This window comes from Furipterus horrens, unplaced genomic scaffold (assembly GCF_987537825.1).
Source record: "Furipterus horrens unplaced genomic scaffold, mFurHor1.1.pri manual_scaffold_8, whole genome shotgun sequence".
NCBI classification, from domain to species: domain Eukaryota; kingdom Metazoa; phylum Chordata; class Mammalia; order Chiroptera; family Furipteridae; genus Furipterus; species Furipterus horrens.
The window spans coordinates 108,158,526-108,229,936 of NW_028327178.1; the positions used below are offsets into that span (position 1 = coordinate 108,158,526).

The 71,411-nt window shown below is 53.2% G+C and overlaps 1 protein-coding gene and 1 long non-coding RNA gene across 2 annotated transcripts; both read right to left on the minus strand.

Moving 5' to 3' along the window:
* Positions 1–19,230: 19,230 nt before the first annotated feature.
* On the minus strand, positions 19,231–28,293 carry ANKRD60 (ankyrin repeat domain 60). Its single transcript, XM_090285052.1, is given in 7 exon segments — positions 19,231–20,701; positions 22,746–22,911; positions 24,432–24,562; positions 27,531–27,728; positions 27,731–27,940; positions 28,024–28,129; positions 28,258–28,293. Coding segments are annotated over 7 exon segments (1,152 nt in total). The 3' UTR covers positions 19,231–20,396.
* Positions 28,294–30,387: 2,094 nt separating this feature from the next.
* Positions 30,388–34,547, minus strand: LOC150003753 (uncharacterized). Its single transcript, XR_016512683.1, has 3 exons — positions 34,436–34,547; positions 33,927–34,061; positions 30,388–30,817 (listed from the first exon to the last, which is right to left on the minus strand). It is a non-coding gene; the product is annotated as an uncharacterized LOC150003753 (long non-coding RNA).
* Between the last annotated feature and the right edge of the window lie 36,864 nt (positions 34,548–71,411).

Consider the following 71,411-nt stretch of genomic DNA (forward strand, 5'->3'; position numbering starts at 1 on the left):
CACCTGGCATACAGTCGGAGCTCAATTAACAGCCCAATAAACACTCTGCGGGAGGGAGTGAGAGTAGGAAGGGAGGTGTTTTCAGAGGCCCCTGAGGCTCCACCCACCTGCTGGGGAGGGGGCGGGGACCGGTGTCAACAGCCTTGGGCGAGGGAGCTGGCATTTGTAACATAGCCATGAACCATCTGTGCCACCCCTCCCCGCACCCCGCTGTCACTGGCTGGGGCTGCTCTGCGGAGGGCCTGGCACGTAGGGAACCTCCGTTTTTTGTTTTTTGTTTTTTAAATAATTTGTTTTATTTTTAGAGAAAGGGGAAAGGAGAAAGAGAGGGAGAGAAACATCACTATGCGGTTGCCTCTCACGCGCCCCCAACTGGGGACCTGACGTGCAACCGAGTCATGTGCCCGGACTGGGAATCGAACCTCCGACTCTTGGGGAAACCTCCGTTTTTAACAGGCGAACGTGGGGAATTTGTCAGCTTCAGAGAAACATCCTGCTCACCAAAGCAGAACTCAGAGGCTCCCCGCTCCCCAGGAGAAGGGGCTGCCACCAAGGGGTTACAGCGCTGCCTTGCCGGCCGTCAGTCGTTCGCAAGAACAAGGGAAAACGGAGAAAAGTGGGAAGAAACGCGCCCCCGGGTCGCGGGCGGAGGATGCACGGGCCCACGCCGCCCCCTGCCGGGCAGCCGTGGCGCTGCGGGGGCGGAGGCGCGGTCCGCGGGGCCCGGAGCGAGGACACGAGGAACCCTGGCTAAGGAGCGGCCCCTGGAAGTGCCCAAATCCGTGTCTTTCAGGCTAAGGGCCCCCGGGAGCGGCTCCTCCCAAGGCCAGGAGGGGGTTGCGTTGGGGTGCAAAGTTGAACGGAGAGCCAAGGAAAACAGTGGTCGAGATACATAATCTTTTTAAAATTCAGAATCAGTGCAAACATGTCCGCGAGGAGCAAAACATCCCAATTTTAAATGAAGACAGCACCCGGATGACTGATCTTTTCCTTTGCCCGGGGCTTTAATATGCACGTCTGTCTTTATTTCAAGCTTTGATATTTCTTCATCGTGGATTTTTTGCATTAATTCTGATGTTTTAAAATTGCATTAAAATATCATTTATCTTGATTATTGAGCGTTTCTGGCATCCCCTTAAGTTTTGCGCCAGAGGCAAGTTCCAGCCCCGCGGTGGCCCTCCCCGCACCTTCTGCTGCTGCCGGTGGTCGGCTTCAGGGGCTCAGTATGGGCGGGGGCCTTTCCCATCCAGTCCCTCTGAACCCCCCTTCACCAGGCACAGACGAATCAAGTCCTGCAGACCTGCCCGCCACCCCCTCCACCTTCACCCACTGAGACATCTTCCAGATGCTTTCGTTCACCCTCTCAGTGGGGAAACTGAGTCTCAGAGAGGGTGTGGTGGACCCTTTGAGAGTACCCAGGAAGGCCTGGGCTGCCTTCACTGTCTGAAGCCCATCCTACCTTGCAGATGACATTCTTAGTTTCATTGACTTTCCCTGACCCAGCTGGGAGGGGAGGGGGCTCCATCCCCCATTGCTCTGGGGAGCATGGAGCTTGGACGAGTGGGGTGCCATCACACCAACACATTTCTCCCCAGAACACTCACTTCAACACAGGCCAGGGCCGCATACGCCTCCGCTGGGGAGAGGAAGTCAGTCTCCCACTTGGCAGACCACCCAGTTTCCTGTGCTTCTCCTGAGCTGTCCTCTTTGTTTTGCAGAGAAAAACCTGCTCAGAAAGAGGGAACTCCCAGGTGTGGTAGCTCTTGACTGGTTTCTCATACCATCAGCTGCTCTCAAAAATATTTCTGTTAATAACAACAAAGCTGTGCTGGAGAAAGACATACCTTACAGCAGGGTCTCAATAATTGCCACTCTGGGAGCCTTACCTTGATGTTATTAAAAAGAGGAAAGAGAAACCCACCATTGTATCTGGTCATTATGCAGAAAGTGTCCTCACAGAGGTGATTATTGGTTCTCATTGTAAGCAAGTGGGTGCGCAGGATACTAAGACAACCCACAGAACTGCCCCCTGGTGGCCACACCTTTGTGTGGTCCCTTCCATGGAATGTGGGCAGGGCCTGTGACTTGCTTCTAGCCTACAGAAGAAGGTTAAGGTCAGAGGCTCTCACTCCTGTGATTGTTATGTTACATGGTGAAGGTGAATGAGTTTTGCAGCTGTGATGAAAGTCCCTAATCAGTTGACTTTACTCAAAGACAGGTTATCCTTTAAAAGAAGACTTAGAGGAAAAAGTCTCTCTCTCCCTCTCCCTCTCCCTCACCAGGAACAGAAAGAAGAAACAAGAATTGAAAAAAATCAGAAGAGGCTTAGGAACCTCTGGGACAATTTTAAACGTGCCAACATCTGAATCATGGGGGTGCCAGAAGAAGAGGAAGAGCAAGAAATTGAAGACGTATTTGAAAAAAATAATGAAGAAAAACTTCCCTAATTTGATAAACAAAATAGACATACAAGTCCAGGAAGCACAGAGAGTCCCAAACAAGCTAGACACAAAGAGGACCACACCAAGACACATCATCATTAAAATACCAAAGGTCAAAGATAAAGAGAGAATCTTAAAAACAGTAAGAGAAAAGAAGAGAGTTACCTACAAAGGGATGCTTATAAGACTGTCAGGTGATTTCTCAAAAGAAATTTTGCAGGCAAGCAGTATTCAAAGTGATGAAAAGCAAGGACCTGCAACCAAGATTACTCTATCCAGCAAAGCTATCATTCAGATGGAAGGGCAGATAAAGTGCTTCCCAGACCAGGTGAAGCTAAAGGAACTCATCAAGCCATTATTACATGAAATGTTAAAGGGACTTATTTAAGAAAAAGAAGATCAAAACTATGAACATAAAAATGACAACAAACTCACAACTATCAAGCACTGAATCTAAAAAGCAAAAACAAACACAAACTAAGCAAACAACCAGAATAGGAACAGAGGTTATCAGCAGGGAAGCGGGAGGGGGAGAAATGGGGAAACGGTGCAGGGACTGAGAAGCACAATTGGCTGGTACAGAATAGACCGGGGGAGTCAAGAATAGTATAGGAAGGGAAGAAGCCAAAGAACTTACACACATGACCCATGGACTTGAACTAAGAGGGGGATTGCTAGAGGGAAGGGGGGTGCTGAGCAAAAGGGTATGAAGCGGGAAAGATTGGGACAACTAACAGCATAATCAATAAAATATACTTTAAAACACTCGTGGCTAGTTACAGAAATATTATAAGTAAACGTCTGGAGATTCCATCTACGTTTTGGCCAGCATCCTCTCTGTTTTTAGACCTTACTGGGAAAGTGGGGAAGACCCCCTTCTGTTTTGAGACCCCATGTATTCAGGCATATGTGGACATTGTGGCCAGTGAACTCATGGGTGTCCACTCCCCAGATTGGGGGAGAGTCACAGAGCTCCGCAGAGAGGAGCCAAGACACAAATACCCACATTCGACCCGAAGACCATCCTTTCCAGACCACCATAGACAAACACGGAGAGAAGAAATTTACCCAGAGCCCTGGGACCCACCGATGCCAGGGACATCGATCAAGGTGGCCCTGGGCATGGTGGGGGCCGGAGGAGCCAGCCAGGACCCCTCCCTCGGGATTGCAGGCGGCACAGGAAGCATGGCACAGCTGCCCCCACCAAGACTCTCACTAACTTCCCACTCTCGGCGCTGACACTCCCACCTCTTCCCCGGCTCCTGCCGGAAGCTGTCTCATCTCACCTCCCCGAGATAACAGCCTAGCTTTCAGCCCCATTTCAGTGGCAATAATGGGGAAAAAATACCCTGAAGAGGCTTTTCATGACTGGCCATACATTTCTCATTCCCCAGCCCCTGGGGGAATGGGTCGTGTCCATTTACTGTCCCCAGTGATATTTGGGGTAATGGGTTTCCAGGTACCTAATTCTCAGACCATAATGGAGGAGGAGATCCATTTGGGGCCACATTTTGAGTTACTGAAATACACTCATTTTTGCGTACTGGCAGCTAAAAGCTGAAAGGCGGTGGCTAGAAAATGACCGTCAACTTCTACTTTTTCACCTTAATTGTGTTTTGTTTTAAGTTCCATACATCACAAGAGATGTGACAGTTCACAAAGTTAGATAAAAAAGGCCCCACGTCAAGTTCCGTTTTCAAACTAGGTCAATCTAGGAAAGAGATGTTGCCTTTTTGGAATTATAAAAGAATTTAATAAATAAAAATATATATTCTTTCTGCTCAACACTCTTTCTTTTGGTGGTCCGTGTATCTATATCTATAATTATGTGTCAATCATGGTGCCCCACCTGTAGCACAGGTATGGGGACGGGCCATGAACCAGGCTCACCAATTAGAAGACTCCATTCTACTGGAGGTGTGACGCAGACAGACCAGCCGAGGACTTCCCTGAGACTTGGTGCTGGGAGAGGGAGTTCCTCCTTCTTGACCTCGGAAGACCACAGAAGCTGGCGCTTCCTGCTACCACTGTCCCCTGATCCCCGGAGGGGCCCAACTGCTTTAAAAGAGAGTGACACAAACATATTAAGAAAAAAACAAGATTAGTGGAGGTGGAATAGAAAGAGAAAAATCTAGCGATATTATTTGACTCCCTGGAGCCCCTAAACCCAATGGTATTCCCAAACTTTTCCACTTTGCAAGCCAACAATGTCTCATTTGGGCTAAAGCCAGTCTGAGTTGATTTTCATCAGCTACACCCAAAAATATCCTGAGTAATATAGGAAATGTCTGTCATCCATTCGCCACCCACTCACACGAGAAAGACACAACCCTCAGTCCTTGGAGCATACAGTCAAGCAGGGGCAGCTGCCATTACACAAATAATGGCCCAGAGAGTTGGTCACTAACAGGGGTGACCCGTGCCACAAAGGAGAAACCGGGGTCTCTGGGGCCCACCCCCACCTGGGGAACCTCAGGGGCGTCTCCCCAGGTAGGATGCAGGAGATTGGACCACAACTGCTAACCTCCCTGCTTCTGTCTTCTTTTTTAGTTCTAGGGCCGTCACAGATGCTGCCCTGGGAGGGAACGTTGTCCTTGCCCCCGAGGAACAGCTCTGCTTCTTCCTGCACAGGGGGAAACGAGGTCCTCACTCCCCAAGAGCCCACGGCTGCACGGAACCGTGTCCGGGGGGCTTCGTGCGCCCCAGTCCCCTCGCCCCTCCTCCAGAATGGATGGCTGTGGGTCTCCCCAGAAGACACATGCGAGGCACACTGACCTGCAGGCTGCTCCCCACTGTGGCTTCAAAAGTCCACCCCCACGCCCCCTGGGGGCACACATGGAAAACCTCCCGTGTCTCAGCCAAGTGCACTGGGTTGCCTGCCTGCCCCAGAACAGCTACCTGGCACTCAGGTGGGAATGCCCCTCTCACGGAGGCCCCTCTCTGGCCACGCTCCTGCCCCCTATTCCAGCCACACTGCAGTCTCTGCAGTGGTCATAAACACAGACATACACACAAACACACAGGTAAAACATGTGTGCAACAGGTACACATGCAGACGCAGCACTCATTCGGACACAGACCCATGCGTGCCCATGTGCACGAACACAGGACATGTGTGCAACCACAGACACACACGTGCACAGATGCCCAGGTACACATGTGTACACACACACGCCCTCATGCAAACACACGTGCACACACACAGCAGACGGGGTGTGGAGGTTGAGGGGGAGCTGAGGGTGTGAGGAAAGTAGCGACGAGGCACAGGTTCAAGGTGGAGGGACACGATGGCTGCTGGCATTTGGGTGTTGCCACGGCTCGCCATGGCAGGGCAAGGGGACCGGACCCCAGCTTGGACTAGACCAGGGGCAGTGTCTCTGAATGAATTGGACAAACGGATCCAGGTCCCAGCCCTGCCCTGAGTCTGCTGGGCCTCAGAAGGTCTTGCTGTAAAAGCCGGGGTGACAGCACCCCCGTGCAAGGCGTCGTGGCACTGGGTGAAGTGGGAAGGTTTCAGCATCGCCCTGGCATCCAGCAAGGAGCGGCGCGCCACAGCCTGGAGTCCCGGTGACTAGTCACGGGAAATGCTGTGTCAGGATCGGAGAGAGAACAGGCGAGTGTGAAGTGACCTCCCTAAAAGCTCTGTAAGACACAGGGACCAGCCAGCACCCCTAGGGGACCCCTGGCAGCATCACGGGAGGGCTGGGGTCTGCTCTCCCCTGTCTGGCAGCCCGGAGATGGTGGCCGCTGCGGCGGTGCCCAGGGACACCAGCAGAGGGCAGTGACGCCCAGCAGACAGGCCAGTTCAGGAGCACGCGTCGGACGGCCTGAAATCCCCAGAAATGCCTGGGGCGGGGAGGGGCCTGGGGCTTCCCTGCGGCCCCCATGCACGGGCACAGCCCGGCTACGCGGGGTGGGCGCGGGGTCGATGCAGCGGCCGCACAGCTTGGTGAGGGGTGGAGAGGGCAGGTCCCGCCGGCAGCGCGCATCATTCCTACGTGCAGAAGAAAAAAACGGGGCCCAGAACGCATCCGGGGCGCAGGGAAGACTCCAAACATGCCACGAACATACCCCGGGCCAGGGCGGCACTCGGTGCTGGCAGGAAGGACAGACAGCGATGAGCAGCCCTGGAAGAGCGGAGCCCTCGCCTGCCGCACAAAGGTGCCGGCCAGGGAGGAAGGCCTGGGCCCTGTCCCTCCTCACCCCCCACCCCTGCTCTGATCCTGAGGGTCCAGGAGCACAGAGTGGAGACCGGGCCGCCTGCTCCTCCAAGGACCCAGCCCCTGCCACCTCCGTCCACCTCGCTCTCCAACACGCCCCCTCTGTGTCTCTCCTTGACCCTCCCACGTCCCACATGGGCCACCCCGACCCCACGTGCTCAGGGGCCCAGGCATCCAGCCCAACCCGGGTGCTGCCCCCTGAGCATCCCATGGCCTGACTCTCGGCACCTTCACACTGAGCTCATCCCCTTTGCGCTCCCCGCCTGCCTGCCCGCTGCCCGCCTCACTCACCCCGTCATCCGGGCCAGGCCCATCAGCCTCCTCTCTTCTCCCCTCTGGGTCAGCCGGCCCCTGGGGACACAGCCCGCCCTGTGCCCTGCCGCGTCGCTTCCTCCTGCCACGGGCACGTGGTCGCATCCCCAGACTGATTCAGTGCCTGTTTTCCGAGGAGAGTTTCCCTCGCCCTTGCACGCCACAGCTTTTCCTGGTGAAATAATGCTGGTGCCTTAAAAAATACAGCTTTATTGAGAGAGAATTCAGACCATAAGGGTCGCCCACGTAAAGCACACAGTTCAGTGGTTTTAGTCATTTTAGAGATGGCACGACCTTCGCCATCACCTCACTTTAGAACGTTTTCATCACTCCAAACAGAAACTCCAGCCCCAGCCCCAGTCCTAAGCTGGGGATGTGCTGTGTCCACCTGCCTAATGGCCTCGGTGACAGGGCCCTCTCCCTTGGCCTCATGTTTCCGAGGGTCTGACTTTTAGCTGCCACCCGTGGGAACATGGCATTGAATGAGATGAGACTGTTCCTTCCGCCCCACTGTTGCTCTGGGTGAACCAAGACTGGTGATGACTTGGATAACGGATGCCCCGGCGAGGGCGGGGGAGCAGGCTGCAGAAAGCAGCGGGGAGGCCACAGAGCACGGGGTGAGTGGGTTAGCCAGGCGAGGGAAGGCAGGAAGCGCGCCCCCCGCAGAGGGAACAGCGTGTGCGGAGGGCTTGGGGCAGGGCAGAGGTGAGGAGGGGCCACGTGCCTGAGACTCAGAGGACTGAACGTGGCCCGGGAGGCCATCCGCACGAAGCCCTTCCATCAGCAGTTTTGACTTGATCCAAAGAGCAATGGGGAGCCCCTAAGGGTTCAAAACCGAGGGGCAATGTCATCCCAGTTCTGTTCTGAACAACCGTTCTGAAGGCCGGGTGGAGAATGGAGGGCAGCTGGGAGTCTCAAGGGGACGCTGCAGAGCTGGGTGGCCGATGTGGTGGAGGAAGGGGTGGGAAGCTGTGCCACAGACCCTGCAGGCCGGCTGGACACAGGGGTCAGAGGAAAGGAAGAGGGAGGGTGGGCTCCGCTCTGAGACGGGGCAGGGCGCCACCGTGGTGGCGGGGACACATCAGGGCTGGGCACTGTCTGATGAGAATTCCCCACGACTTCGGGCCAGAGCAGCTGGTGACTTCCACGCCCCAACCTCATTTCCTAACTCGGCACGGCGCGGCCATGAGCTTGCATAGCCCATCCACATGGCCTGAAATCTCGAACGCGTCTGGGCGGCTCCTCCGGGCAGCTGCCCCCTCGCTATTTTATGTCCCCAGCAAACTGGCGCCCTGGTGAGATTCCGCTTCGCTCCCCGTCGGTGCGTTAAACTTAAATGTTTTCTAATCAGTGCGCCCTGTGTCTGCTTTAAGTCCCAACTGGTTTATCCACCCAATTGATTACCAGGAATCGATTCGATCGATACTGGCCAGGATTCAGCCTGCAGGGTGTCTCCGACTTCAGCACACAGACACCCCTGGGTGATTGCAGATTCCTCTCTGGCACCGCAGTGCCCCGCCCCCCGCCCCAAATTGATGGGCCTGCCTCACCGCAGGGCAAACCAGCAGCAGCACCCAAATGATGGAGCCCAGAAGGGCCAGGCCCTCTGGGTGCTACAGGCTGCTCTCCCCGCACCGGGGCCTGCTGCCCTTGGTCCCACGCTGCTCTGGGCTCACCGTGACCCCAGGACTCCCTGGGACAGAAAAGTCTCACAAACTCTGAGGTTTGTGCGTCGATGTGGGCAGGGGGGGGGATGTACGTGACCAGTATAGATTGTGTCTTATTGCACTAGGATCAGGGCTGGAGTTAGATCCTTATCTTTCGCTCTGGACATATGAAAACAGGATGTGAGGGTTTCTTGTTCCCAAGGACTTAGCTAAACTTTTGCTAAAAAAAAAATAGAAAAAGACGCCAGAAAGGTTTTTTTTTTCCTTCCAAAAGGAGGGCCATGGGGTCTGAAACTGAATATAAAAGGTCAAGGTCTTCCCTCTTGAACTTGCTCTGGCAAAAGTTCAATAGAATCACATCCTCTGGTTCTAATTCTAAACTTCCCGGAGGAGGCCCAGCAGGAGGCCTGGCTCAATCTATAGCCTTTCTCAAAATAAATCACAGCAAGCCCTGGCAGCAGTAGCTATTAAAATATTACATTATTTGGCATCTCCATGCTTCTTGCTTCCTCCTCTCTTCAAGCCAACTTAGAAATGCCTTTAGGTGAAGAGAAAAAAGGCCTAAACCACTCATCTAGTCCCAAAAGTTTTCAGGAACCCAGCAAGTCCTGTAAATGGGTGGCAGGGCTGGGTGGGAGATGCGATAGGGAGTGGTAGGGCCTGCGGCAAATTTAGGAAGGGGCAGTTGCTACTCTACCCTAGTCCATTTTTGCCTGGGAAGGGCAACTCTAGATACCAGGATGCCTGGCCTTACCAAAGACTCTCATGACCCCCCAAATGGCCATATACATCCCATGCCATCAGGTCATGTGAGGACCAAGTATTCTGGTACCATTGGACCTGATCAATGACTACCACCATGCACCCCAGAGGGGCAGAGTCCATAAAGCTGACCAAAGCTCTCTTTATCATCAGCCCAAAGGGATGACTCTCTGAGTCAAAATTAAATTTGTATCAAAGGAATATTGTTCCTTCTTTTTCCCTCTCCGCTGTTCTCCTAGTGTGGGAACCAAGCCTCAGGTGGCAACACCTCCGAGGAGGAAGGATGCTCCGGGAAGCAGAGGAAAACCTGCAATGGCTCTCAGCTGTGGGGTCTCAGAAGTCTCACCCTTCAAGGAGGGGAGAGAACGTGGGAGGCACAGAGCTGGGAGCCGGTCAGATGGTGGGGAAACCTTCCTAGAAAACATGTCCTCCCACCCCACACCCCCATCCCTGGGGTGGGCTCAGTGTGTCCACAGGCGCGGAGGCGGGGGGAGGGAGCCCTCTTTCCAGGAAGAGCCCCCTTGGAAGGGGACAGGACCGCATGAGCACATGGCTGCCCAGAGTATCTAGGCAGAGAGGACATGAGTCCATCTCCTGGAACTGCTGTGGCAAGAAGAAGGGACAGCAGAGGGTGCTGGAGCCCAGCCAGGGGGCTCCCTAGGGTGTCAGGAGAGTAGCAGGGGGTCTTACATGGCCCCCTGAGTCTCTGCAAATGGTGTGGGAGCATCTCAATGAGCCCACTGTCCCAGGGAACAGAAAGATGGTGGCCAAGAGAGAACAGGGCCAGACAGAACCCTGTCAATGTGACAAAGACTCAGCAGTCAGCTGCGTGGGCCAGAGTCTGCAGACCAGGCAGGACCACGTCTCAGCGGGGGGCAGGCGCCCAGCCCCGATGCCCAGGTGTGCTGCAAATGCCCTGGAAGGGAAATAAAAGGCAAAGCTGCTATCCCATTGGAGGCTTCTGGGACATGCTGCGCCTCGGAGTGGAAAAGCCCCCCATCGCCACTTCACCATGGGAGTCCACGTTCTCCAGTTGGGTTGTGGAGATGCTTGCGCGCATTTGTACATTTACCAAAAGTCATTAAGTTGTACACCTGGGACGGTTTAACCATGGGGTTATGTAAGTTATATCACAACATACCTGCTTTTCAATGTGTCACACACTTCCTGTGGCCGAGTCTGAGGTGGCCTGAGCATCGGGAATGGAAACAAGCAGTAGGAGGTTGAAGTACACTGACTGTAACTATCCCAGCGTCCGGAATGATCGAGAACTGAGCGTGCTCCCCTCCCCGGCGGTTGGAACAGCCTTCCAGAAAACCAAATGTCCACAAGAAAGAGTAAAACTTTTTTTTTTTTTTTTAACAGAAGAATGCCAGCTAATGAAATGTAGAAGGAAGGACAGAATTAGGAAGTCACCACTTTGCAACCCCTGGGAAATAGTGGGCTCCGCCAGGGAGAATGAATTTAATAAAAGGTGGGTGGACACAAAGCCACATAAGCCATGATTTTTCACACCCACCAGGATGGCTCTCATCAAAAAGGCAGATGATGGTGGAGAAACCAGAATGTCCTTACGCTGCTGGTAGGAATGTGGGATGGTGCAGCCCCCATGGGAAACGGGGAGCCTGGCAGCTCTTCAAATGATTGAACACAGAGTTCCAGGTGACCCAGCAATTCCACTCCTAGGTATACACCTGAGAGAACTGGAAACATGGCCCACACAAGTATATACACAAATGTTCACAGCAGCAGTATCCATAAAAGCCAAAAAGCAGGAGGAAGCAGGTGGTGACCATCAGAAATTGAATGTGGTGCATCCATGCAAAGGGATATTCTTCAACCGTGAAAAGGAATGCAGTCCTGACTCACACTACAGCATGCGTGAACCTGAAAACATGATGCTGAGTGAAGAAACCAGGCACAAGGCGTCACAGAGTGTATGATTCTAGTGATACGAAATGTCAAGAATAGGTAAATCCAGAGAGACAGAAAGATGAGTGGGTGTCCGGGCCCAGGGGGATCGAGGGATGGGGACTTCCTTGAGAGTAATGAGAATATTTCAAAAAAGGCAATAAAACCAACTTCCCCAGAGCCTCCAGGAAGAGCCAGCCCTGCCAAGCCTCGATTTAGCCTGCAGGACGCATTTCAGGCTTCCGACCTCCAGAACTGTAAGAAGATACATGTCGAGGGTCATTTTTTAAAGCAGCCATGGGGAGCTCATACAGATGCTACCTGGAAATTATTACTATTTGTTTGCTTGGGTGTGACAATGGCGTGTATTCAGTAGGACTGTGTCCTGATTCTGAGAAGAGGCGGACTCAAGGGTGGGAGGGAGCCCCGCGTCCGTGACTGACGAAACAGCTCTACCGAGGAAGCGGATAGGGCAGAAGTTAGCCACTATCGGTCTGCTTGTTTTCTATAATAAAAAGCTTTTTAAAGTCTCCAAGTAGAGATTTGATCAGATTTGGGGATTTGGGCCTGGGAAGCGGGAGGAGGTGGGACCCAGGAACCTCCGCCTGTGGACGAGGCAGGCTGGTGAGCAGGAAACCCAGCAAAGGCAGCCTTGCACGTGTGGGCTCCCAGAAGGCCCCGCCCCCGAGCTGGAGGTGGCCCCGCCTCTATTGCGTCATCGCCCCGCCCTCTCCGCTGGCTCTTTTCTCAACACCGCGACCCACTCGCGTCTTAGAAACAGCAGCCTCCCTGGGCACCTTGGGGCCCAACTTCGCCGAGAAGCTGTGCACACCTGCAGTCTACACTCCTTCCAGTTTCCACTGGCTCTTCAACACCCCTCCCCAGGACACCTGTCCCCACCGTGCCACGGAAAGTGGCCTTGGCAGGGACAGTCGCGTGGCCAAGTCCAAAGGTCTCTCCCTCCCCGCGTTCAGCTGGCCTAACCTGCCAGCGGCAGCATGAACTCACCCCTGAGGCCCCGATCCGAGTAGCCCAGAGCCCAGCGGGGCTTCTGCACCCGAGGGCTCCGTCGCCATAACTGGAGGCACCTGTGGGGAGCAGGTCCTCACTGCGGACACCTGCGCCCCACGCGGGTGCACTGCTCCAGGCTTCACTTCTTTTCAAAGCAGGTGACTTTGGCTCCCCAAGCCTCTGTCTCTGCGGGATGGGAATAACGGCACCTCACCGGGTCCCTTACAAGAAGCAAATGAGTCACTTCATAGCGCTGGCCAAACCAGTTCGAACACTGTTTTTGTTCATTGTTTAATTCCTAAACCACGTGTCAGATACAGCAGGGATGAAATATCCTGCAGTTTGCTGGAAGGTGGAGCTAAATCCTGACGTTCTCTGAAGAAGTAATTTGTTTGGTTTTTTTTTTAAGTAGTAATCGTCTTAAATCTCAGCCCTTCTCTGCGTGCTGCGGCTGATGCTTCGCTCGAGGAAAATGATGTGGAGGCCCTTGAGTTTCAAAATGCCTAAATTAGCAAAATTCCTCCTTGCTTTTCTCGTTGCAGCCCCTCCTGGGTGATGGAGACATTAATTAAAATGTTCATTAGAGTCGCACGGAAGGTCCTAGGCTTTCTCTCCCTTCGCGGGGGTTAAAAAAATGAAATTTATCTCAAGCTGCCTGGCTCTCATCCCTGACCCTGCGAAGAACGCTTTGGAGGACGGCACTCCTTTCTGAATTCTTATACCGTTCGCTTTATGGGGAAAGTGCCACCCACATAAAGTTCGATTTTACGTCCATGGTATACAACGATCAAAACGGCGCACAAGGACCGAGCGGGAAGTCCTCGGAGGCCACATGGTCCCAGGGGGCGGAGGAGATGAACGCGCGCAAACCGTTCGCACCTGGCGCGCAGGAGGCAACCGAGTCCGAACCCGGGAGTTTCGGCGGCGAGAGCGGATCTGCGGTCTCGCTGCGCCACCTGGTGGCCGCCTCGGCCGCGCGCCTGACTCGGCCTTGCGCGGCAGCGCCCCCTGGCGGCGCCCGGCCCCTCGGTGCCTGGGCAGGGCTCGGGGCTCTTCCCGGCGAATCAAAGCCCGGGAGGGGGGGGGGGGGTTTGCTCAGGACCCCTGGGGCCTGTCCTGGCTGGGCTTTGAGACCAGACGCCAGTATTTTCTGCGTTTTATGAACAGGGAAGGGGGCCTCAGAGGGAAACCGAGGTCGCCGCCGCCAGGAAGCCCTCCCAGGTATACCTGGTGCATCCTGGGCTGCCATCAGGCGAGGTTAATACCGTCAGGTGCTTGTCAGAACCCCCGTCTGGGGTCGGACACCCTTCCTCTGCCATTTCCGTGCTGTGTGGCCCTGGGCACGCTGCTGACTTCTCTGGGCCTCAGTTTCCTCGGTGAAAGATGGGCACGGACTAGAACTTGTCGCAGGGTGGCTCAGCCCCGGCTTCCCTGGGGTTCCTCGGGGAGTTCCTCGGAAATCTGGGGCTCTGCCTGGAACCTACTGAATCCAGGGTCTCTGGGTCTCTGGGAGGTGCAGCCCAGCCTTCTCTGTGTGTGTTTTTAAATACTTTATTTGATTACTTTTAGAGAGAGGGGAAGGGAGGGAGAAAGAGAGAAACAGCTTGCCTCTTGCACGCCCCCCCCCCCGGGGGAACCTGGCACCTGGCTGGCAGCCCAGGCCTGTGCCCTGACTGGGAATCAAACCGGCCACCTTCTGGTTCGCAGGCCGGCGCTCCGTCCATGGAGCCACGCCAGCCGGGGCAACGTCCTGTGTTCTAACCAGCCCCCCCTGCATGCTCCCGGTGGAAACCCTCTGATCTTCAGGACCGTGGCAAAGACTGAATGAGGTGGTAAACCCATGGCAGGTATCTGGCCTGAAATACGGGCCCCATAAATGACTGTCCTCATTCTCAAACGTTGAAGAACTCGGGTGGGGGTGTCTCCTTCTTTTCCCTTTTTATATATGTTAATTACAAATGTAAGACAGGATGTTAAACATAGAATTACCCGTGACTCAGCAAATCCCCTCCTAGATATGTACCCAAAAGATTGATAACAGGGACTCGAAATAATCCTTCCATAGCTGTGGTCATAGCAGCACCATCACAGTAATCAAAAGGTGGAAACAACCCAAATGTCCCCAACTGATCAATGGATAAACAACGGAATATTATTCAGCCATGAAAAGGAATGAAGCAATGATATACGGTACAACATGGATGAACCCCCAGAACATGCGAAGAAGCCAGATTCAAAAGGCTCCACATGCCCCGGCTGGGTGCTCAGTTGGTTGGAACGTCACCCAGTACACCAAGAGCTTGCTGGTTCAGTTCCGGTCATGGCACGTCCCTAGGTGGCAGGTTCAATCCCCAGTCAGGGTGCATACAGGAGGCAACCGATCGATATTTCTCTCTCACATCAATGTTTCTCTCTGTCTCTCCTTTCTCTCTCCTCTCTCCCTCTCTTATTAACATCGATAATATAAAATATCCTTGGGTGAGGGTGTAAAAAAAAAAAAGGCAACATATTGCATGACTTGATTTATATGAAATATCCCCACTGGACAGATCCATAGAGATAGGACGTGGTTGTCTAGGGCTAGGTCAGGGGTCCAGGGTTTCTTCTGAGGGGCATGAAAATATTCTGCAACCAGGCAGTGGTGACGGCTGAGCAACAGTGTGAGGATACTGAATGTCATTAATGGCAAGTTCCTGTTATGGGGATTGTACCCCAATTAGGAAGGGAGGGAGGGAGGAAGGAAGGACGCTGGCTGTGACCATTTGAGCCACCATCTCTGGGGTCTGCCTCCTTTTTAACCTGTAACTCGGTGAGCTCCTACCTGTTTCCTGCGCCACGTGCTGGTTTTCTTCCTGACACATTGCACATACCCCTCGTGGCTGTCCCTTGGCCGATCCGGACAGATCAAGCCATTTTTTTAAAAGCTGCAAAATGTCCCACCGTGACGCCCCCCCCCCCCCCCCAGTGGGCATTTGGAGTGTGTCCGGGCCCTCGTCACCGGGAACAGCTGCCATGAATGCACACACCCACATCTCGTTAGGCAGCTGTGCTTTCTCTGCAGGGTGGGTGCAGTCTCTGCAGGGTGGGTGCACAGAAGAGGAGCTGGGCCGAGACATGGCGTTCTGCGCCCTCCTGGCCGGAGAGACACCCCTGCATGAGCCACTTCCCAGACATCCATGGGCACCTGTGCACCTGCTGGCCCCAGAGGGGACGAGCATGTATCATTTTCCCAATTGCACCCTGACTGACAAGGCACAGCAACCCAGTGTGCAGGTGACCTCGTACGAATGTGCTGATTTCCCTTGACCACCGGTGGGGTCGGCCTTGCTATTCGGGAACCTGCAGGGAGAGGGGCCCCAGACCCTTTCAGGATGTGACCAGAGCTGTGCCTCTTCCCCCAGGGGAGCTGTGCGTGCGACACCCACGTCTTGCAGACAACGTCAGTGGTCTGGGCTGAGGAGCCCGCCCGTGTGCCCCCGTCACCGAGCCCCCTGCTCCCCCGTTTTGAATGTGGCGCAGACTGCAGCGTCTCTGACATTTGTGATGAGCACAAACACTGGCGTTCGTCTAAATGTTAATGCGTTTCTGTGCCCTCTGCTGGATGCTTGCGTAGTCCGTGCGCAATGCGGAGGCAGAGCCCAGCGACTGGAATTTTCCTCTCGCCTTAGAGGGCTTTTCTTTTTTTTCCTCTCCTGCAGAACTGGCCCTGGAGTTTGAAGTCCAGAACGACTTTCTAGAAGTTGCTGAGGAAGCCCTGTACTTAATATCGAGATCAGCAGGTTTCAGGGAAATTATTTATCTCCCACTTTGGGAATTATTAGTTCTGGATGGAGACTCTTATTGTATAAGGTTTGCTGGAAATTTATGAGGCTCTCTGGAAACCGGGAGACTATTGATTCCCGGTGAGTGAGTGCTTTAAGCAAATTAAGTGGTGGTAGTAATAATAATATTAATAATGGCTACTATTTGTCAAGTGTCTGCTTGGTGCCAGGCATTTAATCCCTCCAGTCATGACAGGGGCAGGTTTTATTACCCAGATGTTACCGATGAAGAAGCTGAAACTCGAAGACATACAACTGCCAGGCCCGAAGCCACACAGCCGGTGGCAAAGGGAAATTCTAAAGCAGATCTCCCAGGCCCGCGCCAGGGGGCCGCACCGACCGGGCTTCGGGGCCAGAGTGCACAGTTCACAACCAGGTTGGAATGGAGACAAGGGGACCCATGACAGACAAAGAAGCTGAGGCCCCTGGAGGTGACCATTTGCCCCAGGGAGTGAAGAGAGAAATAGGATCCTGGCCCACAAATAGACCCCAAACAAGGCAATGTTATTAACTCCTCCTGCCCACAGAGGCTGACTCTATGCATGTATTTTTAAAAGGGAGACCGGTAAGGGTGGGAGAGGAGTCCAAGACATGCGAGCGCCACAGAGAAACGTTCTCCGTGTTGGAAATAAGGGAACTGAGAGTGGCCCTGACCGGGGCAGCTCAGGGGGGTGGGCGTCATCCCTCAAGGTGAAAGGTCGCTGGTTCAATTCCCAGCAGGGCACATGCCTGGGTTGTGGGTTCAGTCCCTGGTTAAGGAGGCAACCAATCAATATTTCTTTCTCACATCGAAGTCTCTCTCCCTCTCTTTCTCCCTCCCTTCCTGTCTCTAAAAACAAATAAATAAAATGTTTTTTCTTTTTTAAAGAATTGAGAGTGATTTAAAAAGGAGATAGCCCACTGACTCTAGGTTTAGTGTCACCTGATGCTGTGTCAGGGGCAACCTAAAGTCCCCTGAGGCGTCACCAGTAAGATGCCCTCCCTCCCATCTCTCTGGGGTACACTGGCCAGCTTCAGCTCAGGGAGCACTCAGGTGGGGGACAGAGGACGGAATCGGTGATCAGAACCCAAGTGCATGATAAAGTGCTGGGGTCTGGTTAGCGCAGAGACCCCCAGGAGGGGGCCAGAAGCCCAGAGGGACAGTCAGCCAGGGCGCCCACATCCGGGGTCTGGAGGATGCTGGGCACCAGGCCAACAGACTGGATGCATCCTTGTTTAGCTGCCCCGGAGGTAGCAGGGGACAGGGTGACCAGAGACCGGATGGCCAGGAGGCTGGGTCAGCCAGACCAGACTCGGGAAAGGTGCTTGTATCCCCTCTTTCCGAGTTACTGCACGGACTTCCAGAAGGATTTGAGGCAGCTTACAATTGATGTGTAAGACAGAGCAAGTCGCTGTAATTCACTGTGGGGAAGAGGTTGGGGATGTGCTCCAGGCGGGGCCGGACCTCGGCTCTGGGCATCCTGGCAGCCGAGGTGATGGAAGCCCGGCCAACACAGCTGTCATCTGTGTGGAGTGCACGGCCCATCGCTGCAAGGGGCTCCCTGGTTCCAAGGACTCTTTTCCAGGCTGACAGGAGCCATGTCCCCGGCAGCAAAGAGATGCTGAGAAATCCTCCTTCGTGTGGCCACCATGTAACCCAAAGACACCCGATGGCATTTTCATGGGGGTTCTGGTCTCACAAAGGATCAGCTCAGGAGTGTTTCTGGCGATGGGAACTTCAGAGAAACTAGAAAGACACCAGGGGGCTCCCTCGTCTTCCCTTCCTCTCCAACATCAATAATCTAGCTCTTGACCTCAGCAAGGCTTCCTCCCCAAGCTCTCAGATCACAGCCAGGCACACCCTTCCCAGGCCCTTCCAACACTGTAGGGACCGGGCACCATGACTGTTCTCTGTCCTGTGACCCCAGAGCAGAGCCCCCAGAATGTGTCCTGGGATCCACTCTGACCTCAGACTCCGCATCTCCACGTGACTCCCGCACGTCCCTGCTCCAGTGCCTGTGAGCCCAGCCTCCAGAGAAATTATATCCAGACGCCTGGCCCCAGCCCAGCATCCTTCCCAGGGGAAGCCCACTCTCGCCACAGAAAGGTGAGACCCACCTGGGGGTCTGCGGACCGCTGCTATTCTCCGCTAAAGACGGTCCCCAATGCCTTGGGCCTGGACGGAATGTTTAATCCTACAAAAATGTTTGAGATTGCTTTCCCAACCCCCATCACAACTTTTTTTTCTGTTGGCTCCAAAGTGTGACCAAAAAAAAAAAAAAAAAAAAAACCCAAAAACACACCTTCAGAAGAAATGTTTAATGAATTATCTACAGAATGTAACGTGGTTATGATCAATTGCAAATCAGCCATGGACGCATTTTGTTGAATTGGGGACGCTGGCTTATTCAGATAGGAGAGATCGGGCGTGGAGATTGTCTACAATGAACCCCCAGAACCCACGGGAGTGCTCAAACGACACTGCCACCGAGTCTGGAACCTGCCCAATTTCAGGCCAAGTGTTTAATTGCACCGGGGCCACGGGAAGATAGAGTGCTTGCCTCCAAAGTCCTAGGGATAGGTGCCAGGCGCTTGGCTCTCTCACCAACAGAGGCAACGGAGCAAAGCTCCAGGCAGAACATGACTTTGACGAATGTCACTTGTTAAGTTAAAAGGGTGCTCTGGTCCCCCGCCCCCAGGCGACACACATCATTAGCTAAATGAATTGACCCACTCGATGGGGTTATTTGATATCTGCCTATTGACGTTGGAGAAAGCCTGCCAAAAACAAGATCTCTGTTTTGACATAGTCGATGCTAAACTATGTATTTTTTTCTCTATTATTTGTCAAACAGACGGCTGAGCTGGGTACAGCCACGTCTACCGACTATAAAGCCACGTCATCAACACAGATCTCACTTGCGAGGATGGCAGGAAATGCAGCCAATTAATTTAAACGCTGAAGTCAGTTGTTGGGATCTAAGTCAGAAAGAAGGGCGCCGAGATTCAGTGCCGACTTCGAGGGTTGGGGGCGGGGGCGGCCCCACGTGGACCGATTCCAGAGTCATGTCAGGAGACAGGGCCTGAGAGAGACACACATGTCAGGTCTCGCGGCCAGCTGCGTCCTGCAGCTTCGAAGCCAAGAACCGTCCGAACGAGTCTAAAGTTGCTCCTACCACTCTCCTCTGTGGAATGAGTTACTCTGACGACAGAGGGCAGCCCTATGGGTGTGCCTCAAATCGTCTTCTCCTTTCGTGCTGTGTCACAACCCTAAAAAAATCAAGCCAACACTTAAAAACCAGAACTTATACCAAGAAGCCAGACTTCCAGCTCTAGATAGCTTGAAAGATCTAGCAGCGTGGGGGCCATATTTCTGCCAGAGCTGAGCCACGGCGCCCTCTTCAGACAGAGGAGTGCGTGTCAGTTTGCCCCAGTCCACACCCTTCCTTATTGTCTCGCCCACCCAGCTCACTCACCCACACGGCAGGCTGGCAGGTCTGTAGCTCTTGTGAGGTACGGAACCTAGGACTCAGCAGGGATGCTGCCCCACAAGGTGCTGCTGCAGGGAAGGAGAAAGCAGGCAGCAGGGGTGGGGCGCAGGGAAAGAAGGTGCCAGCTCCTCCTATGAGCTCATCATAATCTCTCACGGTGCGTCCTCCACACACAAGGGCAACTTGTCACCTTTCAATAAACCAGGTGCCCCATGGAGATTGTGTTTGGAGAACCAAGCTCTCCCCTAACCCCACCCCATCCCCAACTCAAGCAGCAGACCCCTCAAGGGCCGCTCAGGGAAACTTCTGGAACATTTCTAGCTGGGGAAGCCTTCAGTTCTGTGAGTTTTACACCCCGAAACTCACAGCCTGTGCTGCACACGACCTCCCAACATTGGCCAGTGCTTGTTTTGTACAATAACAACAGAGCTGTTCTCATTACCGCTGGTTCCTATTATCCCGATGCATTAGACGGCCTCCGGGCGGGGGGGAAGGTAATTGGCTCTCCTCACGCCAAGCGGCGTTATCGGGCACCATGTACAAATAGCTTAAAATTAAAGGCTGGCATCGAGCCTATTAGGGCCGTAATGGATTACAGAATGAATAGAGCTCACCTACTCCTATCAACTCCCTCCCCAGGTCATCTGCAACCAGGACAGATAATTTACGATCTGATTCAGATTAATTGCCATGTTTTCCTGCCTTCCCCCGCGGGGTCACCTGGACTCTTAAAAAGTTACCCAAATCAGCTTTGACCAATAAACCTCCCTAGGAGGAGGGGCTAAGTCTTGTTCTGCTCTTTGGAGCAGGACCCAGGCTTCCCACACTGCAAAGCCTTGTTGGAGTTCAAGTCCTTCGGGTCCTTTCCACCCGACCTTGCCAGCCAGTAGGACAGGAACATCTGCTGCTCGGCATGCCTGTGGCCCAGCTGGCGGGCGATGGCCTGGGGCGTCAGCCCCTTGGCGTCCTTGGCGTGGATGGAGGCCCCGTACCGGAGCAGGAGGCCGATACACTCCGACTGGCCCGTGACTGCGGCCACATGCAGGGGCGTCCTGCCCATGGGGGACTGGTCGAGACAGTTGGCTCCTGTAGAAGAAGGAAGTCGGTTGAGGGAGGCCGCCCCCCTGGTGTGTCCAGACGTTAAGCCGAGGAGGGGCCGCGGCTGGGAGGGAACGCTCGAGAGAATCAGCCGCTGTTCCCCTCGTGGGTGTGAGGGAGCCGCCACGCTCGCTCCAGCAGCCAGCACCCCCTTGCCTCTGGCTGCCCCTCCACAGCCGCCAGTGACCTTTCTGAAGCCTGTATCACACCCCCCCCCCAGCCCCAACACTGAGATCCACTGCCCTTGGGGTAGCGTCCCAGGTCTGTACCGCTCTGTCTCAGCAAACCCCACCGTGCGCTTCCTCCCCGCCCTCCACGGTCCATCCTCCCAGCCTCCCGTCTTCATCCCTGGACAGACCCTGCTCCCTCCTCCTGCCCGTAGCCCTTTGCACACGCTCGGCCCTTTCTTCTTCCGCGGGGCTAACTTGGCCCTTCCTTAGGTCCCCATCGCTCCTTCAGGACACCGTTCCTTCACCCCCTGCCCCGCGTTCCGCCCCCCGAACGCCTCTGTGTGTGCTCAGCAGACAGCCTGCATTTACAGAACACGCTGTGCACACCCGACCGTGGAATTAATTATTCGTCGTCCCTTGCTGACTTCCCTTAATAAACTCCGCGAGAGCAGAAAACACAGTTGTTTTGCTCACTGGCGTGTTCAGCCCCAGCACGTGGCACGATGCCTGGGGAAGACAGGCGCTCGGGAGAGGACGGATGGCGGGCCGCCCAACTCACGGAAAGCCCTGAACCTTGATCGTACCCCTCACTGCCTCCCGCAGGTGGGTGGGCTAACGACAGGTGTCCAGGGTGGACTTGTTGAACGGAATCAGATTCTGGGTCACAAATGTCACGACACAGAAAACAAGGCAGTTCAATTTCATGCCGCTGACCTTTGGGCTGCCCGCGTCCATGAGCCACAGCAGGCCGGTGAGGGAAGGGTTAATTAAACAGGTACTCACATTGCCCAGCCTTGGCCCAAGACGCGCCTTTTCGCAACGGGCTGTCTTGCAAAGGACAGAAAACTTTGCGAAGCTGGCTGTAATTTTTTAACTGGCGCTTTCAAATACATCACGGTTCCATCGGAGTGAAAACGACTTTTTATGAGCTTAAAGGACTGCCGGGCTGTGAAAAGCCCATATTTCATCTCGCAGCGGGCAGAGTGCAGAAGGCCGAGGGGGAAATAGAGAGAGCCACGGCCCGGAAACGCTCTGTCCATCACGGGCGCCCGGCCCGGTCACCCTGCCCGGGCATCTGAGACGCGTCCCCCGCCTTGCTGGGTGGAAGTGGGAAAAAAAGCAAAGACTGAGCAGACAGAGGCTGGGTCAAGGCCGCAGGCAGGAAAGAGAGGGGTCTGATTTGAAGGCGAGGTGACAGGGGAGACCCTTGGATGAGACCCCTTCTGAGCCTCAGACCTTTGACCGAAGACCCTGTCTGTCACCTGTCCCCTGTTCTTCCTTTTCCTGAGGAAGTGGTGGCCTGGGCGGTCTGCGGCTGTTATCTATTGTTCTGAAGTGGTCGACGCCTCAGTCCATGGCCTCTTTCCCCAAAAACATCCTACCCAGGGCAGATAAAGTGTACCCTTGCAGGGCCTCATGCAGAGCCCTTCAACTGGGAGACCATACAGGCAAAGGGGGGTGGGAGGGGGAGAGCGAGCGATGGGAAGCAGGTAAAGGGGTTTGCTGTGACTGTCTCATGGGCTTGGGGAAGGGGGCTGGCCGGCCTGTCAACCACCAGGAGGAGGGTGCCAGCTTGGGGCTTGGCGCGCCCCTCGGCCCGTGGCCAAAACCCCACCTCCGCGGGGGAGGAGATCATGCGGGCCATTGGGGAGCATCCCCGGTGTGTCTCCCTACCACAGAAAGAACTGCCTTGACACCTGGCCGAGGAGGAGAGGGGACACCTCAGACGGGGTCGATGACGGGGGTGTGACAGGCCTTGGGCCCAGGAAACCATGGCTGAAGGGACCAGGAAGACAAGCCACTTTGTTCTTCCTCCTCACAGAAGACTCCAACTCTTGAAGGTACTCAGCTATCAGAATTACCGTGTTCTAGAAGGTACTGAACAGCCTCCGCGCGGCCCCTGTGCGAGGCGACGTACAGGGCCACGAACGCCCTCTGAGACACCCATGTCTTCTGGGGCTCCTCTCCCAAAAAGCGCGAACCTGCAGTTTGGTACGGAGACTCTTCCGTCACGCCGAGGCCGGAGAGCTGCATGGGACACACAGGGCGACAGGAGTGTCAGCGCTTTCCCAGGACAGACAGCCTGGCTGCGTGGGTGACGGGCGCTCACTCCCACGGGGAAGTTCACTCAAAGGCCACATGAACGCTCCTGACGGGAGCAGAGAGGAGCAAGCCCCGGTGGGGATGTTGGCAAACAGCCGGGGGGACATTGTTTGACACTCCATACATGTCCAGGAAGTACGAATTTACCATCAGGCGGGCTGGGAAGGCAGGAAATTCTTCCTGTCAATGTTTTGAAGAAAGAAAAATAGAATTTTTTTGGGTGTCCAGAGGAAGGTGCCTGTGGCCAGTGAGCAAGACCCCAACCGGCACGAAGTGGCGCCCCAGAGGGGAGCAAACTTCTCCAGAGACGTGACAAATTCTGACCTTCCAATCTACTTTGGGACTCACTGTCCCCGCTCACTGTGGAACACTCTGCACCCGGCCCTCGGTGAATAACAGCCCCGTCCTCCCGTCACCTCAGAATAGGCCAAGGCTCCGAGCACTGGGGCGACGGGGGGCAGGCGGAGACCTCCCTGATGCCTGTCTGGTGTGGGGCAGCAGGAAGGAGAGAAGGGGGCCACACACACGTTCGGCGCGGTGGCAATTCTGACTTGTGACAAAAGGGAATAGCCCCATGTCCAGAGCAGAAGCCAGAATGGCCAGGCACAGACTGGATCGCTGGGGAGGCCTGGGAGCAGGAAGAAAGCGGGGAGGGAACAGAAGGGGCTGTGCAGACATTGGGGTGCCCTTCCTCTGAGACCACACACCCATGTGGGGGGTGCTGGCCCTACCTCCCCTTAGCCCCCCACCCTTCCCTGACATAATATCAACGCCCCTCTGTCCCCAGCTCTCTCTGACCCCTTCCCCGGCCAGAACTGAACTCTGTCTCCCCTGCGTCACAAACTCATCGCTTTTCAACCGAATTTACTTTCTAGAAAGAACACACACTTGCCCCCTTGTGTCTGAGTGATTCATCTTCACCGTCGGGAAGACAAGCTGGGTTTCACTTCCACCCCTCCCATCGCCCACCCCAGGGCCCGGCTGAGAGCCCAGCACAAAGCCTGGCAAAAAGTGGGCGCCTGCTGTGTGTCGGGGAGGGGGCCGACCCTGCCAGGACCGCCCGCCTTCGGAGCTGCGGGCCACACGCAAGTCCCCGCGTTATCCAGAGGGGTCGTGGATGATTAAATTAGGTTTCCAGCGTTACAGAACCCACCCGTGAGTAGAGAGGTTGTCCCCTGATCCCTTAGGGGGGCTGTGCGTGGACTGTAAATCACAGCAGACACAGTGCAGTCACGAACCCAACAAGGGAATGGAGACGCTCGATCCAGCATTTGATCGTTAGGACATAAGTTACATTTGCTCCTTACTCTGAAACATCTACTCAGATATTCACGTGGAAGAGCAGGTGGCGCTCCCCCGCTCCCGACACGCACGCACATGCACACGCACACAATTTACAGTTGCCTCGTGAAGTGTAATATCCAGTTAAAGAATCATGAAAACACCTTGCTGGTATCCCCTTCCGCGGCCGCCAACACCAGGTCCTTCCATCCATCATAGTGCCAGATGCGTAATGAAATAATTCCGCCGGGAACGACATCGTGGAAGTTCAGAGTGCTGTCATCCATCAAAACTCCTATGGAGAATCAGGTTTTCTTTTTGTAAAAAAAAATTGGGCATTCAAGATACACTGTTGTGCTGGTTTAGTTAAGAGATGGCCTCCCCTTGGGTACCAGAAAGATCATTTTAGAACGTGGAGCCCTGACCTCATTTGATGGCCCCACCCTCATCTGTCTGGGGTCGTTAATGCTTTTAGAAAATTAATTCGGCTCAGCTCAGAGAGACGCCAAACCGCAAAACAAACAGAAGGCGACGATGTATAAAATTCTGTAATTGTAACTCATCCTGTCGTGAGAAAACAGGGGTCAGTGAAGTCATTGTGTGACGCGAGCGCTACAGACAGAACCAGACCTGAAGTAACCACGTATCCCAGGAGCGGCCCAGCGCGGTTATACACGTTACAGACGCCAAGCTGAAATGCTCGGGTTAACGGTGTCATTGTTGGCTGAAGAAAGTAACAAGGACAAAAAGTTGTTGGATCGTTCCATTACAGTCCACAACAGCATTTCTCAGCCTGGGCGCTGTGGACATTCTGGGCTGGATCCTTCTCTGTTGGGGGGCTGTTCTCTGCATTGGCGGGTGTTTGGCAGCACCCCTGGCCCCTACCCACTGAAAGCTGGGAGCACCATCACCTAGTGACGACCATCACAAACGTCTCCAGACACTTGACTTGGGGTGGCACACACACAATACAATATACAGATGCTGTACTGTGGAATCGTACTCCTGAGACCAAAATAACTTTAGTAATCAATGTCACCGCCATAAGTTCAATAAAAACATACAATTTAAAAAAAAGTCTCCAGACATTGCCTAATGGCCCTTGGGGAACAAAATTGCCCGGCTGAGAACCTAGGATCGTAAGAATTGTAACGTTGACATTCGCCATGATTTGGGTTGGGGATATTAGAAGTCCCTTTGTCTGTGGAATCACCCAGAACAGCCCCTTACTCTTACGAAAAAAATGGGGTGAACCCACTCACACTGATAAGCACAGGCTTTTGGGGGAAGACAGAAACAAAAGGAGGCAGAAGCTGGGTCTGGTTGGTCTTTTTCAACGCGTGCATTTTCTCACACGGCCCCCTCTAGCCTCACTGAACAGGACCGTTTGCTTTGTCCATAAGCAACACCACACATGTCAGTTCTCAGCGCTGCCCACATCGAGCATCATTTAGTCCAAGTGGAACTCATGAGGTTTTTTCCTTCATTTGTCTTTTGGTTTCATGATCAAGTGATCACTAAGCACCTGTAAGAAACACCTAACCTCTCATCCTCACGGCAAGCTAGATGCATCTGCTCCGTTGGCTGATAAGCAGACTCAGGCCCCCTTTCCTCCGAGATCTGGGCGCGGGCGGCGTCATGGGTCACCAGAAATTCCGTCCAGGTGGTGGATGCAAACAGGAAACGGTGACCAGCAAATCTCTTCATTAAGGTCTTGTTTGTGGTTCCAACACAGAGGATCATCCGTAATCAGTGAAAGCAAGACAACGCGTCTTCCCATCAACTTTGAAAGAATGGAGAGAAGCTGTGTTTCCCTGCGAAAGCCGGAGCGCGCGCGCCCCACGTGCTGGACAGCGAGCTCTCCTTACGCGCAGGCAGCACACACTCATCATCACCCGCTGAATAAATTATCGGCGAAGAAGACAGATGTGTCAGGGCACCCCTTTCAGATTCGTGTCTCTCAAGGCTTCCGTGCGTTATCTCATTGGATCCCCCGGCCACCTCCGAGGTCGGGAGCACGCGCGTCAGCTCCTTACTCACAGGCAGAAACCCCAACTTCATCCAGCAGTGCCGTCCCAACTTGTCTTCCTTGTCGGCCGTCCACGCTAAGGACCGCAGCCACAAGACAGGGCCCGCTTCTCATCATAGTTGCTAAGTGCTTGTTGAGGGACAGGCTTGTGACATCAGAGTTAAGTCACAATCCTGGGACGCAGGGTTCTTGAATTCACTGCCTCGGCAGAGCTCATCAGCAGAAATAAATTCACAGAAGGGGTGCCAGACCTTTGCAGCCCAGGCTAAGTAATTTTCTAACTCCTTGTTTTAGAACTCCGAGTCCTCCAACGCTCACCGCATTGTTACCGTGTGAAACAGACGCGGTTTGAGATCTCACTCCCTCCAAATAAAGCTTCAGAAATGCCCCCAGAGCATCTCCCAAATACTCCTCTGTTACGCCCAATACACAGGAAGGGACCTTGGCCTCCCGCCTGAGTCTCCGGGTCGTTTCTGTCTCGGGAGCGGAGGGGCACTGAGACTCCTCTGGCTGAGGGCTCAGCGCGCAGAGGGGGAGGCTGAGTCGGAGCGGCAGTGCGCGGAGCGCGACGCGGCGCCGTGGACCGGGCTGCTAGGTGCTCTGTGTCCCTCTCCAGCGGCCGGTCCCTGCAGCATCCCTGCGTGTGCCCACACACTCTCTGTGCTGCAGCCTGGAGACTTGGGGTTCAGGCTTGGGAATGTCTGTTCTGGGTTTTGGGGTCCTGAAATGGGCAGGTTTGTTTCCTTATTTGGTGTCCTTGTGTGGATATGGTTGGCTGGAAGATCGGGGATCCTTATGTCCCCATGTCCAGCGTGGGAACTTGAAGCTTGTTTTGAGTCTGGGGTCCTGCTGTGAGCAGGTTTGCCGTGGGTTTTGGGGTCCCACTGAAGACAGGCGTTTTAGGGGGGCTGGCAATCTTGATGGACACTGTTGGCTTTGGGACTTGGGTCCCTGATGAAGGCCTGGGGAGTTTGAGGGTCTGGGCAGGGTATTTTGGGACCTGGGGTCCTGGCAAAGGGCAGGGTCTAAGGTGAACCTGTCTGTCTGGGACCAGGAAGACCCTACGTGACGGGTTTGCTTTGCCATCTGAGGTTTCCAGTGGATTGGGGTTTGTTTTGATATCTGGGGGTGCCCACTGAGCAGGTTTCCCTTCAGGGTCTGCAGGTTCAGAAGGGGACTGGGCACCCTGGGGCCAGGGAGCCCTAAAAGCAGGGAAGGGGCTGCGGGGGGCCACCTTGGTCCAAGTACTGAAGCTTCAGGAGGTTCAAGGGGATGCCGGCGATCAGGTCCAGCTGCTCTCTGAGCTCCCGCACAGTCGTGCCGCCGCGGCAGCCGGTTACTCGGAACATCTCCCCACTCTCCTCCAGCGACACCCGCATGACAAAGACGTCTGGGACCAGGTCGAGCGCCAGGCTCCCGGCCTGCGGGTCCCGGCCGAGGGCTGCGCGGGGAGACGCCGCGGGCCCACGGAGCTCACGGAGCCCACGCCTGGCCCTCCCGCGGCGGGGTTGGGGCGGAGGGCGCCCTCCTGCAGCCCCGCCGCCCGCGCTCTTTCCGCGCCCGTCGCCCGCCACATGGCCCACGCCCGCCCGGTGTCGCCCCGCGTCACCCCCACCCCACCACCGACCCCGCCCTCGTCACCCCCTGCGGGGCGGCCGGGCCCCCACGTGGACGCGGTGATGGTGGCGGGTCTTAGTTAAGCCATAAGGGGCGGGCGCCCCCGAAACCACAGGAGGCTGGACTGAGATCAATGCCGAGGCCCCGCCCAGAGGCTGCGCGCCCCCGGCTCCATCTCGAAGCTTCCGAGCTGGTCTGGACGTCGGCTGCTTTAATCTGGAACACAAGGCAGCTTCTGGCCACTCTTAGGCGGCTGGGACCTCTGCTCCACGCCTGTTTAAAATACAGTCTTTGCATAATTGGGGCCCGCGACCCGGAGGACGTACGCGCGCACAAGGCCCTACCTCGTCGCTGCACGCGCCGCGCGTGGAGACTAACATGGGGCCCGAAAACCGCGTTTCCGGCACGAACGAAAAAACTGGCATGGCAGAAGTATGATCCTTTCAGCAGATCTGGGCCCGATCTGGGGAGAAAAACCACACCAAAGCCGGCACCTGGCCACTCCGGAAGTGGGAGGCAGACCTTCGTGAAAAGGCGCAAACCTGCATCCAGCCCATCAAACGCCCTGGGGTTCCTGCGGGAGAAAGGCTCCGGGGAGGACGAGCCCCTAACTAGGGGCAGTGCTTGCGCGGGGGAGGCTGGGCCCGGTCTGCCGTCAGGGACCCTTCAAGGCGGCTCCCCTGTGAGAAACCCACCTGTGCGTTTCCCCGAATGCGCCTGTGGGGAGGCCCAGCCGTTCCCACGTGATGGTCAGACCCCAAACGCTCAGCCCCCGGGCCGTGACAGTTAGCACACCAAGAGCTTAAGAGACCGGGGACACCAGGGCACAGCCGTGGAGAACCAGAACAATCTTAGTGAAAGTTCGGTGGCTCAAAAAAAAACTAAAATGGGAGCTTTAAACATATTTTTTTTGCAGAGACATTACAGTCATAAAAAATCTTTTGCACTGGAAAGGCATCCCTAGCATAGAAAACTTTGACGTATAAACTGGCATTTTAAAGGCTGGATTATTTACCAGTCTCTCCGTGGTCTATAAGCGCATCTGATTCAGCATGCAAATTCCTCACCTCACAACACACACGGAAGCCAATCTTTTTTCCTTAGTGGAAACTCAAGCTCGGCACAGAAGACAAGACCCCAGCTGAATAATTCTACTTGTTGCTAGATCAAAAGATTTCAGCAACATGACAACCTCAATTTCTAGGCAATAAAAAAAAAATTTTTTAAATGGTTTGTTACTGAAGCAAAACACTACCTCCACCTACCTACTATAGGCAAGAATTGAACCCAAAATGGATTCAGGTGTTTTTTTTACACAGCCCCCACTTACTAGCCTACTCTCTGCAGAAGGTGTCCCAGCGCGACCCTGGCTACGCCCCAAAACCCCTACACGTGCACCAGCTCCCTTCGGCAGCTCGAGATGCTGCCCCTTCTGCTCAAAGCACAGCTCCGCGGAACTGGGGCAGGGGAAGAGCGTCCCTGACAGCAGGAGAGTCAGTACAAATTTTATTTGAAACAAAAAGGAAGAAAAGACAGACCAGACAAAGGTCCAAGGGAGACTGGACACGGCTGACGTGCCCCGGCAGCTGCCCTCGGCCCCACTGGGCAGCCCCTTCCGTCCCTGACACCCACCTTTGAGAAGGTACGCGTGTTAACAAGAGGAACATGAGCACACACGTGTGCAGAATTTAATCCAACGGTTACAGAACCTTGAATTAGTAACTAATGTAAAACCTATTTAAATTCTAGAGCCTCTTTCTTAAATTGTAAAAGCATGAAATCCAAGGTCTGTGTACTTAGTCGATTTGAAAAGTACTACAATCTAATACCCCAAACCACTGGTGTTTGCGGGCAAGTCTGTGGACTGGTCAGAACTACGGTCTTCAGTGGGTTCTTTGTTGTTGTTAAGATTCTAAAACATCAGGTAGAAAGGCAGTACCCGTGCACATCAATGACCAAGCTCCCTCCTGAGTTCTGAGGCGCATGATCACATATAAGAATGAAGTGTCTCTGCCTCACGCCTCTCTCAAGGGCCAATACATGTCTTTACAGCGGCAGACCTGCAAGAAGGGGACGGATGAGGGAAAGTTCCAAACAGAGTTTACAACAAACGTGCAACACAGGAAAGACCGCCGTAAATCACTCTTTGGTAGATTTCCTTAACTATCACATTTTTCAAAAGTAAACAAATTGGGCTATATTTGCAACTCAAAGTGGAGCATAAATTTAAATGATGTATTTGTTCTGTTCACTGATAGGAGGCTAATATTAAACGAATATCTTTTCTTCCTGTCAAGAGGTATTTACATATGTACAGTATTTCAGTTAAAAATAAAATCTAATACCATAAATTATATTTTGTAGGAAAGCATAAGGGAACCAAATGTGCAAGTCTATTAAAGACTGAAAAGCTTCTAATAAACTTCTTTATTTGGCGGGGGTTGGGGGTGCTTTAAATAATAAAGTCTATAACAGAAAAAACAAACCACCCACGGGTAACCTGAGGCTACAGAGGACCCCACACCAGTTAGCCACCTGGCTCTACGACTGTCCCGACTCCGGATCAGGCAGGTGGCCCGGCCACCTGAAACCTGCGCCCATCCCAGGTGCAGCCCCGCGGGCACAGGTGGGTCGCTGATGGGGGTGGGGGGTGTCAGTGTTAGAGCCTTCTCTCCCTCAGCAGGTCCCACGACAGACAGAAAGACGTGCCCAGAGGATGGAAGGCCCCGACAGTGAGCTGTCATGGGGCACTCACGTCTGCTTCTCCAGCACGACAGTGTCTAGAAGATTCCACTGCTTTGGTTCCAGGGTGGGAAAAATGGAGACATCTTGGTCACGGTCTGACGGCAAAGCTAAACTCTTCCACGACTTCAAGATGAGGGTGACCGGCATTTCTGAAGTTTGCTGGGGAGAGAAACCGTAAGTTGGAGTCACGTGTGCCATGAACTGTGCCCTAAAACATCCTCTAGTTTGAGGGGTTCCTACACCACATCTCAGGACAAGACAGCCTTTTTCAAAGACTTATCATATACATAAGCCCTTTAAAGTGATAAAATCGATTCAATCAAAGGGTATTTCAAAAATGTCCTCCCAAGAAGGCACAGGCAAAACTTCTAAAATCATCTTTTCTTCTCTCCAACAGAGTGCACCGTCCAAGGGCCCCTGCCTTACATTACGTCCTATTTGGGTTGGAAACAGCTGGCCAGGTTGGACTAGGTATTAACTTCTTACTGACTGCAAAACCAGACCATTAAAACCTGAGAGGAGTTGACACTTAAATTTGCTACCTTTTACAATCACTATATCTTAACTAAAAATCTGCAAAGTTCCCTTCATTTTCAGAAGACTATGTAATATTTTGCATTTTAACATGTTTATTAATTATACACACTGAACCACATCCGTTTCCTCGGTCCTTTTATGAATAACATGAAATATACATGGAAGTGAGTGTGTTAATTTATATAATACATCAGAAGTATGCTATCACCTAATTTGCCACAATTTCCTACAGAGGAAATCTTGTGGCTGCCCAAGGAAGCTTAAAACATGTAAGTTCGGAAAACTGGGTCACATCCCCTTTCCTAATGGTGCCTGCCCCAAGGCCTTGGCCAGCAAAACCCTTACGCCGGGCACAGGGTCTGAGGCGGGGCTGCAAAGGCTTGGAAGCAGGTGTTCCACAAACTGGCCCGCGGGGATACAGCCCTCGCGCACCACCGCCTGTGATGGAGGGGTGGCCAGAGCCGAAGGCCGCTGTGCTTCGAGGGCAATGAGCGGCCTCCTAAAACGCCCACTTCTGCAGTTCCCAGGAAGTCAGCCCATGACCTGCTGCTCTGAAGGAGAGTGTGTGTGTGTGTGTGTGTGTGTGTGTGTGTGTGTGTGTGTCTGAATTTGAAAACTCTCAGCTGCTGAAGCTGGTGGCAAACAGTGCACGTTTGAGAATTCCTGACTGGGCACTGGGTTCTAAGTGGCAGGGTAAGCGGCGGAGAAAGCAAAGGCCCGCAGGCAACAGGTCTAGGTTCAAAACCCGATTGGCCACCCGCCACCCTTGTGGCCCCGCTCTCCCTTCCTGGGCCTCCGTTTTCTCAGCTGTCCAACGGAGAGGAGCTGGGGACAGCAGAGCCTTCTTGTAGAGGTGAGTGGGCGCCTGCAGGGGAGGGGGACCAGCCCTCACCTCTGTCACGCACCAGATCCAGGCTTTGAGGGAAGGGGCCGCGCCTGTCGGGTGACATCAGAACCCCTGACCCTGACCCAGCACGCCACCCTCACGGAGCAATGGATGGATCCCGCTCCTGTGACAGCGCAGCCTCTGCACACTGCTCCCCTACTCACGGACTCTGGCAGGTCCCCTAGCATTTGACCCTCACCGCCAGCCACAGGAGTCAGAGTTGGCCTGGTTTCACAGGGGAGCAAATCTGCTCCAGTGTGCTGGGGACACCTAAAGGTCTCATGACCAACCAGCAGCAGCGGCTGGAGATTCTAAGCCAGATGTGTGGCACCTACGGACCTCACTCCTACAGATCCTTCCACGGCCGGGAGACCACAGCACCCAGCACATGCTCGGCGACCTCCACGTGCCCAGCACTGTGCTAGCTAACCTGGAAACATCACCTCGTTGGCTACACCGGGGGGCACGTGTGTACAACTGCTCCCCCATTTCACAGGTGAAAAGGCAGTGCAGAGAGGCTTCTTTGCCCCAGGCCACTCACAGGGCTTCCAACCTGGTACGCGGGGCTCTGTGTCAGCCCGAGCAGCCGCCAGGCGCTGACCTCCCGCCCTGGAGCTGCCAAATTGGAGGAACAACCAACGCGAGCCCCAGGGGTGGTCTTGGCTGAGCGCCCTCTCATTGTGCTGGGGATTCTGGGTGTTTTCTGAATCTTCAATGATGAATCGAAAGCACCCAAAAAATCAACTCTTCTTGAATGACACTGGTCGGCACCTTTTCTTTTTGTTTCAGCGTGTATTTTCTAAATCTGAGGTTACAACTTTAAAAATAAAAGTAAAACTATCCCGTTTACCCTTTGTCCACAAAGTGATTTGGATCACCAACGTCTCCACAGGAGCCTGAGGTGTCAGGCCTGTGGTTTGTGAGGTTGGCACTTCTCGGAGCGGATGGCCAAAGCACCCCTGCGATGCCCCTCCAGCCCAACAGGGGGCGCTGCTGAGTCTTTCAGTGGGGGGTGGTTTGGAGGGAGAGAAAGGGGGCGCGGGGCCTGGGGTCAGGCCGAGTCCCATTGTGGCTCTACTGTACTGTTAACAAAGCTGGGTGATGGGTTCACGAGATTCATTATACTATTCCCTCTACCTTTGTATATGCTTGAGACGTGCATAAAATAACACCTGAGCAGAAAAAAGTATGGCTCTATACTTCCTGTGTGACCTTGAGCAAGTTACTTAACCTCTCTGGGCTTCAGCTGCTTCATCTAAAAACAGGTCTAAGGCGTGTAGGTGCTTAGCACACAGCGGATCTCACTGCTGAGGACGACGAGCCTGGCACGCGGAGGCGGTCAAGACCCAGCACCAGCCTCCCCGGCAAAGCACGAGTCACACTCTCTGTTCCAAAATGCTGATTGGAGGGGTGACCTGAGGCGTGGAGAGGCTGATGTGAACTCCACCGGAAGGAGATTCAACAGTCTCTGCCCCGACCTGTCGCTCTGTCCTTCACCCACCGCCCTCCGAGGCAGCCAGCTAAGGCGAGGGAGGGACACACAGCCCCGACCTGGATGTGACCGCAAAGGGCTCTGGGCCTGGCCCGCACCTCTGGGAGGACTGGAGCTCCTGCACCTCTGCCTCCAGCACCGAGAGCATGTCTGGCTGGCACACAGTAGGTGCTTGATCCGTGGCTACAGGGCACACACGTGAACAGGCTGGGAATCCCTGACTGGGCTGCTCCCCATCTCCCGTGAGATATGGCCCACTGACCCCCAGGCTCCTGCCTGGCCCTCCAGGGCTGGGCCCTTCATCCGGGGCACCTGATATCAGCACGTGGCAGGCTCCCCGAGGCCCTGCTCACCTGGCAAATGAAAGCAAAAGCTTGCCTTCCGACCCACTTTGCACAGCACTGGGGCCTTACGATGAGCTCATTGCTGAAATTTAACCCCATAGTGTTTTCACTATTTGAATGGAACTTCTGCAGAATCGCCACAACCTGCGGGAAAAATCAGAACAGCAAATGTGAAATGCTGCCATCTCTGTGAATTAGGTATACTACTCTACACGGAAACGAGGCATTTTTATGCACCCTTCCACATTTAAAATGAATTTGTAAGCGTGAGAGAAAGTAATTTTGTTACAGTAATCATTAGAACACAGGGAAAAAAGAGGTTTAAATATATGACAAAATGTAGATACACACAAATAAAAGCTTTCATTAAAGTAAAATTTAACAAGGGACTGGTACTGAAAAATGCATTATTAATCTTAAGATTCCAAATTTGAGAAAATGTCCCCTTGCTTATAATAACTAAATCATCACCTTTCAGAACATGTCATTTTTATAAAATTTTAATACCATTCGAGTACCTTAGTAAATCAATGTTTTCAAATGTGCTCTTTTCCCTTCTTCGTCTTCAGCTGGTATAAGCCCACATAAAACAGGATTGACGTTTCTACAAAATCATGCTGAAGAGTAAACCCAGCCTCTGTTTAAAAGAAACACGAAGCCACTGTTCAAAGGGTTTCATTTATACAATGATTTACCCACAATTTCCATCCCTGAAGCATGAAACTTAACAAAAAGGCAATCTTACATATTGATAAAACTATCATAGTGTCTAATTCCCAAATATAAAAGCTGGTTTCATAGGTAAACTGAAAAATTAAGCTCAGAAAAAAAAATAAGTAAAGGAGTTAAAACTGGAAGAAACATAAATATTCCTATTTCCAAACACAAGCAGAAAAGGCTATGATTCCCTCCTAGCCTGAGGAGACCCACCAAACTTCGGAAACTCCATCTGCACACAGCTTCAGGCAATGGGCGTTAAATAACAGTGAACATCATTGGGGTTAGAGAGTCCCCAAATCAGTATCAGCTGCCTGAAATTAAAAAAGAAAAGGAAAGAAAAGAAAAATTGTTTGGGGGGCTAAAAAATACCTTATTACTTCCTCTTTATTCTCCCTTCCTCTTATAGATAAAAATAACCAGGCTGCAAAACAGGGCAAGGAGGCCCAGGGAGGCATCCGGTCAGGGAAAGGCCAAAAGCAGAGTGAAATGACCACGCAAAGAAAAGAGGGGGAAAAAAAACCCACAAACTTAATTCTCATCTCACACACACAAACAAATCAAATAAAAGGGAAATAAATTAAACATGGTAAAACAGAGGCTGAGAAATTTATGAACAGGGATTTACTATTTCAATTTTAGGTTATCAGTTTGAAAGCACATAAAACTTTACAAATCAGATAACACAAAAATAGCCGGAAGGTTGACGTTCCAAAGATCAGCGGATCAAGGGAACACTCGAGCGGCGTTTCGCTGCCTCCGCGCGCGGCCGGGGCTGCCCACTGCGCGGCCTGCGGCGCGGCGGCTCCCGGCTGCTGCGGCGCTTTGCAGACGCGGCCGGTCCGCTTGGGGAGAAGCGCGCGCCGCAGCGAGTGCCTCCACGGGGGGATTCATCCGCGGCCGGCGGGGAAGCCTCGCTCCGGAGCGCGCTGTGCGCTCCACACGGGGACGGGAGACGGGGTGGGAGTGGCAGGGCGCTAGGTCCGCGCCGGCAACAAAGGGAAGGAGGGGAGATGGGGAGGAAGTGAGGACCAGAGGCCAGGGGTGCCGGCGAGCGCTCTCGTATCGAAAAGCACTGTTTTCAGGAAAAGGACACGATATCGTGGGTGCGGGAGCGCGGAATCCATAGCCGTGGACCGGCCTCAATAACCACAGCAGAGACGGGAGACAGTCAGTGCTCGGGGATAGCGCGGCCGGGCGACGCGCACCGAGCTGGGCGCCAGGCCTCGGCTGGGCCCCCCTAACCGGTCCTGTCCCCGTCCCCGTCCCTGTCCCCAGCCCCGGGGGCAGCGGGGCAGCCCATCCCCGGTCCCTTGACCCCTTCCCGTCTCCAGCAAGCCCATCAGCCCACCCCAGTCCTCGTGCCCGCCCGGGGCCCCATCCCAGGCTTCGTCCCCACCTCTGCCCCCCACCGGGTCCCCATCCCGAGCCCGGCCCGGCCGGGGGAAGCGGGTCAGCCCGGCCGAGGTGGCCCGGCCGCGCCCCCGCGCACTGCCGCTAGAGGGCGCGATGCCTTCATGGAAAAACTCGGGCCTGCGTGTCCCCGGGCTCTGGGAACATCGACGCTGGGAACAGGGCAGGATGACTAAACCCGCCCGCGCTCAAATTAAGCCGAATGACCGAAGGTCACGGTGCAGAGAAATCTTTTCCCTTGCCCCCGGCACCGCCAAGTCATCTCCTGAGCGGCTGCAAAAGCCTGATGGATTTCTACAGCAAAGACAGTGACTTGAGAGATTTCTAGGGAAGGAAGAAAAATAAAAACTAAAGATGCAGAAATAAATCTTGACAAGGTGAAAACTAAAACCCAAACAACATCCACCACCCACAGACCCAGCCGGGACTGCAGAGATCGCATTATGCACCTCGGGAAGGGGAATTATGTAAAGCGACGCTTTCGCTCCATTAGAATCACTCAAACCTTTCCCATCCTTTCTGCCGGCACCGGCGGAATTAAATAACTCCTTCACACACAAAATGATATACAGATCTGAGCCACCTTGGGGGACGGTTTTATTTAATAATCGTCTCATCTGGGCTAGACCTTTTCATAAGATCTCTCACTGTAGCATAATTGTCTTTAGAAGCTGGAGTGCCTAAACCACGCGGTGCCCTGCAGAGAGGGCTACGTTCAGAATGTTCAAGAAGCTCTGGCAAAAAACCGCTCCGATTAATAGGAAAATATTGAAGAGTGGGTGATTCATCTTTTATTTGGTTCAGATAAATTGCTTTATAGAACAGCAGAACACTCTAATTCCAAAGTGAATCGGGCCCTGTCTCCATCTGAAAATGAATGTCTGCCCAGAGACAGAGGTGTTTGTAACTCGGGGCTTTGGAGTTCGGTTTATCCCTTAATAAAAACATAATCTCTTTATCCACAAGAGCGCCATTACTGCTAGTTAGAAATCAATTAAAAGGTAGCGAAATGAAGAGTTATTCCATCTCATTTGCCTTCCCAGAGCCCCACACAGGTTTTACTGTGCTGTTCACATCGAGACCTCCGATTCCTGCTGTTATGGGTCACTACAAATTCTTGAAGCTGATAGATATGTATATATAAAAGAATATATATACTTATATTCATGAAGCAACTCGTTTTTAAAAAATGTATATATAAATAAAAATATATACTCTCTTAACATGACCCCAAATATCCTGTTTTATTGTACTTCAGATTGTACATTTGTCACTGGCCAGCACTGTGCATGCCGCCACCCGCCTCGTGGACCCCCCCTAGGGTGGCCATGTTAACTGTGCTGTGACCAGATGCCAGCGCAGCCCTGGGTGCTTCCAGCCTCCTCCCGGGCTCCTGAGTGTGCCGTGTGTTGTCGGGGCCCCGAGCCCTTCCTCCTGTCAGGACTTCCCACCTTGAGGACCCCCGCCTGTGTGTTCACGAGGGAGGGCACCAGCTGCTTCCCGGGAGCCAGCCTGTTCTAAGTCGGGCAGGGGCCCTTCCAGGGCAGCTCAGCTCCTGGATGTGAGGGACTGGTTTCCCTGGGTCATCTTTAAACTCCTATCCTTGTACTCATCCTTCCTTTAGGAGGGGGAAGCAGGCAGGCAGGGGAGCAGCAGCGTCCTGCAGAGCAAGCCCCATGGGCGGCCGTGAGATGGACTTCAGCCCGGCTCAGTGCCGGGCAAGGCCGCCTGCCTGGACCTGGCTCCTTCTGACTCGGGGGCATAGTGGGGTACCTGCCCACCAGCACCCACAGAATTAGACCGCTGAGGGCCAGGAAATTAGGAGGACAGGTAGAAAACATTTACCCATGGCCAAAAACACCCACGTTAAGATTTTGGATGGTATGTTTCAAATGAAAAAAATCAAACAGCTGCATTTTTTTTTTTACTGACACTCAACATATCCAGGGTTTTAAAGAACTGTTTTGAAGGAGGGAGGTTTGTTTTTTGTTTTTAATCCTTCTTCCCACATTTAGTAAATCATACAGGTGTTTAAGAACTCCTGTTTATACTTCATCCAGGTCTTTTAAAAATCCACTGGAGATAGGGATCAGGTCAGCAGCTGTTACCTGCTCCCTGAGAATCACAGGCAGCTCATGGATGGAGAAGGCCAGGGTCCGCCCTGCCTCCCACTGGGGTGCACGGCAGACGCACAAGCCACAGAAAGCAAGCGCAACGCGCGTTATCAAGAGCGTGAGCGGCGCTTCTGGAGGGAAACGGATGCTGCTCCAGGTGCCGGTCACTTACAGCTTCCTTTTCTCAGAGACCAGTGAGCACGTGGATCACGGCGACGGGAACACAGCCGTGAGCCCTGGGCGGCTGCCCGCGCCTTCCCCATCAGCGTCCCACTGGGGCTCGCGTGCGCCTCCGGAAGGCGGCTCTCACCTGCGCTTCGGGAGCCAGCGTCACGTAGGTCTCCTTCGGGCAGCGCCCATTCCGCTCGCCCAGCGTGAGCGCCGCCCCCCGGAGGCTGCAGGTGCCGCGCTCCGCGGCGTCCCTGTCCCCAGTCTGGGCCAGTCCTCATCGGTACAGGCCGAGTTATTACATCCTGGCAAACGGGAGAGCAGTGAAGACTCGCGCTTGCTGGAGAGAAAGCGCAGCCGCGCGAAGAACGAGGCGCTCTGAGTTTGCAGGTGAAAACCAAGCAGCGGACGGGAGAGGAACAAGGGGCCTTCCTGAGGCTGCGGACTGGCGAGCCTCTCGGCCTGGACCGAAGGTACAGCCATGCCCACATTCACCCAGCACCTGCTGTCCCAGAGAAGGGTCTGGGCGTCAGTGTTCGGTCCGTCTGGTGCACGAATGGAATGGAAATGACCTGGGGCCTGAGCCCTGACCCTCTGGTCATCACCAACTTTTGCCACCTGGCGGAACCCGGTCTTCCTGAGACGGGCCGCTTGCCTTTGTCCGTGTCGGGGCAATGGGGAGACATTTAAGGAAACTTACACAGCACCAGAAGCCCATCCACCAGACGGAACAAGCCAGACACAGCTCCCAAAAGAAGCTGTCAAAACTCGTCAAAGCAGCAACATGGCTAGTATAAACAGACACTAAATACCAGTGTGCAGATGCCACAGTTTTCTTATATTTGATTTGCTTTAATTAAAATACTATTCTAGACTATCCAGAAGACTTTAAACACGACAATAGAGTTTACTACTTTTTTTAAGTTAGAGAGGAAATATTAGCACCATAGATTGTAAACTAAGATATGTCATGAATATTGATGGAAGAAAAATATTTGCTTCCAAGGGCCATTCTTAAATTTAATTCCCAGAGAAATGTCAATGTTTGAGTTGCTTTTCCTTTCAAGGAACGAACCTGTAGTTTAGATTTATTCCCCTCCAGTGGGTTGGGGTCATGCCTCCGCTGGGTCCCCGGAGGGTCACTGCTTCCGCCCTGGGGCTGGTCCGGACTCCGCAGGGGGATGGGGCGTGTCACCTTCTGGCCCCGAAGAAGGAAGCTGACCTATGCTTCCCCTCCGGAGAGCCCTCTCTCCGCGCCAGAAGCGACTGCTGGGGACCAAGCCCAGAACATCCCTTCGAGTCAAAGCTACCACTGCAGGTATTAGAAGACACGCTTGCGCATTATGTGGAATATTGTATGGGCCGGTCCAGGATGTGCCGAGGCAGGCAGATGTCATACGTTTTCCATTTCAAAACTGACTGACGACCTCACAAAAGACAGGCGGACACTGGCCAGTGCCAAGAAGCTGAGTTCGCACTGACCGTTCTTCTAGCCCTGGGGTCCCCAGTGTGGTCAGCCATGGCCCTTGAAAGGCATAGAGACACCCCCGGCCCCCAGAAGGCAGGTGAAGTGTGCCAGGAAAGGCGAAGCAAACGCATCCAGCACTGCCCGGGATGCGGGGACTGCGTTGGCACTGGGCCTGAGAGAGAGAGAGAGGGGACAGAGGGGTCCCTCACTTCCTCCTCCTGGCAGAGGAGCGTGGACGCGGACTCCTGTTCTGGATTCTCACGCGTGCAAACACTTGTAATGCTTGCTGATGAACCTTTACATGAGGGCGACCGTTAAACTGTGCGAGACCGCTCAACGGTGTCACACTGGCCTCCGATCATTGATTAACATTGACCGCGACGAGCCTGACCTTCTGCTTCCACCACAACGTGGATTTCCCGCCTGCACTTGAAATGTCACTGTCCACCAGCTTAATGCATCCTGACAAACCAGCTCAATACGCGATCCAGGAAAGTCGATTAATACACCGACAGACGCTACGCCGGCTCTGAGGCACGCCACCAGGACGCCCGTCCCCGAGGCCCCCACTGAAACGCACTGCTTATTTTAATAGAGGGCGTGATAAAACAGAAACATTTTGGCATGATAACCTAAGACCTCAATTTCTCCAACGTAATAAATTCACATAGGTTAATAAATAATAAATCATTTTTCTTCTTTCAGGAACTGGTTTTGCTCCCAAGCCTTCATCTGGAATCATATGGAGAGCACTTACCACACGGGTCACGCTCAGGGCTCAGTAAGCCCGTACCCCCTCCCCCAGTTCAGGCAGCCCCCAGAGGCATTGTGAGGTCAGTACCCCAGAAACCCGCCTGGCAGTCAAGAGGCAATTCAGAAATGAGAGGCCCCTCCTCCCACCGGGCACGTGGGGACTAAGCTGCTGAGCCAAGGTGGCAGAGTGGGCATGCAGAAGGGGGTCAAGGTCAAGGAGCTGAGGGGACCGGCCCCCCGTCTCGGCTCCTCCCCAGCCGTCTGCGCCAGAGAACTACTGTCCTCACTGTTTAAGCTTTTTGAGTTTTTTCCTTCCTTTTCCTTCTCTGCAACAGGAAGACCCCACTGGAGCCTAAGAGCCAACCTGCAGATTCAAGGGCCCCGCCGTCCCAGTCCACAGACCGAGGCTCCGTGGCGCCAGCCTTTCAGACCCGCGCCTCAGAAGGGTCCACGGGGAGGACTTGGTTCCTTTGCTGTTTCCCACTCCCACACGTGGCAGGGAAGCCTGGATACCATTCCCCATCCCAGCCCGGTAAACGTGGCCACACCTTTCTCCCTAACACACCGATTTTACCAGGGTAACAATATGGGTTCTCTTGCCTATTTGTTGAAACAAACCAGCAAAATAGGATACCGCCTCTGTCCTTACTACTTAAAGGTAACCTGAACAAACTCTAAACAGCTTCTGCTCAGGCTGTTTACACGTGCCTTCTTCTGCTTCCCTGCAGCAGGCCCGGGGAGGGAACGGAGGCGGGAGGGTGGCAGAGCTGCTAAAGCCTAGTTACGAACTGTGTGAATGGAAAACCGCGGGCATCCTGGCCCCAGGGACCCGGGTTTGCAGGGTATCATCAGGGCGCAAGGGAAGGAGAAGGGCGCGGCGGGCCTGCGGCTTTGCTCATGCACCCCTCCCTAATTTTAGTTCTTATAGTCGCGTCCCGACCTGGGAAGGACCCCAGCTCAAGGGGGTCCAAGTGCATGTTTAGCGGGAATCAGGGAGGCGTGAGCACCTCCCACCACGGTCAAGCTAGAAAGCGCGTGGAGAGACTCGCCATGGCCCCGCTGGCGCAGGACGCGCGGCCCGGTCTCTCGGCGGCGGTTCCAGGCAGAGAGCGGTCGGCCTGGCCAAGCTCGCCCAGGGAGCAGCCAGTGGCACCGTCCAGGAGCGCCCACGGGCCGCACGGGCCCCTCCGAGGTGAGGGCTGGGGCGATGGCGGAGCTCCAAGGCCTTGGTCAACTTGAGGCTCCAGGGGCTGCGTGGACTCACCTTCTGCTGCTTCTCAAAGACCTAGATGTCGGTCGGCAGGGCAACGGAGCAGGTATCTGCCCCCTGCCCCCCAGCAAGCAGCTCTTGTCATCTCTGGGGCAGAGGGAAGGTCCTTTTTGGTCTGCCCACCTTGCCTTTGTGGAGGAGAGTCAGGGTTATCAATCACCTAATTGATTGGTTGTCTAGTTATCCAAAACATGACCTTAAGAATAAAATCAAATTCGCCATTTATCATCTCTGCCAGGGGATATTAATAAGAGAAACGGCTTTGGGATTTCTGTCACATCGCGGTGGCCGGGGGAGAGGGCAGGGACTCACTGTGCTGCGGGCGGTCCCGGCCCCGCAGAGCTCCCAGCGTGGCGACGAGGCTGACGGGGGCCGGGCCGGGGGACCCTCCACGGGGAGCGGCTGGCGCCTGGTGCACACGCGCCCGCCTTCCCCCGTCTGTCCCCACAGTAACGGTCTGGGTCCCAGAAGGAGCACTAAGGCAAGGGTGCGGGTCATGGCCGCAAACTTCAGTCCAACCAAATGCAGCCATGCCCACGGCATCGGCCTGTACCCCAGACGCCTCATTTGGGGGCCAGAGCTCGACACCGTCCTCTTCCACAGAAGGACAACGCGGTGTCCCCGGATGCTGATGTCCAGGAGGCCCTGTGACTCAGGGAGGGGTCCTGCTCCCCCGTGTACAAAGCAGGTGGCCGCTCCCTCCGCCCCTGCCCCCCACACACAGAGGGTGAAGGCCCTGCTCACCCCAGGGCCCCTGGTGCTTTCTGTCCACAGCAGGACTGGGGGAGTCCCTCCTAAGAGCCAAGGTGACACACACCCCCACCTTTCTGTAAACCAGATGTTGCCCCCAAGTCCCGAACCCCCAAACACACGCAGCACCCCGGGCACTCACTGCTGCTGGGCCAGTTCAGCAGGCCCCAAGGTTCACTGAAATTCATGAGCGCTGGCAGCTGGCTCCCCTCTGTGCCCAGGGCAAGGTCCCACCCCCGCAGGGCAGCCCGCCAGGCCCTTCCCAATGGCCTGAGTGACGTCTCTGTTCGCAAACACCCACAGTGTCACTGGTTTCTGAGTCTTTGGGGACACAGATCCCTCTGAGCACTAATGGGAGCTGAAAGCTGCAGCTCCTCCCCTGCAAGGGAATGAAGTATGCATGAGCACACAGAGTCTTACAAAACGATGTCGGGGACCTGAAAGAACCTCGGTGACGCACCCCTCAAGTTCTCCAGACGGCAGGTTCCTAGCCGTCCTTTTGAGCCCACGTCAAATGTCTCCTGCTTTGCAAGGTCACCTCCCAGACCTGTGTTCTGTCCCCAGGAATAACCCACTTCCCGCCCTGCACAGTGCTTCCTGCCCACGCCTGTCCCAGGCCATGCCACACCCGTGCCGACACTGGTCTACACAGTCCCCTCCGCCACGAGGGCCTCCTATGTCGGTCACCGCTGCCCCGGCACCCAGCCCAGGCCCCGGCACGGAGGTTAATGCAGCTTCAGAAACACGTTTCCAAAAGCAGACCTTTGTCTACAGCTATTAGAACTGATATGTAACATGCGGTCATTCCTTCAGCAAACACTGACTTAATTTCCTTTATCAATTTAAAGACAAAGAATAATCACAGGGCTAACTGGATTTCCACATTTCCTTTCCCGAAAGCGTCACAAATCTTTGCCCGGCAACAGCAGCAAGTGTCCTTTTTTTTTTTTTTCCAATTTCCCCAACGCAAGGAAGAATACAAATATAGCTCTGTTTTCAGAAAGGAGAGGCACGACAATGGCTATGGATCGCAGGGCCCGGCTCCCTGATCTGACGCTCAGCGGGAGTACTAGTCACAAAGCGGAAAATAACCCAGAGAAGAAGTTGTACTTTTCCTTGCTGTGGAAAGATAAAAACCCAAAAGTGAAGCTGAGGACAGAGGTGACAGACTCCAAAAGGAGCGGTGTCCTTAGCTGTCTGTAACTAGAGGGGCGTGAGGCAAAGGACTGGGTGGTGGCCGAGGAGCTCAGAACGTGTCCTCTGCTGCAGGTGTGCCCAAGCCCCTCCGCTTCTGAGTTAGGGCTGACATGAGGCCAGCGTGGCTGTGTGCAAGGAGGCAGGTCCCCGCAGGGCACCTACAGGGGGACGCCGAGGGCCTGGATGGGGTGAGATGTGTGCGCAGTGTCGCCAGAAGTCGTACACGCACAGATGCCGCAGCCACAGGCCCCCACGGCGCACGCCCCAGGATGCCGCTTTCCCTTCCGTCGGTGGGCAGCACTTGCCTTGAACGTCGGTCCCGGTCCTTCATCACATGCTCCTGCAAACTGTCGAGGACTCTCTGAGTCTCGCTCCCAGCCACACAGTCGCTGGGCACAGTCTCGGGTCTGTGGCCGCCCTCTTCCTGTGGCCTCACTCGGAAGCAGCTCCAAGTCCTGGCTTGGGTCAGGGAGAGGAGCTCGCCGATAAAGGAAATGACCGGGCGATGCACACTCGGGACGCCCGGGCCAGCCGGGAATCGGGTCCAGGGTGGCTGTCGACAGGGCGGTTGTTAACATCATGGAGCTTCGAGAAGGTGCTGGCCTCCGGGAAAAGCCCGGTCGCCTCAGCCCTGGCCACGCCGGGCCTTCCGCTGGGCTTCCCCGTGGGCTGCCAGAAAACTGCCTCCCACGCGGGGGTCCGGCTCTGCCTGCCCCGGCGGCGTGGAACTGGGTTCAATCACAGGAGGCAGCCTTTCGGCACCGACGAACCGACCGGAAGTGGAGTGTCAAAGCACAGGGCCCCCTGCTCACGAGCCTGGTCCTCCCCCAACCTGACCGCCTGACACACTGCGTCTCCAGCAGGTCACCGCCTGGCGAGAGGGTGGCAGGTCCGCCAGCCCCTCCGCCCACCTGCAGGGGCCACAGGCGTGTTGGGCCAACCCCCCGCCGCAGGCAGGTGGCGCACGAGCCCCGGCACCGGCTGGCACACCAAGTAGCCGGGGCTCCTGCGCCCCCCCCCGCCTATTGGGACGCCACCGGGGGGCGGGTGTGAGGACATGAAAGGGCCGACGTGGGCGGGTGCGGGCTGGTTGTTCGCTGCTTAGGAAGCCCTGACGAGGACCACGCTGCCAGGGACCCGGCACCACGGGGGGCTCCGCGAGTCTGGGCGGAGGAGGACAGTGGGACAGACAGGAACTCCCTGCTCTCACGCTCCGGTGTGATGTCACCAATGGAGAGACACCTGAGAACCACCTTGAACGGTCTGGTTAGTGCGCACCCAACACCCTCAGAGAGGAGATATTTTAAAAATCCAAGATCAATCATAGAATTTACTGGAAAACCAATGTAGGGTCTCCTGATGGTGGGTCAGGAGCGTAACCATTAGGGGCATGCAGTACCCAATGGCCCAAAAGCACACGTGGGAGACTTCACGTTTTCCCTGTGTACATTATCCAAAGGACTTCATTAATCAAAAAGTAAGGGAAAATTTTCTTTATACATTATTTAATCACTACCCTCAATGAATATTTTATCTAAATTTAGGAGACACAGTAGCTTCATTATTTATAACCCAGTAGCCATGTTTCAAAATCATTATTGCAATTACTTTTTGCTTCTTTACATAATTAAAGCTCTAATATTCCATCCTGCCCAGAAGGTCACTGTTACTAAAACTCCAGACAAGATAATTGCTAGAATTTTAGGTGGACGCTGGGGGTGAGGCAGGACCCTGGTAATCATCCCGGTCGGAGCTTGCCAGGCAGAGGCATCATCGGCGCAGCCGCCTGCACCAGCTGACCCACCGGCGACCCTGGGCTCGCATCCGGAGCCAGCGGCCGGGTGCTCAGGGCGCCGTCCTCGCGAACACAGAGGCCCACCCTGGGGACTTTGCAAAGGTGGAAATGAAGGGGCCCAGGGACTGGAAAGCAGCCTGGTGCCCCTGAAACCAGAGAGAACAGCGCTTCAACGTGGCGTTGGCCAGCTCTGACCCCAGGCTGAATGCGCAAGGACGGCCAGGTCATTCACTAAGCCCCCAAAGTACGTCTAAGCAGATGTACTGCAGTCTAGGTCAGTCCCTAAGTTCCAAGGAAACGATTTTTCAGCAGGAAATACGGAAACATCTAGCGCGACCTCGGAGTATTTAGTCTTCCAGAACATTAATCCCACATCAACAGTTCCAGACTTCATGAAGCCTCTGAAGAGACTGTCCCGGTCACGGCAGTATAGCTGTGATCAGAACAGAAAAGGCAACACGCCACCGTCCTGGTCTCCTCTTCCCCAGTTCTCATTTCCATGAGATGTCGCGGCAGGTACCAGTGTCTTCAAGTCGCCAAAGCCCTTGAGGTGCTGAGATTTTGGTGCCCTAATCGTCACCGGGTCGAAAGGTGGCCATCAGTGACTAAAAAGATGAAACACAGAGTCACACGTCCATGTGCCAAGACGAGGCCTGGGCTCACCACTGACAGGAATCGCTGATCGGCTGGGGGAAGAGAGGGGACAGTGGGGCCCCGCAGCCTCGGGGGACGTGTGCAGGGCACCACTGGGAAGCACTCAGCACGGGCCTTCCGCATCCCCCCAGCATTAGCCGGCAAAGCTCAGAAGACTTGGGCATCCACTGAGCCAGTAAAATTGTGCTGCTCAAATCTGGTTACACTGAGGACGGGGAGACCTGTTTTCAGGGTGCAGCTGAGGCACATCCACAAGTTACCGGCAAAGAGCAGCGAAACGTGTAATGGTCCAAAAGGCATCACTTGAAACCAAGAGAAATCACGACAAGCAGGAAGGGGCAACATTTCCTCTACTTCACAATTCCAGTAAATGACTTAGTTAAATTCAAAAAGGCAACAGAGAGAATAAACCCCAAAAGGCAGAACAGCTGGTATTCGTTACATGGTTATAGAGAAATATTGGGAGCGACTTTGAAATTCAGTGGGTACCCTAACAAGCGCATCCGTTCAGGCCCCACAGTCTCTGGCTGGGGGGTTTCAGGGTCAGGAGGCAGATTGTTAAAGACGAACAGTCGTGCCAATAACTCCTGTGTGCAGAGATGTGAGCATCATCACCCTGGACACGACCAGCTTGGGACCATCCGTGAGGCCACGTCAGGGCGCCTTGGCACGACCACATGCAGTACTCTGGCTCCTCCGTTAAATCAGTTTTCACATCATCAGTGAGTTAAATAAAACTGCAGACACGTCTTCACTTTACATCTGTATGAAGGTCATGAGTATACCCCCTCTTAAAATTTATCCTTTAAGAGTAAGGCTTTGCTGTTGATACTCTAACGTAAAATCATCAGCCAGAAAGGTCCACAAACGGGGACGTGCAAGCTCGGGAACAGCCACGGAAAGGAAGGTTAGGGTGTCCGTCGCCGCCGGTCCTCATCCAGACCTATCGCCTACCACAGCGACAGCCCCTGAAAATTATTGTGGGGTCAGGACTATGTGGATGCGGCTTATCGTTCAAATGAAATAAAATGAGCTTCTCTACCTAAACTCAAAAACCAATGGAAAGATGACACTTTCTGATGTCGGGGAGCAGGACCTGTCCAGTAAGGTGTCCCGCATGGCTGCGCGTCGCTCTCCGGGTGCCCGCGCCTGGCGGCCCCAGGAAAAACAGACAGAAGACAGATGATCGTCATGGGGTGCGGAGCCCACATCAGCCAGGCCCATGTGGGTGTGGTGAAGGACACTGAGTCCTCTGCACAATCTGTCCTGGGGGTGCTGAGGGGGGAGAAATGAGCTCTGACACAGTGATGGGGGGTAAGGGGGAGCCTAGGCCAGGAAGGGACCTGGGAGTGACAAGCGGAAGAGTTGGCGGCTGCCGTGTAAAGTGGCACCCTACCCGCTGGGTCTCAGAACCATGAGGGATGTTATCAAAACTGCAGACCCCGGGGCTCTACCGCCTTCCGCCTTCTGCCCTCGCCGTGACTCAGACGCATGGCCGGAGGGGAGCCGCACCTGGGCCCGGCGGCATCCAGACCTGAGCGGGGGCCTGGAGGTGAGGCGGGAGAGCGCCCAGTGTGGGGACCTGAAAGGCCAAAAGGGTCTGGATGTTACCCTGGAAACCAAGAACCGATCCCACAGGTTTTGAAGCCCAGGAGTGGGGTGAGGAGCAGCGACCTGGAAAGCTCAGGAAGGAGGAACAGAAGGGCCCGGGGGAAGTGACCAGCAGGGAGGCGACCTCGAGCCCACAGGAAAGAAGACTGGGGTGCTCTTGCTCTGTCCCGCAGCCCAGCCTCCCAGGTCAAGCGTGGGAACAGATGAGCGCAGAACGGAGCTGCCATTCCACAGGGGCAGACTCGCAGACACAAAGCCGCGCCGTGGGCCCTGAATGTGCCCTGACTGGTGAATCGGCAATCACACTGGGCAAAACTTCACGTCCCCCAAATTTCTCAGTGGCTGCCAGTCTAGCGGCGTGACTAATATCACCCAGATTTGTAGCGCAAAAGGCATACACGTTATTCTCATCCTCCTTTGGCCTTAACACATGGCGAAGAGTCACGGGCAGGGGCCTGGCGCGCACCCGCGGCCCTCGTCAGGCAGCTGCTGGGCACTCACTAGGCCACCGCCCCCGCGGCGCTGCCCAGGGGCCCCCGGGGCACTGACACAGAGGCACCCAGCTCTAGGACTCCCTGCCCCCAGTCGATCTCAGTACATAATGCACCTGGTGAGTGCTAGAGCAAAAGAGACCCTTAACATCTCCGCATGGTACCTGAGACCTATCTTCCTGCATGAGTCACGGGGGGAGAGCAGAGGGGTACCACTGGCCTTCAAAAGGAGGAATGTGACAACCAAGTGACAGGCCACTAACAGGGACGAGGGTGGGGTAGGCACTGGAAGGTACGCAAATCACCCCAGAGGATGAAAGGCAGGCTTTGCTCGCAGGGGCACCAGCGCCGTCACTACAGCCAAGTCCCCCGGCTCATGCCCCTGTGCCCAGAACGGCAGGCCCGCTCTTGCACAAGCCCGTCGGCTGGGCGCTGTGCGTTCCGATGGCGCAAAACGGCAGTGCCGCTCAGTGGTCCCTCTCCAGGCTGTGTCCCCTGAGCAAGGCCAGAAATGTGACAGGCATCAATTTTGAATTCTTTCATGTTTTGCGTTTTGGGAGCTGTGAAACAATACGTGCCCGCCTTCCTAACCTGAGAGAGCGTCCCATCACTACGCAAGTCACCACACGGCAGGAGCCGCAGGTGCGTAGCGGGGCCCTTGCTCGGCGCTGCCTTGCAGGGGATCTGGGAAGCAGAGGACAGTTGGGGTCACTGGGAACGTAAAGCTTATGTGCTGCCACCATGTCACCACCTGGGCTCCAGAAGCTGACGTGCAACATGCTGCCACAATGTCCAAGAAGGACACCTTCTTCTGAGTTCTGTCGAGCTATACAAGCGATAAAAGGCCAACTATTTCCCAAGTTTCACTCATATAAGGGTTTGGCTGAAGCTCAGGGTCACTGCTGGCCAGGTGCCCACTGCGCTCCTACCACGTGAATGAATAATTCATGGGCATTAACTTGTTTCACTTACCTTCCCTAAACCCTACGGCACGGGCATTATATATCCTCGTTTTTCCAGACAAGGAAACTAACACTCAAAGAGGTTATGTAAGTACTGCGACCAAAAGCAAATGGCGGTGAGGTGGGTCACCCAGCAGGAGCTGGGCACAGCAGAGGGGTGCCCTGTAGGTGCTGGAGAGGGATCGCACACTGGTGGAAACCAAAGCAGAGCAATCCCTTGCGAGAAGGGAACCCCACTGGGTGAAATGTGCATTGCTGCTGCTTTTCCCCCCGGGGCACCCCCATTCCACGTGGCTGAGTGGGGTAACCGGACCTCAAGCGAAAGTTGCAGTATTACTGATTTAAGAAGTCAGAACAGAGGCTGAGGTTGCCAGAGCAGCTGGCAAGTGAGGGTAGAAATCCTGGTGAGGAAGGAAGGAGGGAGCTGAGACAGGGAGCCCCCCCAAAGCTGGGATTAAACCCTACCCCAGGCTGGGTGCGCACAGGGGCGACGGTGAGGTTCCCAGAGAAAAGCAAGAGCATGAAGGCCAAGGGCCTGCGTGGCTGCAGCCGCTGACGCCGGCAAGGGAAACAGACCCTGACTGTGTGCCGGAGCCCAGTCAACGTTCTTCAGGGGGAAGTAACAGAATCCGGAGTTTCTACAATGTTTCTTCGAGAAGATACTACAGACAATAAAAAATTCATAGACATGAGAAGCAATGGGAAAATGTGACCCACATTCAAGATAAATATCAGTCAGTGGAAAGAAACGCAAGGAAGACCCAGATATTAGAGTGAGCTGGCTTTAAAAGGACTTTAAAATAGCTACTGTGGATACGCACAAAGACCAAAATGAAAACAGGGCCGCAACAAATGAACAGACAGGAAATCTCATCAAAGAAATGAAAACTATACAAAAGAATCAAAACTTCTGGTAATAGCACAGTAGCTTAGTCAGACTTACCCCTCGTGCAGGTAACAATTATGGAATCTTAAAAAAAAACATAAAGAAACAATCATTGGCGAGCAAACAAAAGGCAGAAGGTAGCCTTCAAAGCTGAACTGCAACAGGAGAGATTTGCAAGCAATCCCGCTTGGGACGGCTCCCAGAGGACCCCCAGGGCAGCAGCAGCAGCAAGACCCTAAACCAACTGAGCGGAGTGCAGTGTGCTCACGGCCAAGGAGACCAGACAAGGTACCCGCCTGCGACATTACAACAGTATCACCTCAGAGAAATAAAACAGAACCCAGAGTCTCTGCAGCATATCATTTATAATGTGTAGTGTTCGACTTAAAATAACTACCTATGTACTGACAGCCCCAAGTGAGCCATAGTTTTTAAAAAGAGGCAGCGAAGGGGAATCCACACCAAGATATCCAAATGTCACAACTCTCAGGCAAGAATTTTAAAGGAGCTATGCTAAACACATGCAGAGATTAAAAGGAACATACGTGCATAAAGAACACACAGGGAATCCCCACATCACAGAGAATGAGAAACTATAAAAAAAGGTCACAATGGAAATTCTAGAGATGAAAATCACAATAACTAAGAAATTTAACAGCTGGGCCTAACGGCAGACTGGAGGTGACAAAAGGTCATGGAACTTAACCTGCCTGGTTGATACAAATGATGAAATCTGAATCTCACAGACCTGGGGGATGATAGCCAGCGTCCCGACCTCGTGGACGCCAAGCCCAAAGAGAAAAGGGACAGGGAAGATGTACGTGAAGAAACAACAGCCAGAAGCTTCTTCCCGAGTCAGGGGAAGGCGTCAGCCCACGGAGCGCGGCAAATGCAACGCAGGGCGAGCCCTCGCTCTGCAGGGGTGAAGAGCAAAGTCTCAGGAGCAGCCAGAGGAAGAGGGCACAGGAGTGGGCAGCGGACGGCAGTGGACTTCTCCTGGTGACAAGTGCTGCAGGGAGAGACAGGAGCAACCCTGTCGGCCTGTCACGCTACACGCATACCACTGTCCTCCAAAAGTGAGGGCAAAACAGAGACCTTTCCATCAGCCAACCGAACTTTAAAAAGTACTGAAGGAGCCCTGACCGGGGCGGCTCAGTGGGTTTGGACGTGGTCCCACAAAGGGAAAGGTCGCTGGTTCGATTCCCAGTCAGGGCACAGGCCCGGGTTGCAGGTTCAGTCCCCGGTCAGAGCAAGAAAGAGAGGTAACTGATCAATGCTTCTCTCTCACATGGATGTTTCTCTCCCTCTCTTTCTCCCACCCTTCCCATCTCCCTAAAAATAAATAAATAAAATCTTTTTTAAAAAGTACTGAAGGAGCCCTGGCTGCTGTGGCTCAGTGGATTGAGCGTCAGGCCTGTGAGCCAAGTGTCGCTGGTTCGATTCCCACTTAGGACACATGACTAGGTTGCATGTCAGGTCCCCAGTTGGGGGTGTGAGTGAGAGGCAACCACACAGTGATGTTTCTCTCCCTCTCTTTCTCCTTTCCCCTCTCTCTAAAAATTAAATAAACTAACAAACAAATAAACTATTCTAAAAAATAAGTAAATAAAATATTTTTTTTAAAAGTACTGAAGGAAGTTCTTTAAGCTGAGAGGAAGTGATACCAGGTGGAAACTCGGATCTAGAAAAGGAAGAAAGAGCACCAAAATGGTAAAAACATGAGTATAAAAGGCTATACGTTTTTTCTTTCCTTTATAATTTTTAAAAAAGATGTAATTGTTTAAATCAGAAATTATAATGCCGTGACCTCAGGTCCATACCGTAACATGTGTGTGAAAACAAGGGCACAAGGAGGAGAGGCAGTGAGGGAACGTCACTACAAGGCACTGTACTTTCTGAAAATCCCCAACGGAGGAATTGAAGTGCAGCACTACAGAAGTACTCAATGAGCCCAAAGGAAGGCAGGAAGGACTTAACAGAGGAACAAAAATGCTTGAGACAAATGGAACACAAATAACAGAATGGCAGAATTAAATCCAAAATAATCAATAATTGCATTAAACTTAAATGGACTAAACGCTCCATTTAAAAGACAGAAACGGCCCTGGCTGCTGTGGCTCAGTGGATTGAGCGTCGGCCTGCGAGCCAAGTGTCGCTGGTTCGATTCCCAGTCAGGGCATGTGACAAGGTTGCACGTCAGGTCCCCAGTTGGGGGCGCGAGTGAGAGGCAACCACTCAGTGATATTTCTCTCCCTCTCTTTCTCCTTTCCCCTCTCTCTAAAGACAGATAAATAAAATAAATTTAGAAAAAATAAAAGAAAATAAAAGTAACTCTGTTAAAAAAAATAAAATAAAATAAAAGACAGAAACTGTCGGCGCGGATAGAAAAGCGAGACCCAACTCTATATGCCTCCAAGAGCAGGAACACTTTAAATGGGAAACATTCAAGGCAGTGACCAAAAGGACGCCGACGCTCCGTGACACACAGTGAGTGAGCAGAGGGACGCTGGGTGGCGATGGTGACGTCACCGCAGACTGCAAGCCACAGATTCCTCCCGGAGATGTTTTTTAAAGTCATGTCTTAAGTAAAGGGTCAATATATCACACAGATAGAAACATTAAATGTGTCGCTTTAAATCGTCGTCGTCGTCGGCAGCCGTCCGTCTCGAGAGACGATGGTGTAGCTTCTTAAGAGTCTATCTGCACCGCTGAGAATGGCTGTGCAGTCCGACTCGGGAGTGACACGGTATCTGTCTCCTCCCGTGTTGAATAGACATCTTGCGATGACGCTGGAGTGTACTCTCCAGTGAAGCTGAAGCTACAGAGCCTGGGCAGGGTGATATGGAGGGTCCGCTGTTGCCCATGCAGCAGACCCCCCCTCTCTTTGCAGCTGAAGGGTCCAAGGGAAAGACGGAGTCAATACAGCTTGGCTTCAGGTGCACCGCAGGAGTTGCCGGTGTTGACTACAACGTCAAACCGCCTTAGGGACTCCGGCTCCGGATTTTCTGTCGGGGTTTACTCCCTTAGCCTTTCCCCTGAAGAGGTATGCCGCAAGGCAGCGGAGGTTTTTTGGAGTCAGAGTTTTCCTTCTCTGATGTGCCCTGACTGGAAGATCGAACCAGCGACACTTAGCTCGCAGGCCGACGCTCAATCCACTGAGCTAAACCAGCCAGGGCATGTCGCTTTAAATACTTAAAATGGAAAAGGTAGGCTTAAAAGTACTGTTTCCTTCTTAAGGAGCTAGAAAGAAATGCAGGCAAACTGAACCCACGTCATCAGAAGGAAGGAAATAATGAACAGTAGAAGTCAACTGAAAAGAAAATAAGCAATGAAGAAACTGACAAAGTCAAGAATTGGTTCTTGGAAAATATTAATAAAATAGACAAGCCCCTAACAAGACTGATCGAGAAAGAAAAAAAATTATCAATATCATAAATGAAAGAAATAATGCTACAGATCTAACAGGCATTAGAGAGAGAAGGAAATATTGTAAATAACTTTATCCCAATAAACTTAACAACTCAGATAAAGTGAGTAAGTTCCCTAACACACAAGTTACCCAACGACACAGGAAAAATAACAAATCCCACGGCCCCATCTAATGAACTGACTCTGTTATCAGAAACCATCTCACAAAGAAAACCCGAGGACCAGAGGTTTTTACCCTTGAATTCTAACAAATATTTAAGGGGAAGAAATAACACCAATCTTAAACAACATCTTTCAGAAAATAGAAGAACAGGGAATACTTCCCAACTCAATTTTTGAGGCCACAATAACCCTGATTCTAAAACCTGACAAAAACACAATAGGAAAAGAAAATTGCCCACAACAGTCCTCTTGAATATAGATGTGAAAACCCTCAGCAAGAGGCTGGCGAATAATGGAGAAGGAACACTCTTCACAGCAGAACGCCCACCAAATCAGCAATGGAGCCAACTCTCGGGGTGAAGGGTGACGAAAAACCCCCTCAGATGGTTTCAGAGTGACGCCCCTCATCACTCCTGGAGGGCTCGGGAAGCGGCCCACTGCAGAAGCGTGGCAGACGCCGCCTCTGCCTACGAGGTGACCGGAGCAGGCGTCACCAGTCCCAGGGCAGAGGCCAGTCTCACGGCACAGGACAGACGCCGGCCTCGCGGCACAGGACAGACGCCGGTCTCACGGCACAGGACAGACGCCGGCCTCATGGCACAGGACAGACGCCGGCCTCGCGGCACAGGACAGACGCCGGCCTCGCGGCACAGGACAGACGCCGGTCTCGCGGCACAGGACAGACGCCGGTCTCGCGGCACAGGACAGACGCCGGTCTCGCGGCACAGGACAGACACCGGTCTCATGGCACAGGACAGACGCCGGTCTCACGGCACAGGACAGACGCCGGCCTCACGGCACAGGACAGACGCCGGCCTCGCGGCACAGGACAGACACCGGTCTCATGGCACAGGACAGACGCCGGCCTCACGGCACAGGACAGACGCCGGTCTCGCGGCACAGGACAGACACCGGTCTCATGGCACAGGACAGACGCCGGTCTCACGGCACAGGACAGACGCCGGCCTCACGGCACAGGACAGACGCCGGCCTCGCGGCACAGGACAGACGCCGGCCTCGCGGCACAGGACAGATGCCGGTCTCATGGCACAGGACAGACGCCGGCCTCACGGCACAGGACAGACGCCGATCTCGCGGCACAGGACAGACACCGGTCTCATGGCACAGGACAGACGCCGATCTCGCGGCACAGGACAGACGACAGTCTCGCAGCATGCGAGAACACTTCCCCGACACCCTGCCAGACGCAGAGCCTCCGGCTCCTCATGGGAAGCGTCACCCCCGACCCCAACCGGGACATGCTCTACCAAAGCGCCGGCCATACTCGTCCCACATGTTAAGGTTACGGAATTCAAAGACAGACCCAGGATCTGTTCCAGATGAACCGTGACAACCCGGTGCACTGTGGGGTCCTGGACAAATGACAACATGGCAACACGAGCTGTCCTGGTTCTGAGCCCCGGGCCACAGGTGTTGAAGAGAACCACCTGGTTGTAAGGGGTGTGCCCTGAAGCACATGTTTGGGAGCAAAGGCGAGCAGTGGCTCCCATTTACTCTCAGGTGGCTGAGAGAAACACATACCCGTGTGCACATGCATGCCCACGTGTGTGTGGGGGGGGCGCAAACGTGCGCATGTGCAGAGAACACGCCAGAACCAACGGCGCTGCACATGAACTGTGGGGAAGCAGGATGAGGGGTGACAGGAGTTTATTCCTGCAACTTTTCTACGAATTTGAAATGAAAACAAAATGAAGAATCCCCCCCTCTAATTTTTAAGAACTCTCCCAGTCCCCCGAGAAAAAGAGAAAGGAGGGGAAGGGAGGAAGGAATGGAGGGGGGACGGAGGCAGGGCAGGAAGGAGTCCTGGGTTAGCAGCCCCCCCACTGCACACAGCAGACAGGAAGGGCCACTGTCCCCAGGACATGAGTGACGAAGAGGCTCGGTCCTCCTGGTCTGATGCACGGCAGCGTGGCAGAGCGACGGCCACAAGAGAGGAGGAGGCCAGGCTTCTGCATCCAGGGTGACGGGCGACCGAGGAGCACCCTGCGCACCTGCCACACCCACGTGACCTTAGTACCACCTGTCTGAAACAAACCCCGAAGCATGAAAGGAAATGTGACAAGAAACGACATTCCCGCGGCCCTGGGAACCCCCTGCATGGAATAAGGATCCAGCATGTAACCGCAACATTGTTTTGAAATAAACGCACAAATAAAAATGAGCTTCAAAATAGGGATGACAGCAAAAAGTGAGGAAGCCTTAATGTGAAAACGTGTTGGGAGAGAAAAATAGGCTTCTGACAATTAGTGATAATCTCAGAATGCTAATGGCCTTCCTGCAAGCACGCGGAATTATAATTGGTCTCCAGCGGCCTGTTCTCGCTGTCGGGACGTGATTACAGGATACAGCGCTCCCAGTGTTCGCCGATTCCCTCGTTCAACCAGCAACGTTGATCGCGCACTGACCCTGGGCCTGGCACTGTACTGGGCGCCAGTGGGGGGGAGACGCCCGTGTTTACGACGCTCACCACTTGGGAGGAGAGACAGACCAACGAATGAAGTTCCCAATTCGGCTGCTAGACGAGAGAAGACAGACAGGAACCCAGCTTTCCGAGCGCACGAATGCGGGCGTCCCTCCATGTTCTGGCGCAGCGAGCAGACTTCACAAAACAAAACCCGTGCACGTGTGAGAAACCCACCCGCAACCCGTTCTGCGTCGCTCCGCTTCAGAGTGCGCGGGACGTGTCCGCCTGGCGGTCTCCGATCCTCCTGGTCATGCGTGCACTAGGGCGCGGGCATCAGGATCCACGGGCTGCAACTTCCATTGGGAATGAAAGTCTAACAGACAGACAGATGCACGAGCTGTCTACGGAGACCTGACGTTTCCGGGGAGCGGGAAGCACTTCCTGGGAAACAGCACTGTCCCCAGAGGCGGATTTAATGGCGGGCACACCGGGCCTGCGCCGTGAGCCCCGACTTCGGAAGGGCCCCGCAAAACCCCAACTTGACACCTTCTTCTAATGACACCAAGTTTGCTTTCACATGTGCAATCTAATTACGTACAAGTTTACAATCAGCGGTAAAACCTGATCGTGGGTTTATGCTCGCTTATGTTCATCATTTCCTTACCACGCTGCACATCGCACACACACTACGCTGCAGAGGCCCGGCGGGCGGTGCTCCCGCTCAGCGCTCAGCGGGCAATGGAATCATGTTTGCTACTTTGTACGTACAGAGGTTCTCCCGTGGTGCAGACTCACGATATATATACACACAGGGATGTAAATGAGTCTGTAGAGATGTACTTGTTTCACTTACGGTTTTAAAAATAGTTTTCTGTGCATATAAACATTTTTATTTTCCCTGTCTCTCTCTTTTTTTTAAGGAGCCCAATATTTTCTTCTGTGCCCGGGGCCTCAACTGACCTTAAGCCGCAACTGACCTTAAGCTGCCTCTGCCTGAGCGTGTGTTTAGGGACATGCAGATGCGGCCATATTCCCACCATGGGGCACAGAGAGAGCCCCCAAACCCCAGGGCATCAGAGCGGGCCTGTGTGCTGCTCCTCACACGTGCCACCTCCCCACAAGCCCACGTCGGTATCCCCAGTGTTGGGGGCTGACTCACAGACCAGTGGAACAAGAACCCTGCCGCCCCTGGGGGCTCTGAGAATCACACGCGGCCTTCTTTCCTTGAAGAATGAGGCCTGCCCCCCACCCAAGTGTCCAAAGATGGGACACACTTTGTTTTCAATCCGTCCTTTCCTTGCTGAAAAGACACAGGGCCCAAATGTGCTCCATGACTCCGGGTGCCCACGAAATGAGTCCCCTCCAAGACCCTGGGCCTTGGGGCCCCAGGGAAGGAACACGGAACGGCTTCGGAACGTGAGCAAAGCCGCACGGGCCGCGCCAGAGCCCCGGCCCGCTTCCCCCGGGGCGCCTGCAGCCACACCTGAGTGCTTGCACGTTCCGGGAATGATATCAGCAACTCGGCTGGGATGGAAAATCCAACTTATGTGAACTAATTTGTTCTGCAAGTGATTTGTGGAGATCGCTTTTTTGAAGACTTGCTATATTTTCCAAATATTTTTACCACACACACAAAAAAGAACAATATTGCTGACAAGAATGGAGTGGTTGGAAACAAAACAAAATAAAAATCATGCAGAAATGCCTTTCGCATTATTTTTCATGGTTTATCAGTCTTTAGGGATAAGATATTTGGTTGCCAGCTGTAACCTTGGAAACTCGCCTAACCAACTTTCAAACAAAAAAGATCAAGTTGGCAAAGTTCACTGCTCAACTGCCAAATACCCCAACTAAATGATGTTATCCGGGTTTGTTTCGCACAATAAATTTAATTTCTTAGAGAGAAACTTGAAATTTATAAGAGCACCCTGGAGAATTTGAATTTTAATAATCAATTATTCTTCAGCCTGATTCATCTTAGAAACATATGGGATATGCAGAATATTAAATTAAGTTTAAAAAGCCAGACCTCTAACTCACAGCTGAGGAAAGCTTTTACATAAATGAAGAATAATTGCCAAATGTTCTGATGCCGTGATACAATTTTTTGGCCGCGTGGTGTATAATGTTTCCGCACTTAGAGAAAGAAAAGAATTCCTTTCTCTCACGTCATTCTCGCCCAGCCAAGAAAACAGCTCTGCTCTGCGGTCGCTGTGCACACAGCTGGGCCCAGCCTGGTCCCATCCTCAGGGAGGGTGCCCCCCAAAGGCTGGCATGATGCTGGGACGCTTTCCCTCTGGAGCACGGACAGAAAGCCCGCGCTGGGCAGCACCTCCCATGTAGGTCAGGGGACAGCAGCCGGGGCACAGCCAGGAAGACAAGGCGGCCCTGGGCGACCTTCCCTTTGGGCCACAAGGCAGCAGGCACGAGGACAGGCTGTGGGGTCTTGGGACGACCTGTGACGGCCAGCACAGACCCCTCAACAGCTAGTGTGTGGACAGGGGTCCAGAGGCGAGCAGAGGGCGCCTGATCACGCAATCCCTTCGCAGTGCGTGCAGAGCTTACAAGCCCAGGGACCCCACCCAACTCACCGGGAAAAGCGGGAGCAGCGGGGCTCAGCCTACTCCCGTCACTGTGAGCCTCTGGCTGCTACCAGCACAAACTCCCCAGCGCGGCCTCCCCCACGCTGCGGTGCGCGTCTGCGCTCCTCAGGCCACTTTCCTACTCGCTGACACGCTGACTTCAGTCTCGTCCTAATCAATAAAACAGGCATGTGTCTACCAGATTGTGACTGTCCTCGTACCACCTCAAGTCGCCACCCCTAACACACTGGGCTCCCTCCTTTGGGAAACAAGGCCCACGGCCCGAGCAGGGTCAAGGACTCCCCTGCAAACCGCAGCACGCTGCCCAGCCGAGGTCCAAGCCTGCCACCTCGGTCCTGCCCGGGTCCCACATGTCCCACACTGTGCCAACCGGTGACACAGGGACAGACCCTCTCGCACGGGCTCAGGTCTGAACGTAAACGTTCTCTGGGCGCGGCCAGACCTCCAGCCCCCTTGTCTATGATGAGAACGGTGCAGGCCAACAGCAGACGCACGCGACTCTCCGCGCCAGGGGCCCGGAGTGAGGAATGGGAGACGAAGCATCGGTCGCGGCGCCCAGTGGAGCCTGGGCAGTCCTCCAACAGCCCAGATGGCCCCGGGAAACCGACCCGACAGCCGGCTCCCCAACACACACAACCACACCCCTCTGCAGCCCAGGTGCCTCACCTCTAAAACAAGGATGAATTAACAAGGGTGCCCCTGCCCCACAGGGAGGTTTGGAGGAGCAAACAAGGTACCCTGGCTCATCTGGGAGCACGCGTGGTCTGTTCCGGGGAGGGCTCCAGAATGGCAGGTGTTATGTGGCAGCAGTCACACGGTAACATAAATAATATGCCCCATGTCGTTAATGTTATACCTCCCATGAGTCTCTGCACGATCAGTGGCCATGAAAAGGACCTGATAACAAACGGAGACAGGATGGCCAGAGACGTAGACACTGGATGGGACCTGGAATGCCCACTCCCACGTGCAAAAAGCAAGTGTCTTTGCTGAAGTGAGAACCCTGGCTCATCAGCGGCCCTCAGGCACGCCCAGCGGCCCACACTGTGGGTTTCTGGGAGGGCAGCCGCTGTTACGGGGGGACAGAGGCCGACGGGAGCCGGGGGAGGGGCACTTGGAAGGGCGGTGGAGATCGAAGGGAGGGGCAGGTGGCCGTGGCGTCTCTGGGGCTGGGGACAGGCAGCCCCCAAAGGCATGCGGATGTGCATGAGGGCATCAGTCTGAAGCGTGCTCAGTACGATGACTTCATCCCGTTCCTGTGTCTAAAGGTGACAGGGATGAAAAGGGGGTGCTCTCCTGGGGTGACGTCCTTCTCGTGGGACAGAGGAGATAGGATGTGGGTGTAACTGGAGGCGGACGCAGGGAGGAGGGGTTCCCACGGCCACCGGCACGCGCCGTCAGCAAGCCCAGGCTGAGTCGGGCCCTGGGCCAGAGCTGGGGGTCACACCACAGGTGCACTGCCCTCCTGGAGTCCAGCAGATGGCAACAGCATGGGACGAAGCTCCGGGAAGCGTCCAATCCGCTGACCCAGGATGGTGTCACTTTCAAGAATGCATCCAGAGGAAAGAGAAAAGCCACCAGAAGGAGGAAGCTGCGTCCTTCCCAGCGCTCTCTGCCTCGAGGCACAAGAAGGCTGAGCGAAACCTACACGTCCCTGCACAGTTGGAAAGATAAAAGGCTAGGAAGCACGACATCTGGGGATTTTCTGGGGCAGAACGCGTGTCCGCACCTCTGCTCCCCAGCACGAAGCGCTCGGCCTGGCTCCTAACGGGCACGCAGGGCCTATGGGAGGAAACAAACGAACGGAAGAAGCCACCGCATCGCGATGAGACCTGAGTGGGGAAAGCGCAAGCCCCTTGAAGAGAAAACACAAAACGAATCAAAATACTGATGTGAGGAGAGCAGAGAGAGGACAGCGCTCTTCCTTCTCTGAAAACGACATTTAACCCTGCCACACTGTTCAGCGGCTCAAAGTGAGTGTCTGCTCTCTTAGAAGCGCTTGGCTCAAGGAAGAAATACAAGCCCAACTTGCAGAATTTCTTGAAAATTACAATGATGAAAACTTGGCATATCATAAAGAATTATAAATACATTTAGCCTTTGGGGAAATTCACCCCCAAATAAACTGATACAGGTAGAAATGATGCAAGGCTATTCGTTGCAACAATTTTAAAGTCGCAAAGAGAGGTAACCCAAGTGTCCACCAATAAACTATGATACCTATGGCCTGCGGAGTACTATGCAGCCATGAAAAAGAAACAAGGAAGCCTTCCCTGGACTCCTATGGACTGACCTTCAGGACACTCTAGACAGTGGGAAAAGCAAGGGACAGCAGCAGACACAGTAGTCACCTTACATCTGAGAGGAACAACAGGGGGCAGAATGCAAGGACATATGTGTATCTGCTTAGAATTGTGTGTGTGTGTGTGTGTTTTAAAGGTAAGAATAACCCATAACCTAATCAAAATAGCTTATTAGGCACGCCTAAAGAATCTGCTGGTAAAGGAGAGACCGCAGGGCGGATCAGGATGCAAGGCACGTTTCTCTGAATGTACTTACTCTGTTTTACAGCTTTCCCTGTTGAATCATGTAAAAACATTTTAAATAATTATAGGTCTAAATTAAATCAAAATGTAAAAGCTAAAGCAATTCCTACAAATAAAAATAAATGAAAACAAATGAGCCTAAATGCATATCAAGTTGTTAGCCTACCCACGAGGAGACGGGCTAATGCAAGTGGCTGTGAACCGCGGTGACGGTCCCACGGCTCTGCCACTCTAGGGGCAGGCGGCCTAAGAACAGCAAACAATCTTAAGCTGTGTTCAATAATTCTACCACAGAGAGATAATAGTGGTATTTTCCTTTTGGATACACACACATTAGTACCATTAAGAAGCAAGATTTGCACTGTGTAAATAAAAAAAAAGATATGTATATATATATATATATATATATATATATATATATATATATGTATATACAAATCAAATAAGTAAAAGCCCTATAAGCATCTGGTATCTCCAACTAAGTTTGAGTTGGAAATATCAATACAGCCTCAGGAGGAATTTTCACTTTTTTAAGAAAATCAATTGCTCTGTCGCTAGGAGCAATGACTGGTCTCGTAGCAAGGAGCGCCCCCGGCGCCTACACCCCGGCCTCCTGTGATCATTTCCCTCTTAAAGGAACAAGGGCTCCTCGGAGAAATGGCCCTTTGTGGGGAGCGGGGAGCTGTCCAAGTCTGCTAGGTCATGTCAAGGAGATTCAGGAGCCAACCTGAAGGTCCCTGCCGGTCAGAGCTGGGATCATTCGATCATTAAAAAGAGTGCCCGCAACAGATGAAAATATCTAATAGGTTCAAATTCACGGGTTTATAACAATCCTCAAAGTAAACAAATTTTTAAAACCTAATTGGTAACGTTTGTGGATTATTAGAACACCGACTAATTATTCGAGAAACTGGTAACTAAAGGGAAAAAATAAAGCGTTTATCCTGCTTTCCACAGACAGACAGATTTTCAGGGTTCCCAAAGAGCTGAGTGGCAAGTGCTTTACAGAAAAGTCCCAGCTCCGAGAAGAAGAAGGACGGACGGGACCCGAGCATCACAACTGCAGCCTCCGCTGCACCCCTGGGCCCGAGCAACGACCCCCCGCAGCTGCTCCTGGGCCGATGGGGACCCGGAAGGACAGGTGAGGCTGACAACCTTGCATCGAGAGACACAGCTGTCCGCGTTCTGATCCGACACAGCGCCTAGGACATGTTCTCACCGGACAGTACAAATCTCGGAGCCTGGCAGCGCCTCTCACCTAACCGCCAGTCCGTGGGGAGCACCGAAAACAGAGGCTGAGCGTCTCGGACGACGCTGTGGAGACAGGAGCCACCAGGTCCCCAGGGGGGGAACTCTGGTGGGATGAATGACCCAGTTTCCTCAACAAATAAACAGCAGGGGGAAGGGGAGGGAGAACGTCATCAATTAAGAGACTTAAAGACGTGTCAACCAACCACCGCGGGTGAGTCCCGGGTGTCTTCTGATTTGAACCGCCTATCTGCAAAACCCAGATCTATGAGAAAACTGGGGGAGCTGGAACAAAGACTGGATAGTAGACGATATTAGGAAGCCGCTGATAATTTTTACACTTGTGATAATGGCGCTGTCATTATGTTTTTTAAAGTGTCTGTGTTTCTTAGAGTGCAATGCTAAAGCATTCACAGTGGAAATGATACGGCGTCTGGGAAATGCTTTTATCTGGGTTGGATTTATCTCGGTAGGAGAACTGAAAAAAGACCGGTCAAATGCTAATGGCAGCTGAAGCGGGGTGCGGGTACAGGAGCAGTCATTTTAATATTCTCTGTTCTGCTATGTGTGTTTGGAAATTTCCATAATAAAAGGTAAAAAAAAAGAAAAAAAGGAAGAACCATCTTATGATAATAAGAACAAGTGTTACCTTCCTCCCACGTGATTAGAGGGATGGGGCACAAATAGACCTTTTGTGCCTGAATCACCCAACTCTGAGAAGCTGTTTCCTGAACCACGAAGATCAGTCAAATAAGACTAAAGAGAATTTGCTACAGAGACCTTGAGATCACAATTTTACACACCTGACTGTTTGGTTCTGCGAAGTACCTCACTACAATAGGTAGGAGATATTCGGAGACCACCACTGGAAAATCTGATCTGCTTTCTTGTGGAAAAAAAAAAAAAAGGCAATAGGAGGAATCTGTTCCATCAGCTCAGTCTGCACTGTGGGTTCTGCAGTGATAAAAAAAAACAACAAAAAAAGAATTATAAAAAAATAAGCCAAGCTTCTTATATAGTACATACTGATAGTTTTTAGCTTTTCTTACTAAAACACTTCATCAAAAAAATTAGACGGATGCCACTTAAGAATCGTTTCCATCTGGAGTATTTACACTACAGACAGGCTTAAGCAGCTGAGAAGCTGTAAGGGAACACGCAAACACAGGAAGAAGAGGGAATGACGGCCCTGTTATAACAGCCACATGTAAACCAAGGAGGGCGCAAGGAGGCCGCACGCTGGGCCAGCGTCCAAGAGCCATTGCGACTCATGGCATATGTGCCAGACCTGTGGGCTGTGCTTATTTAAATTCCAGCCAGAATGTATACATTATAAATAATTCTTTCATAAATGCACTCCCCCACCATCCACACATCCCAATTATTTCCAAGGGAAAGCATTAAACCGAAGAGCGGCTTGAGCACCAATATACCACATTAAACTTAACACAAATATATAATTGCTCCAGCGCTGTAAATGGTGACTCATTTATAAAGAGAATCCATTTAAGGACTCAAAACATCCACGTGGGCCTTTTTAAAAGCGTTGTGTCATCGTCGGATGAATATTTTAAACCAATATGGGATCTATATGGAAGGCTTATTGTTCTATTTTCAGTTAAAATGATCAAAATCTAAAACAAGCCTAAGATTTCTGAAACTTTCTGAAGTTGTTCACCAGTCATTATAAATGTGGGGTGGGGGGGCCACTGTCAGTACCTGCAAACCCACTACTCTCTCATCTCCCTTATCTTTGGTGGGGCAGAGGGGCAGGGGAGGGAGGGTGGAAGGGGTGGGGGAGAGGTGGGAGGACGTGGTGGGGAGAAGGAGGGGAGGGGGAGGGAGAGAGGAGGGGAGGAGGATGGAGAGGGGGACGGGAGGGGCAGGGGAGGGGCTGGGAGGGGGTGTTAACGTCTCAGCGTCTACTGTATGGCAGTGTGCTTTTTCCTTCCAGGACAGTAATCATGGAGGTAGAAAGAAAAAGAAACATCAAGATTAGTCTACAAGATCACAGGTGAGGGACACTAATGACTGGATTGTTCTGATCCAAAGGACTTCTTTTGGCTCGGTACTTCTTAGCAACCAATAGTCTGGCAAAACTCAAGACATACAAAAGGCCTAACTGCCAGGGCAAAGAGCACTCACAGCCATTAGTCATTCTAATTTTCTAAAAATAAGGATAATTTACGCCAAACAAGACACTTGTTCTTCATGATAAAGTCCATTTGTGGTTAGACACTGCTTAAAATTTATCGATTAATAAACAGGCTTTTTATATTAGCTCTCATTGGTTACGTACAATGCCTTGGAAATGCAGGCGTAAAAAGTGAAAGTGTGCATTCCTTGTACAAACCTGCATCTTCTTACGACCTGACCACGATCGCCGTGGCCGTGAAGAAGTCTTCCTCGGTGTCACTGAAGTCCTGGAAGGTATCGGGCAGCCCCCTGGCAATGATCTGACTGCAGAGATGAGACCCAATGCAACAGTTACGTGGGCAACACTGACCACCGGGACACAGGCTGCAGCGGGCGGCACAGCCAGGGAGCAAAGGACAGTCTGCGACCTCCATCCCGAGGGAGGACAGTGCCCAGGGGTGTCCAGAGATGATCATTCCCACATGGGTCAACATCCTCCAGGGACGGGCCTGGATCCTCTGGTCTGGAGGTCACTGGTGGCGGAAGTTGTCCACTTGGGACAAGGGAGAACCTTCTCTCCTCTTCTGACTGACTCTTCAGGCCTAGACAGACTCAGAAGACAGGCCCCAGGACGGCGGGAGGGAATTAAGTGACCAACACGTGCAGAAGGAAAAGACCCAAAGAGGCACCAATGGCCATCTCAGTCTCGAACGCCCTCTGCCACTAGGAGCCGGAGGCATCCCCCTGGCTGCCCCCACCCCATCGTGGGACAACCTAAAAGGTCCCCAGACATGGCCAAAGGGCCAGTGGGGGCAACATCGCTGCTGGTTGAGAACCATCACGTAAGAGGCGCTGCACAAAAGCTACAAGGGAACCCTCTGCACTATCCTGTAGGTTTTCTGTAAATCTAAAACATTTTAAAAGTGAAGTTTAAAGACATAAAACACAAAGGCAAAAAAGATGTCAAGCAACAGGAATGCACAGACATTGTCAGTGAGCCGGGAAAACAATGTAAGTTTCTCAAAAAGTTGGACTGCGCTGATTATTGAACCCAGCACCTCTGCCTCGGGCACTCGCCCACAGGGACTGAAAGGCCACGTCCACGCCCAGCCCCGCACGTGGAGGCCCGGTCCGCACACCCGGACGCCCGGTCCGCACAGCCCGACAGCGCGAAGAGGGCGGCTCCGGCGGCGGCCAGCAGGGGTCGCGCGCAGAGGCCGTGGGCGGCTCCACGAGGGAACTCGACTCGGCCACGAAAAGGAATGGACTGCCGGTTACCATGGGCGCAGATTTCAAACGCATTTTGCTAAGTTAGAAAAAAAGAGAGAGAAGGAGCCAGACAGAAAAGCCCACGTCCCACATGATGTCATACATACGAAGTCCTACAAACCTCACCACCAAAGAAGAACGGTGCAGCGGTGCCCGGGGAGGACGGGGCGGCCGCCAGGGGCAAACAAGGGAGCGGGGTGGGGTGGGGCGGTGGAAACGCGCCGACGTGCCCGCGGGGACCGCTGCGTGCCTGGGGACGGCTGCGCGACGGCCACGTGGACCCAGACTCTCCCTGCACGCTGGGAGCGGGTGCATGTGACTGCATGAGAAATAGGCCTCAATACCGCTGTTGGAGACAAGACCCCGGCGGGGCTCAGCCAGGGCGCTCAGCGGTGCCTGACGGTGGCCTGGGGCCCTCGGGAGCAAGAAGAGGGACTGGCGGGTGGCAAGGGACCGCTGCCCGCCTCTGTCCGCTCCTGTGACTGTCTGGTGACCCAGGAGCAGCACGTGCCACTTCTGACCACGCATCCAGAGAATTAGCTGAAGTCAGAAACCCACCTGGCTTTTCAGGAAAAGAAGACTAGAAACATGGGAGCCGAAGAGGAAGCCTGTCGGCCCGGTGGCCCCAGGAAGAAATCCATCGGCTCAGGCCTGTCTGCAGAGACTGAGCCGGCCCTGGGATGAAAGGCCACGACCTGGCAGCCAGGAGGTTTGGGAAAGTTGAAAGAGACACTCTCAAGGCTCTGATTACATTTCACTGGACTACATTCATGTCCCTCCCCTGGGAAATCAAGCCACTGCTTCTAGGGCCATAGAACGGGGACACAGATCAGCATCCAGCCTCAGGTGGTCACAGGGGACCCGCCCTCTCGAGGAGAGCAGGGAAAGCGGGGAGAGGGCCGGGAGCAGGCACAGATCCACCGCGGCGAATACAGATGGGACGGAGCTGAAGAGTCAAACCACTTGGTGCTCTGGCCCCTACACCGTGGGAAAGCCTGGCTTCTGTGTGTGGTGGTGGCCCGGAGAGGTCCGAGCGGATGAGCGAGGCCAGAAGCCTCGGCCTCGAGACCTCCGGCTTGTCAGCGACGCTGATGAGAGGAAACAGGACAGCTGGGCATGCCGGGAAAGGGTTCGGAGGAGGAGGTGAGGTCACGTGTGAGATGCGCCCGGCATGGGACGCGGCACCTGACGGGCCTCGAGCATGTCAGCCATCTGCATTACCGCAGAAGCGAAGAACTGCGATCAGAACGTCTGTCAAAGGAAGGACGTGTAAGTGAGTTATGCTGTCTATGCACCAACTCACTGTACGACCGTCTTTCAAGGCGCCTGTAGTTACACCCCGAGTCAGGGAGACACCCACGATGCGTTACATGCAGACAGGTGGAGAATTTTACCTATAGTATGAACCCACATCCTGACACAAGTTATGTTTATGTATATACATGTACAGAATGTGTACGTGTAAACGTTTGTGCATACATGTACTGAAGGTGTATGCATAAACACATGTTTTCCTGTGCGTGTGCAGAATGTGCACCCACAAACACGTGCGTATACATGTACAGTGTGTACACACAAACACGTGTCTGTGTACTGTGTATAACGTGTGCATAAGCACACGTTTGTGTAGGCACGCGCAGAACACATGCATAAACATGTTTGTGTGTGTGTACAGAGCATGTATACACAAACACATGTTTGTGTCACGTGTATAGAACATGTACGCATGAATACTTGTTTGCATGCAGAACATGAACACATAAACACATACATGCATTCATTTAGGGAGAAGTCTGGAAGACTAGGCCCTGAACTGTTCACAGGCATTATCTAAGATTTTAGTGGGGAGAGGGAACTCTTACGATTTAATGCCTAAAATTGCTAAATGTTTCAACAAATAAGTATTATTTTCACGAATTTTTTAAAATATAAAGAAAGAGGATGGCTCGGCGTCACATGGTGATGTTCCCTAGAAATGTCACCACGGCAGTACCCATCCTGTCTCTGTTCCTTCCTTCCCTCACCCACTCACAGCTACATGCGTGAGCTGAGCCCAAGTAGCTCTAGTGTCAGGGCAAGAAACCTGGGGTCCAGAGATGAGAGGGTGCCAGGCCTTGCCCTGACAGAGCTCACAGTTGAGGACCATGAGCAGGCCAGCAGATCCTTGATGATGAGCAGCGACAGGATTCTTAAGACAGAGGAGGAGCACGGGAGGAGAGCCGGGAAGCTGAGATTAAGGGGGCGCAGGAGTCGGGCCTCGGGGGGACGCACAGAGGTGAGGACAGCGGGCCCGCACGTGGGACCGGTCAGACGAGGGCTGTAAAAGAAGCACCCTGGATGTGCTGGAGGCCTGCTGGGAGAGTCGGGCCCGTGAAGGCAGCTGAGGAAGACAGGAACTCTGCACCTGCTGCTCAGTTCCTCCACGCGCCTGCAACTGCTCACAGAAGTGGTCCATCAAATGGAGAAAAAAAAGGAAGGGAAATAAATGCTTTTTCAGACAGATGGGAGCTGTGAGAATTCACTGATAGCAGCCTTGCACTAACGAGGATTACTGAAGGAACTTCTCGAGGCAAAAAGAAATTAAAAGCACAAAGATGATAAAATTAATGGCAAAGATTAAAAATATTTTTCTCATTTTAATTGCTTTGAAAGATAGCTGACTGCCTCGAGCCACACAGGAACAAGGGGCTGCCGGGGACGACGTGCAGGGAAACCGCAGCGGGAGAGGCGGGGGGGCGCGGGGGGCTCCGCTCGGTGGCTCTGGTGCTGCCCGCCAGGCGGGGCGCCTGGGCCCGAGCACGCGCGTGCTGAGTCGGAGGCCTGTATCAGCATTCCTGGAACAGCCGGTCGTCGTTTTTTAGAAGAGGTAACTAATCAGCCAATAGTGGAGATCAACTGCATTATTTTCAAACATTAGTTTTTCTTACAAAGGCAGGAAAACAGCGAGGAGGACTGAGACCCGCAGAAAAGAAGGAGTGGAACGGCAGACCCGCACCAGACCACACTGACAGGGACGTCAGGTGTAAACGGTCCAGACGTTCAGACTAAAAGGCAGAGAGTGTTAAATTGGATTTTTAAAAACGCAAGACCCAACTGACTACAATAATCACCCTTTAAAGCTAAGACATGGATAGGGGGAAAATAAATGGGCAGAAATGTACCAAATAAACATTAAAGCGAGCTGGAGTGTATATATGAACAGCAGACGCCGTAAGCTTCAGAAAAAGAGATTACCAGGGACAAAGAGGGACATCCCCCAGTGATAAAGAGAGTGAGTCACGTGAGAAAAGAGCCACACTGCATGTGTTTGGACCCAAGAACAAAGCTTCAAAACACACAAAATGAAACCTGTTAGAACTGAAAGAAAAAGAGATAGCCCCATAATCGTAGTTGCAGACTCCGACATTCCTCTCAGTAACAGACAGAGCTTACATAAGGATACAGAAGATGGGAACACTGTTTTCAACCAACTTGACCCAACTGGCATTTATGAGACACTCGACCCCAAAACGTTGGGGTGCATGGTCTTTCCAAGTGGGCACGGAACATACACTGAGTAAGAGCCAACTGAGCCATAAAAGAAATCTGAACAAATTTTAAAAAGAGAAATAACACAAAGTATGTTTTCTGACAAAAGAGACAAACTAAGAATCAAATAACACAAAGAGACCTGGAAAATCCTCAAATACCTGGAAATGAAACAACACACTTATAAATAACTCATTGGTTAAAGGAAAACTCATTACAGACATTAATAATACTTTATACTGAAAGGTAATTCAATGACATATCAGAACTTAAGGATGAAGATAATATACTCAAGTACTTTTGGTACTTAATAGCAATGTTACAATATAAAATGCAGATGTTATAAAAGAAAGGCCCATAAAATAGTTAAGCATCCCTCACAAGAAGAAAAAAGAACAGCAATTATATTCCCCCAAAAATATCTCCAAGGAAGAAAATAATGCATATTAGAGCAGAAATTATTGAACTAGAAAATAAACATACAATAGAGAATATCAAAGCCAAAACTTGATGCTCTGAAATAATAGAAGTTGATAATCTTCTGGTAAGAATTATCTAGGGGAGAAAAAGAATAAAGGCAACAATAACTGATAACAGGGTGGAAAACGGGGCCATACTACAGATTTCATTAACAATAAAAAGAAAATGACCACTTTCCAACACACGATGAAATGACAGATCTAAGCAATACTGTGACCATCAGCATCACCAAAGGAAGGCTGGTGAGGAACTTCATAACAAAAGCGCCCAGCACCTGTGTCCACAACTCAATAGGAACATGTCTAAAGTGGGACGGCTGGCCACACGGTGTTCCCTGGTGTTCTGTAATAAGAAGTGAATGAAACAACATATGAAGCATTGTTTAAAAACAAACTCTGAAGCAGAGTCTGATCAAGTCTCCAAGTGTAATTTTCAGTTTACAGGAAATAGAGAAAACAAAGGAACATGTTAAATGACCCTGTGAGAGATCCAAGAGATTTTCCAGTTGCAATGGAGGTGTAAGGAGACGTGCTTCGCCTCCTCCTGCAACCACAAGAAGAATCACAACTAACCTCAAAACAAAAAACACCCAGAACTGCAAGAAAATCAAACTGTATGAAAGTCTAACAACCGAGGGGTTAAAGAAGCCATATTCATCCAGATGGGTAGGAGGGGCGGAGCCGGAGAGTCAGGGTGGAGATGACGTGGTGTGGCATGGCAGCAGTGGATCGGGTGGTCCCAAGTTCACGTGTGGTGGGTAAAAATCAGGAGGGACACCTTGGGAGCGATCCCAGCCCCAGGCCAGACTGCGCAGCCCAGGGTTCCAGCTCTGGGAAGATCAAGCCTCTCAACTTCTGGCTGTAAATACCAGTGAGGGTTGGGGCAGTGGAAGAAACTGCAGGCTTCTCATGAGAGTCCATTTAAAGGGCTTGCAGGGGCATAGAACGTATGCAAACCCACCCACTCTGGGAATCACCACCAGGAAAATGGCCAGAAGGGCGCCAGTTGCATACAGGAAATGGGTGAAGTGACTGGAAATGGGCCAAGTGCCGGACAAGCCTCCAGGAGCCAGGCAGTGACACTGTCCCCTCTCCAACATCCCCAACACGCAGAGCCACAAAGTGGCGAAGTGGGTTGCCCGCCCTGGCAAATACCTAAGGCTTCGCCCCATACAACGTAAGAGATGTGCTAAGACAGGGAGTCAGAGCAGCTCTACCTAATAACACAGAAACAAACACAGGGAGGCTGCCGAATTGAGGAGACAAAGAAATATGGCCCAAATGAAAGAACAGAACAAAACCTCAGAAAAAAAAACTAAACAAAGTGGAGATAGCCAACCAATCAAATGCAGCGTTCAAAACACTGGTGATCAAGATGCTCAGAGAACTCATTGAGTAAAGAGAGAATCTTAAAAGCATC